At 38.2% G+C, this 72,089-nt stretch overlaps 2 protein-coding genes across 2 annotated transcripts; both read right to left on the bottom strand.

Annotated features, from left to right (window-relative positions):
* Window positions 1-6,154: 6,154 nt before the first annotated feature.
* Window positions 6,155-10,150, bottom strand: LOC141282094 (uncharacterized). Its single transcript, XM_073814568.1, has 2 exons — window positions 8,871-10,150; window positions 6,155-8,788 (listed from the first exon to the last, which is right to left on the bottom strand). Exons 1-2 carry the CDS (start codon window positions 10,148-10,150, stop codon window positions 6,283-6,285), a joined length of 3,786 nt encoding a protein of 1,261 aa, XP_073670669.1. The 3' UTR covers window positions 6,155-6,282.
* A 2,366-nt stretch (window positions 10,151-12,516) lies between these two features.
* On the bottom strand, window positions 12,517-68,781 carry tacr3a (tachykinin receptor 3a). Its single transcript, XM_065265376.2, has 5 exons — window positions 68,160-68,781; window positions 52,512-52,700; window positions 51,266-51,416; window positions 26,769-26,965; window positions 12,517-15,436 (listed from the first exon to the last, which is right to left on the bottom strand). The coding sequence occupies exons 1-5, from the start codon at window positions 68,525-68,527 to the stop codon at window positions 15,181-15,183; spliced, it is 1,161 nt and encodes a 386-aa protein (XP_065121448.1). The 5' UTR covers window positions 68,528-68,781; the 3' UTR covers window positions 12,517-15,180.
* Between the last annotated feature and the right edge of the window lie 3,308 nt (window positions 68,782-72,089).

Genomic DNA, 72,089 nt, shown 5'->3' with positions numbered 1-72,089 from the left:
AACTACATTTTATGGTAACAAAAAGATGTTAAATGCCCCATATTGTTATATTAACAACTCATATACTTTCACAACACTCACAAATCTCATGGTAATTCATACACATTACAAGGTGACTAATTCTATGAATTAATTTGACTAAATTTGTACTTTTTTATGATTTTCTTTTCCCTCTACATTGGGTTTAGGAGTGGGGCATTACTTTTTTTTTAATAATCAAACATTTTAATTCTCCTCACCTCATACGAATTCATACGAATAAGCCAATTTGTGAAATACTGTACATATGAATCATGTTGAATTTCATGACTTATTTATATATAGTTAAAGTTTCTTTTTAAAGATCTATAGTCCTACAAATTCGTCACACACACACAAACCTTGCACACTGTATCCGATGTGGATTAATTCATCTGTTGCAAAAAAAATTGCAAAACTATTCCAAATGAATATTTGATAACATTAGTATGGTTCACTGTGAATGGATGAATAGCAAAAAGCTCTCATTCAGCTCACAAACAAGGCAGCTTGCTCAGTTTATCCCTACTGGGGGTTGCTGCCGCTGTTCACTGCTCCGGGTGTGTATGTCACAGCACTCTCTATCTGTCTTTATATTCCGTCTCTTTGTATCCCTCACTTGGTTTGTGTACTGCGAGACAATGATCAACTTGTCAGATGCTATTGTTGATTTTGGCACTCGCTTGTACGTTGGCTCTGATGTTAAAACAATTCTCAAAATGCTTGCTACGGATGCAAAAACACAGAAAATCAAACTTGATAATTTTTTTTTTATGAACAAACGTTTTAGAGGCAGTGTGTAAACTTGACTGACACAACATTAGGTCACATTTATTTTTATTTATTAGCGTGCAAACATTTCGCACCCAGTGTGCAAAGATCTTAATGCAGGTTATACCTGTTCATGCATAAGCCTTTATATGAAAACCAGAAGACAGCCCTTCTCTTTTGTTTTAACTCATTTTAAAGCTTGTATTTTAACAACTTGAGTCCTTTAAATATTGATAAATGCTACCAAGATTCAGTGAGCCAAATCAGCTCAAATCATAAAAATGTGTTTGATTACTGTGGGTATGGTTGGGTACATCTTAGCACCCTCATCTGGGCAGCCTCCCAAGTTCAATTTTTATCGAATGTGGATCTCATTTCCACTTTCTTGTCTGTATGGCAAGACACTCAGGAGCTTATCAATGATGCAGAGCTTATCCCACTAAATGGCACAACGCTTGAGTCAGAAGCCAGTGGCAGTTGAGTTTGGATCCTACATGCGCCGTATAACCAAACACTACTGTATAAGCCATGCCTTAAGACTTCCAGGCCCACATAGCAGTGATGGATCTATCTGATCTGACAGTTACTGTATCTGATGCATCATAAGAGTTGATAAGTCCACATGCATCTGTAAATATGGCACAAACACGCATGAGTCACCATACACAGTTAATACTTTATTGCTCACAAGGAAAGGAACACATGACTAATAATATAAAGAGATAATATAAAAACAAAAAGAAAACAAAAAGTACCACAGCCACAGAGATTATTATGCAAGCAAAAAAAAAAAACATTTCAGTCATTGTCAGGTAGAGTAAAGGTAAATGGATCTCTCAGGTAATGGAAGAAACTTCTTTTTGCTTTCATTTTTTTTCATACATTCTTTCATCGATTGGCATAGCATTCATGATGGGCAGATTCATCTATTGCTTTGTCTGCTTGTTCACTCCATCCAAAGTATTCTTTAGCAGCAGGTGGACCATTTTAGGTCATGTTCAGAAAGTATATTGATGTGTGCTGTAAATGCATTTGCCCTGCGTTCTGCTATGAGAAGATCAAACATACAGTATGTTGAAGGAAGAACCTTCAATTTGCAGTGGCCCTTGAGAGTTTAAATTGTGCCACTGTGTCTCACAGCGAGCACATTTTATTTCTCTATAATCATTATTCCATGGCCATAACACAGCTGTTATCATTGCTCTATAGCTATATCTATACGTGTAATATAACGCTTTTATTTGCTATGCACTTTATGTAACTTTGCTGTGTAATTTCTGCAACAAACTAGCAAACAGATATAGCATTCCCTTTAATTCAGTAAAGTTCAATAAGTTCAAGTGAAAACTCACTTCATGGATTATTAGCTCCTGGTTCTCCCTCTCATAAACCTGGCTGGCATTAGAATTTATTACAGGACTACTGGCATTTTTATGCGCTTTTATGAAGCTTTATGTGAATATAAATTTGGTAAAGATGAACTGAGGGCATCCATAAAGTTCTGCCAGGTCATTTTATTAGTTGGTAAGCAGTGATGGGCAGTAACGCGTTAGAAGTAACGCGTTACTGTAATCCGATTACTTTTTTCAAGTAACGAGTAAAGTAAGGGATTACAATTGCAAAACGAGTAATTAGATTACTGTTACTTCCCCGTTAGCAGACTGCGTTACTGCGTTATTTTTTAATCTTGATTTTGTTTCGTGAAACTCTCTCGTGTCGTGACGCGAGTCGAGTGACAATGACGTATGAGCGCCGCGCCGTCCGTCAGTGTATTGTTGAACGTGAGAAGACAACATGGAGCTCGGAAGAGAACAAGACTATGCAGCGTTTAATGCTTGGAAGTACCGACATTACTTTGAGTTTAACATAGTTAAAGGTGACAAAAACATCAGCGTCCACTGTACACTCTGCGTGGGAATAAAACTTTTATCCACAGCGAAAAATTCCACCTCAAATCTAAGCAAACACCTAGCAAGCCGGCACAGCAATGTGAAACTTACTGAAAAAATCCCTAAACCCCCAGCTGACATGACCGCTGCGGCTCCATCTCATACACGTTCACGCGAAATCTGATGTAAAACAACAGACTATATATCTGTATTTCATGGATTGTACGCATTTGTGGAAGCTGACATGACCGCTGCGGCTCCATCTCACATTCACGCGAATTCTGATGTAAACAACAGACTACTATATTTCATGGATTATACGCATTTGTGGACAAAAATTGTCATTTGATGAATTTTATTAGACTGATTTCATGGGTTATTCATACAAATGAAACAGACCGGATTCGACTCGCGATCGTTATAAGGTAAGAAGTCCCGTTTATATTTTGCATGTTGTCATCTGAAATTCTGTAACAAAATACTACATTTATGATGCTAAAGCATGTATCTCAAAACAGAGACCCTCACCATACACTGATGCTAAACCCGTAGACCGTTTAAACGATGTATAGTAATGTTGATATTAATGTTTGTAGACAGTATGCTATAGATATTGTTAGCAGGCTTAAAAAAACGACGCCATCACGCCCACGAATTAGTGCGCCTTAAGTTTTTCCCTTAAGTATGACACTTAAGGGGTAAATTCCCCTTAAGAGAATAATTTAAGGGTGTTGCATACAGTATAACCCCTTAAATGGTTCTCTTAAGTAAGGGTAATGGTTAAATGTTTCATGTCAGCGACCCAGGTTTATAAAATACTATTGTTGCCATGGAGATGCAACAGAAAAAGCTTAAGGTTTTTTTTGCAACACCCTTAAGTTTAAATGAAACATAAGGGTGATCTTAAGGGAAAATTACACTTAAGGTGCTTTATGCAACCGGGCCCTGTTGCATACTGTAGCATATTCATGTCGTGCATCATGTTTTTGAAAAGTAATTAGTAAAGTAACTAGTAAAGTAACTAATTACTTTTGAAAATAAGTAATCAGTAAAGTAACGGGATTACTTTCTTAGGGAAGTAATCAGTAATCAGTAACTAATTACTATTTCCAAGTAACTTGACCAACACTGTTGGTAAGTAGGAATGTAGTGCTGTTACACAGCGTTTAACACCTCAGCATTCTCCACAAGTCTCTTCCAGTAAAGTATCCACACTCTGTAGCCATATTTGCAAAACCGCAGCTATTCAGTCACACAAGAGTCTTATCTGCTTGAATTAGGGGAAAACGTCTCAGGTTACACATGTATTATAGTTCCCTGAGAAGGGAACGAGACGCTGCGTCGCCACCCAAAATGTCACATCGATGATGCAGTGTCTTGTTCCCTTGAGTTCCTACGAATCACATCTTAAATCTCAGCGACTCTATAATGACAGCGGCTTGGCCGGGGGGCTTAGCTAGGCTAGGGGACCCCCCCATAATCTTTGACATAATTCAAACATTGGGTAAAAAAACACAAAATGTGTTGTTCCAATAATAACACAGAGATGTGTCTAGTTAAGGGCCTAAAATGTGTTGTTTTAACACAATCGTTTTAAGAGTGCTTATTGTAAAAACGTCTCGGTTACTATCGTAACCTCGGTTCCCTGAGAGAACGTGAACGAGACATTGCGTCAGTTAGCTGACGCTATGGGATTGATCCTTCAATCACGATAACCCTGAAGCCTTATTGCACAACGCCAGTGCAGTTGAAACTCGCGCTGGCCAATGACGCTCAAGACGGCAAAAGAGGGCGTGGCCTTCTCACTATAATAGCAGCCGTCCTGAGCGAATATCTTCAGTAAAAACGACTGAACGAGCGTACAGCCTACGAAGCCGTGAGCACGGCAGCTAACGCAATGTCTCGTTCACGTTCTCTCAGGGAACCGAGGTTACGATAGTAACCGAGACGTTCCCTGTCGAGAACGTTCTCTCGACATTGCGTCAGTTAGCTGACGCTATGGGAGATTGTATAGAACCGCGCCGTGCATACGGCAAGATAGGCCAAGCATAACGAAGCAAACAGCATGCAACAATCTCAATGACCAGCCGATAGCGGCATATCGTACTAATCACCAGCCAAAAACCATAACAGGGCCAGTAGCGTACTAGCGTAACACCACATTAAGCGGGTAAGAAGTAAACGCTAAAGAATTAACAACATACCTAGCGAGCGGACGGCGTCCGGCGCACAAGTTGTAGAAGTGTTTAGATCATTGGACTAGCGGCGGTGAACACAGCACTCTTGCAGTCACCTGTTGACATCCCCAAACGGCGGACGAGGTCCGGCGTTGAAGTTTGTAGAAAATAATCCACATGCAATATTCATATGACTCAGCATCCAGCGAGCGGGTGATTTCCGGCGTCCGGAATGCAAGTGATAATCCGCAAAAACCAATACATGGTGGTATTCTCGTAGTGAATAAACCGAATACTCAGCGAGCGAGCAGCGTCCGGCGCTAAGGTATTCTCAAGTTGGCGTCGCAGTAGCGCCGCCCCTTACACACGACCTGATAGAAACCATCAGGTATGTCAGGCACTGGAGGTGGAGGCATTGTTTACCGAAAGCACTCGGGAGGCCAATGAGGAGACATCCAGATTATAAAACCTAGCAAAGGTGTTCTGAGACGACCAGCCAGCAGCCAAGCATAAATCCTGAATAGATGCGCCTTTATACCAAGCCCATGACGATGCAATAGCTCTCGTAGAATGGGCTCTAATATTCAAAGGGCATCGCACTCCTTGGCTAGAGTATGCCAGTGAAATAGCATCAACCACCCAGTGCGAAAGTCTTTGCTTGGAAACTGGGCGTCCTTTGGTGCTGCCTCCAAAACAAACAAACAGCTGTTCCGCTGCCCGGAACGGTGCCGAGCGATCAATATAAGCTTTTAGCGCTCTTACCGGGCAAAGCTCCCTCTGGACGATCGCGTTAGTAGTCGCCGCGTCATCCGAGGAGAAGGCGGGGATAGAAATAACCTGCGCTCTAAATGGCGTGGATAGCGATTTAGGCACATAACCCGCTTTGGGTTTCAACGTGACATTACAGTCTCCTGGTCCAAATTGTAAGCATTCAGCGTTCACAGAGAGAGCATGCAGATCTCCTATGCGCTTAGCTGAAGCCAAAGCCAGCAGAAGCACAGTTTTTAGAGAAAGCTCCTTCAAACCTACCGTTAGAATAGGCTCAAACGGAGGAAGAGTTAGTGCTTTCAGGACCAAGGCCAGGTCCCAAGACGGTACGGTGGGAGGGCGAGAAGGTCTGAGGCGCCGTGCACCCCGTAAAAACTTCGTTATGAGCTCGTGTTTGCCCACCGAGCGCCCCCCAATATTAGCATGAAAAGCTGCGATAGCAGCAACATACACTTTAAGGGTGGAGGGCATGCTTCCCGTATCCATTCTGTGCTGTAGAAAGGATAGAATAGCTGACACGGAGCAGTTCACCGGGTCAAACTCTTTTTCTTTGCACCACGCAGCGAATACCGACCACTTAAGGGCATATAACCGTCTTGTAGCGGGGGCACGCGACTGCATCAGCGTATCGAGCACACTCTGCGGCAGCGCCGCGTCTGTCAGCGGTTCCCACACACCTTCCACGCGTGAAGTTTCCACTTCTCGGGGCTGGGGTGCCAGATTGATCCGTTCGCCTGAGAGAGCAGGTCTCGTCTCAACGGGATCGGCCACGGGGGAGCCGTTGACAGTTCCAACAGCTCGGGAAACCACGGCTGGTTCGGCCAGTACGGGGCGATTAGTGTCACTGTTGCTTTTTCCTCTCTGATCTTGTGTAAAACTGACGGCAGCAGTTTTATGGGGGGAAACGCATATTTGCTGGCTCTCGGCCACGGCAACGACAGCGCTTCTCCGCCCAGAGGAGAGCTCGTCAACGAGAAGAACAGCGGGCAGTGTGTGTTTTCCTCGGACGCAAACAGATCCACTTCTGCTTTCCCGAACTGACTCCAGATCAGCTCGATAGATAGGGGGTTCAATCTCCATTCCCCTTGGGGAATGCCGTTCCTCGACAGCATATCCGCTCCGCAGTTCATGCTGCCCGGTACATGCGTCGCTTTTATTGAAAGGAGATGACGATCCGCCCACAACAGTATCGCTTCTGCCTGCCTGAACAGCGGCCTGGAGCGCACTCCTCCCTGGCGATTTATGTATGAAACCACCGTAGTGTTGTCCGTCCGGACAAGAACATGATGGCCCCCGATCAGCGTCGCAAAGCTCTGCAGTGCTAAAAAGACGGCTTTGAGCTCTAGACGGTTTATATGCCATAACCGCTCCGACTCCGGCCAGGAGCCCGAAGCCGGGACGCCATCGCACAGGGCTCCCCAGCCCGTTAACGACGCGTCCGTTGTGACTACTTTCCGTCTCGTAACCAGCCCGAGTGGGGCACCCCCGCTGAACAGGTTGGGATCGAACCAGGGTCTCAGCGCTCGCATACATCCGTTCGTAACTGTAATGCGCGCTCGTCCCGATATCCACGCCCTGTTGGGCACTCTGGATCGTAACCATAGTTGCAACGGGCGCATATACAGCAGACCGAGTGGGCAAACCGGTGAGGCTGCCGCCATCAAGCCTAAAAGTCTCTGAAACCGTTTCAGTGGCACAGTGCCTCCGTGGCTGAATACATTCAGAGCAGACGTCAGATCCCGTTTGCGCTCCTCTGATAAGAAAGCCTTCATTGAGACTGAGTCGAGACGCACGCCTAGAAACGCGATCTCCTGCGTTGGAGATAGAGCGCTCTTCTGCAAATTCACACGTAGACCGAGGCTGTCTAAATGCGAAAGTACTGCGTCCCTGTGGCTGATGAGCACCTCTCTGGATTGTGCTAAAATCAGCCAATCGTCCAAATAATTCAGGATGCGAATGCCGCTCGCTCTCAGCGGGGACAGCGCCACGTCTATACATTTCGTGAATGTGCGCGGGGCGAGCGCCAGACCGAACGGGAGGACCGTGAACTGGTATGCAGCATCCTTGAATGCAAATCTCAGAAAGCGCCTGTGGTGCGGGGCGATCTGAATGTGAAAATAAGCATCCTTTAGGTCCACTGAAATAAACCAGTCCCCGGGCCGAATGTGGGCGAGGATCTGTTTCAGTGTAGTCATTTTGAAAGCACGTTTGTGTAATGCTTTGTTGATTTGTCTCAAATCCAAGATCGGTCTGAGACCGCCGTCTTTTTTCGGGACGACAAAGTACCGGCTGTAAAAACCGCTCTCTCTCTCTTGCATCGGAACTGACTCTATCGCTTGTTTGGCGAGGAGATTGCAGATTTCCTGATACAAAATCGACTCGTCCTGAGCCCGGACCGTTGACGCTATCACGCCGTTGAAACGGGGAGGTCTGCGTCGAAACTGTAGAGAATATCCTTTCTGAATAATGTTCAGCATCCATTCCGATATGTTGGGAATGGCACGCCATGCATCTAAGCGCAGTGATAGCGGTTGAATGACAGGATGACCTGACCGCTCGTTGCCGCCGAGCGTCTCGTGCGTGACGGGTAGCTCGGTTCTGGGGGGCTGCGCGTTGCTCGCCGGATCGCTGCTCGGGGGCGAGTGACCCAGCGGGACTAATGAAGACCTCTCCGCTCTGTGCAGCGTGTGTGTTACGGGCACAAGAGAGGACGGCCGGGGGGCGGCTGACGCCGCGATAGACAACGGGCTTTTGTGCGGCTCGCTGAGACCGTGCATTAACCCTTCCCGTCCCCGCTTTCTCTGCGACCCGCGCGTCGCGGGGGGGTTCGAAAGCAGGGAGGGTGCGCTGTGCGTGTCTATATGAGGGTGGGAGCTGCCCTGGGGCGAGCGACCCGAAACCAGATAAGGAGGAAAACGCTCTTTTTGTGAAAAAGTAACATTTTTTATTGCATTCAACACAAAAACATTTAAAGAGACAGTCTCTGCGTCGCCCGCAACAGCCAGGGGGACGCTTGACGAGACTTTCGTTCTCTTGGCGGCGGGCTCGCCGCTCGGCGTTCTCTCTCTCACACCACTCACGTCAGGAACGCGGCTTTGCTCCGGACTGCGGTCCCCCTGGACCCGGTTTCTTGCGACGCTTCCTGGTGGATTCGTGCCAGGGGCTCTTGTGACGCACCACCGGTTCAGGTCTCACTGTCGGGGGCGTCGCCGCGGGGGGTTGCGCTGCCGGCCGGCGTGGCGCAGACTCGGAGCGGTGTCTCGGCGGCGGCGGTCCCGCCGGCGCATGAGACATAGGGCGGCGAGGAAGAAAGTGACTCATGGCTTTAGAACTCTTCACCGCCTCCGAGAATCGCTCCGTGATGGTACCCACGGCGTCACCGAACAGGCCAGATGGGGAAACGGGAGCGTTAAGCAGCGTCTTCCTGTCGGCCTCCTTGAGATCTGTGAGATTTAACCACAGCTGGCGCTGCATCACCACCATGAAGCCCATGCTGCGTCCGATAGCCTGCGCCGACTTTTTGGTGGCTTTCAGCGCGAAGTCCGTTGCCGCCCTCAGATCCCTGAAGGTACTCAGGTCCGTGCTGCCCTCGTCCAGCGCCTTTAGAGCCCGCGCCTGGAAAATCTGGAGGACCGCCATGGTGTGTAGCGACGACAGAGCCTCCCCTGACGCGGCGTAGGCTTTATCAGCCAGGTGCGCCGTCATGCGGCACGCCTTAGAGGGTAGTGAAGCCTCACCACCCAAGGAGGAGGACGACGGGCAGAGATGGGCCGCCACGGCTTCCTCGACGGGGGGGATATGCAGGTATCCACGAGCCTCCGCCCCGTCCACTTTAGAAAACAGCTCAGACCCGCCGGCGCGAGCGCGGACGCCCTGGGGGGTCGCCCACGCTTTGGTGACCTCATCGTGCAGGTCTGGGAGGAAAGAGGCACTTTTCCTCGGAGCGGCGGCGCGGCGGCCCGAGTCAAAGTACCACGAATCGAGCTTGCTCCTTTGGGGTTCTTGCGGGGAACTCCACTCGATCTCTAAATCCTGCACGGCCTTAGAGAGAATGCGCACCAGCTCTTCGTGAAAGGAGGGGGGGTGGGCGTCAGCCTCCGACGCGGCAGGCGGAGATTGGTCCCAATCTCCGTCAGACGCCGTCAGTGACATCTCATCCTCCTCTGCGGGGACCCCAAAGGAGACAGACTCGGCAGCTCCCGGTTCAGGACGCAGGCTCTCGGCGACGAACTGAACCGGAGAGCGACGGGGAGGGGAAGCGCGGCGTTCCGGCACGCGCTCGCTCTCCGTCGGTGGCTGAGCCCCCACCAGCGGCACCTTGGCGGCAGTGGGAGGCTGCAGCGAGGAGCTTTCGAGAGCGATGTTGAGCCGAGTCCTGAGCACCCTCATTGTGAGCTCATCACAATGAGGGCACTCCGACCCAACCAACGCCGTCTCTGCGTGGAGAAGCCCCAGACATACTATACACAGTTTGTGCGAATCGGGCGGGTCGATAGGACCTCCGCACCGTGAGCACATTCGCGACATCTGGATCGCTAAGAGGGACGTCCGTCTTATCCGCGTACTCAACAGATGTCTTCGTTGCAGGGTAAAACTTGCTCGTGAAGGAGAAAATACTGAAGATATTCGCTCAGGACGGCTGCTATTATAGTGAGAAGGCCACGCCCTCTTTTGCCGTCTTGAGCGTCATTGGCCAGCGCGAGTTTCAACTGCACTGGCGTTGTGCAATAAGGCTTCAGGGTTATCGTGATTGAAGGATCAATCCCATAGCGTCAGCTAACTGACGCAATGTCGAGAGAACGTTCTCGACAGGGAACTTAAATTTTCATGAAGCATTTTGTTACTGCTCAGTGTGTAAAATATTGTTTTTAAAAGATTCAAGCTCACGGTTGGAGATCAGTGGTCCAATAATTAGTGTGTATGTTCTTCTACAAATAAGGCAGGTCAGCAGGGAACATCCCGAGTGAGACAGATACACAAGTCTTATCGGTGTTGGATGGGGATTAGTCTCATCTAAGTTACACAAGAATGAGCACAAATCCAGCACACACATGACTGATGCTAAACTGTTCTTCTTTAAAGTTTTCTTTTGAGTTTCATAGCTGCTTCTCTCCATCTCCTGTCAAACACATCCACTATGGAGGGAACTTCAGTTTATGTTGTTTAGTTGGTCTTGTTTTAATCACGAGTGATCGCAAAGCCAAGTTTAAATGTGTAAATATTTTTTTTGACAAGGTTTTAAAATGATCACATGCACAAATATCTTATAATGTTTAAAGCTGTTGATAACATTTATTTTCTTGAATTATAGGTTGACAATTACAATACATGTACTTGAGTCAAAAATCACAAAACTAAAAAATCATTGGGAGCACGGAGCTGTTCTAAACAAACACGTTAAAGGGACAGTTCACCCCCAAATTAAAATTGATTAAATAACAATCTGTTGAGCCACAAAGAAGACATTATGATAAATGATATGATGAAATGAGTGATTGACTTCCACAGTATTTCTTATGAAAGTCAATGGGTACCATGTGGTTACCATCATTTGTCGAAATTATTTTGTATTTAACAGAAGAAAGAAACTCATACAAGTTTGTAACAACATAAGGGTGAGAAAATGATTACAGAATTTTCATTTTGGGGTGAACTGTCCCTGTAACAAATATACTAAATAAAATGATACATAAATGAATACATGATCTTATGATCATATGCAAAACAACGCCATTATTAAACAGTATTTTTTATCCTTTGCTTAAAATATGAATGTTTGTAAACATTTACAATCATTTGAAAGTACACTGTAAAATAGTAAGTTCAGGTGGTTTGTAAACAAGAAAATTTAATTTTGTAAAACGAATTTGTTACAAGCTATGCAGTGCAGCCTACCAAAATTTGAATAATAATTATGCATTTTTTTATTTAAATTCAACACTGTACTTGCACTGTAAAAATTCCTTGTTGCGCTTAATTTTTAAAGTTGAATACATTTGAAACTACACAATTCATTTAAACTTTCTTCACTGGTGAGGAGTTGCTGTAAATTATACAAATAAAGTTGAAACAACTTAAGCTAATTCAACTTTATTATTAAAATTTTTAACAACTCCTCACTTGCATTGAATTGTAAATTTAAGTTGATTAAACTTAAAAATGTAAAGATTTTTTTAAATTGTGGTTAATGTGTCTAATAACTGCCTCTCCCTGCACAAATGTTTTCAATAAGTTCAAAGCGGTGACCTTAACATATACACAAATCAAAGCATGTGTTTAATTGTTTTTAGCACCGGCTTGTGTAAAGCCGAGGCGCATTATCTAATCTGACCTCGAACAAATCACTGAGGTACATCACAATTATGCTTGTTTACACAACATAACAACATAGGCCTCTTTGTACACGCAAGTATTAAAAAAAAGAGCTGCATTGACTATTACATATGGGAGAGGTGTTAATATTCACCACATTCAGACATAATGTAAACAGACTTTTGCACATACAGAATGTGAGCAGAATTGAAGATAAACTGGGGGATATAATTGCTGTTTGCATTACGTTAAGGACACAAGGTGCCTTTTTTAAATAACAAAAAATAAAACATCTATGAACATCAGTAACATATTTGTAAGGCAAAAAGTGCATGCTTCAATGTTTTAACACCAACACTTTTTACAAATGTTTACTAAGACACCTAACCTTTGATAATGGCGGTAGGGCGAGATTGTTCATACTGTACGTTGAATATTAATGTTAAAGGAAAACACCACAGTTTTTCAATATTTTACTATGTTCTTATCTCAACTTAGATGAATTAATACATACCTATCTTTTTCGATGCGTACACTTAATCTTTGTACAGAGCGTCGTGAATGTGTTAGCATTTAGCCTAGCCCCATTCATTCCTTAGGATCCAAACAGGGATGAATTTAGAAGCCACCAAACACTTCCATGTTTTCCCGATTTAAAGACTGTTACATGAGTAGTTAAGTATGGTGGCACAAAATAAAACTTTTGTTTGGAGCCATAAGAAAGAATGAGGCTAGGCTAAATGCTAACACATTCAAGAAGCGCTGTACAAAGATTAAAAGTGCACGCATTAAAAAAAGATAGGTATGTATTAATTCATCTAAATTGAGCTAAGAACATAGTAAAATATTTAAAAAATGGTGGTGTTTTCCTTTAAGTGGTACAGTACCTTCAACATCTCATCCTTTTCTGTGTTTGTCCAATAAAATAAAATTAAAAATAAAAGTTTATACACTTGCCAGCTACATTCATGTTCAATACTTTCAAATTGTCTGAGCACATTCACTATACAGTAGGTAAGTTTGTCCTTTACACAAAACATCAGTTATACATGCTTGTAAAAACATAGTTACACATGAACTATAAAAGGAACAACACAAATATGATAAGTCTTGTCAAGCAAATGGCGATTGTATGTGTGTATTTGTGTGTATGTCTGTGTGTAAATGTACATGAACATTGAATCTATTTTTTGGGGGGTCACAGCTGGTTTTTCACACCTGGAAAAATTGATTAAACTTTCAATTCGTGGAGTAGTGATGGTGAACACAGCAAAGTCTCCAGATGTGTTTCTCACAGTTCAAGGTTGTGAACAGTCAGCCTTGACGTGTTGAATTACTGCACATTGCATGTAAAAGAAGTAAAATGAAGGAAATCGAGGAAAAAATCTCTAAAAATAGTGTCAACAGGCAGCATATTTGCAACTCTGTGTAATAAACCGTTAACTATGGTGTGCATTTTTGTCTATGTGTGGGTCATATTTCAGTGTGTGTGTGCTGTATATTGTGGCTTGTGCACAGGGATGTAAACATGTCGCTTCTCAGGCTGTCAATCAATGTGGCTCTAAAACGTACAAGCCCATAGAGACGACATCGCATTGCGTATATCCGCGTGTTTATTTTGAAAAACCCATCGCTGTCCTGAATTTGTGACAGGCTTAACCATTTTGAAGTTTTGAGAAAGCAGCTTTGGTCTGAACAGCATTACTGTCAACAGCATATGAATATAAATGCCAAAGGTGCACACACGTGATTCAGCAGACACAGATTTCGAACTCCTGTGGCAGATTTCCTTGCTAGATCAGTGACTTTGAGAACCAATGATTCCCTGGTGATTAAAAAACCATTTGAAAATGAAAATGATGGGACACGCATCATTATGAGGTCATCTAAGGTTTTATCCAGGTGTGAATATGCCTTTTCTCCAATTCAGACAGAGTTTTTTAATCTTTCACCTTATAGTGCTGTCTTATTAAAAAAAATGCAATATGTAAAGTGAATATGTGAATAGAATACAATCAATAATTCATAATATTGGTGCATGTTTTCACTAAAGATCAATAATATTTGTTTTTACTGCAGTAATGGTCTTGTTGCCAGGTTTTTAAGGTACATATTTAAATATTATATATACAGTATTTATATATTATATTACATTATATTTTCTTCTAAACTCACATTTAAAAAAATACTAAATTAATTAGAACAAGGAAATAACATACATGGCTGCTTTTCTTTATTTAAAGCACTCCCCTATTATGCCCATAAAAGATGTAATATAAGTCTGAGGCAATAGTATTTCACTATTGAGATACAGTGGACAGCGTACAAATATCTGAGGGTGGAAATTATGGTAATGCACAACTCTCAGTCAGAGTCTGTGGGTGGGGTTTTATCAGTGTGACATCACATTGACAAGAGAATCAAAACCATAAGCATGGCTAGATGTCTCCCCCGCGCTGCTGGCCAATTAAGTGGAACGTGCGCATTTGGCGGCCATCTTACCACAGGCAGCTCGCTCATTCGTTCCATTAAGTTTTAATGGTACACGTACTTTAAATTACCATAACTTGCTTAATTTTCTATCGATTTTCAAACGGTTTGGTTTGTTATAAACGTCAAAGGTGTACCTATGAAACTGAGGGTGTAGTATAAAACACCGCCTTTGTCCTACTATTTGTTGAATGGTCAAATGTTCTTTCATTTAAAATATTTAAAATCAGTCAAGACTTTGATTCTCATCAATGAAACATGTTTAAAATTTCTCTCCATGATTCAGCCACATAGTAGCTGCCGGTGTGCTGGAGATGCAAACCTACTAATATTTCTGCTTATGATGTGAGGTCACCCTGAACCGGTTAAACATCATGAGATAAATTAACAAGAACAGAACGTTCGGCCTTTGGGAGAATTGAAACCTTTGGCTCGCTCACGTACGATGTAAGAGAAGTAGGTACCTGATTGGCATCAAAGGGAAACCTTTGCTTTCTGGAATAGACAAAGTGCTCCCTTGATGCAGGGCTATATGTTGGTCTTTGAGATGATGAGGGCTGGTGGTGGTTCCTCAAGTCCCTTTTTTCTTTACAGGCAACAAATTCACCAAAGCACACCAGACATCTTTATGAAATGTTTCCATGCTTCATTTTCTATTAATATGATGACAGTGGCAAATGAGAAAAATCATGCTTTTCTTCTTATTCACCAGACTTGGTTGATACTTCAGTATGAATCTCACATCAAAGTCCATCTCAGCAGAACTCCTCCTTCTGGGCAGACTTGGAGGAGCCGTTGTGCTGATGGTTGTGAAGGCTCTTCCTCGCCGGGTGGGTGGAGGGGTCCGAGGGGTCACACACTGCAACGACGCTCGTCTCCATTCGCGACATTGTGTACATGCTGCTCTGGCGGGCCACTTTGATTCGCATGGCCCTGAGCTCGAGTTCATCATAATCGGACACCTTCACGAACGGACACCAGCGAAACACCCGCTTAAAGCCGGCCCTGAACCTGAGACCAGAGGAAAAGCACAAGCATGCTTAGACAAGCTTGACAAACTGAAATAATATGAGCAAACAAGGTGGGAAATGCACATAGTAATCTTATAAAGCAATACCTTTATAAATGCAATACCTTCGTGCTAACAATGATTTACTATTTTGCATTGTAGATGGCGTTGCTTAAAGCTGTAATTTTCCAAAAAATGATTGAAAAGTAATTGCTATTCTTTACCCCTGTGCCTCTCAAGCATTTTGAGCCCAGCGACCCCGCTGTTCTGACCATTAACCTATTGTTAGCATAATTTTAAAATAATAAATCTCAAAGTGGTTTACCAGATGGCTGCTCTTTACACACACACAATATCTTTGCAAATACCAACATTCATCAAACAAAATTTAAATGTCACTCATTTTAATAATTAAATTTGGACACTGTACTCAGATCAGTATGATCATCTTCTGATAGTAAGAGGTAAAGACCAAAAGCACAGATTGCTCGGCCCTGTATAAATATGTAAGGTAGCCATGTTACAATTAACCCCGCGTTGTGCCCCGCTCACCCCTAGGTTCAGTAAATCTGATGCCTTGTCTTCAGCAATGATATAATGGAAGAATAACTTTGTATCCTCCATTATGGAGGCTCTGATGTATTTAAATCATTTAAATAACAGCAGGATGTTTTTGGACAATGGCTCAAATTGATGGGAGGTCCAAATCAGACCCATAATTGGTCTTAAAATCTTCATATTTGTGGCTAGACTTTCATTCCATGCAAATGCGGCAGACCAAAAAATACAATTTAGAAAGTTCAAGTGACCTTTTCAGGTGGAAGATATAACAGTATTGCACAATCCTATTTTGTACAATAACAATAATAGCGACCAACGGTACAAGCACGACATAATCCTAAATGTGTGAATGAAAAAAAACAACACTATAGCACATGATATTAGGTTGCTGCCTGTATACGGAGAGAAAGTCGAGAGTGACCGTGGCATTAATCTACAACTCTCAGTTTGCTCAACTTGCTTTATGAAACAAGCCACTGATTAATCATCCAAATAGTATTTTATGTCCTGCACCCGTTTCCCTTCGGTACCCTCTTTAGTTCCTTGCCAATTGAATGTCTTTGTGTTTTCTGTCCTGCTGGGGTTGTTGTCATTTGCTGAGTCTTGTTTATACGAGTCTATGTTGTTATACACTCTCGTGGGTGTCTTGTTTGGCCAGCCTTGTTGGCTGTGTGTGGGTCTTTTCGTTTATGCTCCGTTTTTATGTTTGGATTTTGTTAAATAAAAATCATTTTGTTTAAAACCTGCTGCTCTGTGTCTGGTTTCTGTCCAAATGCCTAACTGTGCCGTCTCGACAACTATTGAAACACACTGCTGCAAACAAATACTTTTTTAAGACCATCAGCTGAATTTCATGTAATGCATATGTTTTTTTTAAAGGCTATTAGACTCATTCCAATCAAATTACCATAGACTGTAAAAATTATGGATGTAGTGTCCGTGATGTCTCCTATAGGTTTGTAAATAGCTTTTTTCGCCATCTTGGCATCGCGGAAAATGGGTAAAGAGGCGGGACATGGGTGAAGCTGAAGTGGCTGGTTGCTGAAACTACACCCGCCTAGCCTGACTGTAGTGACAGTTCACCCGTCACTTGAGTGGCCACGCCCTTAATTATTCAGAACTTTAAGGATTTTTCTCATTTTAATGGACCCCAACACTTAAGAGTTTTAATGCAATTTATAATTGCAGTTTCACAGGACTTTAAACGATCCCAAACGAGGCATAAGGGTCTTATCTAGCTAAATGATTGTCATTTTTCACTGTAAAATGTAATAGCTAACTTTACTTAAAAATAAATAGTGATCATAACTAGTTGCTCCATAATTTGTTGACTCTACTAGCTTACAATAAGTTGACACAGCATTTTGGTGAGGAGAGTAATTAAACTTATCATACTTCAGTAACCTTCACTTGAGAAGTATGAGTGTCTCCACACACTCCCAACAGTTGGTGGCGGTAATGCACCATGCTGGATGCCAACCGCCAATACAAATCAACGAAGAAGAGATTGCACATGCGCAGTTCCTCCTGAGACGTTGGATTTGAACCATCACGCGGCAAAAGAACGTTTGTCTGGATTTGGTTTGAAGGTAAGAGCATGCAAAATGTTAATTTGGAGAGGCCATGTATGTAATACTTCAGTCTGTTTGTAGGTTAAATGTATTTCTACAATTTAGTAAAGTCAGGACTATGTTCTGTTAATGTTCTGAGCTGAGTTTTGTTTGTGAGGTAAGGTTTAAGCTAAAGCTAGCTAACCACCTTGTCATTGTCCCACCTTGTAAATCTCAAATTTCTTAAACTGTAAATATGAATTCATATCGCCAAATGCAATGTGCTTGTTAACTGTTGCGTGCATCGGCTATAACTGGCGATGGCACAGTAAAACTTTAACTTATCTGCTAGCTCAGCTGTTAAGCAGGAGGTCTGTATCAGAATATTCATATATTCATTCGATTTTTAATTTGGAGATTCGAATATTTTTTTCTGTTTTTAACATTAGCATTAATGCAGAGACTGCCAAGCAGGAAGTGCACTTCACGCTCCCGCTCAAGGTTTGTAACTTACTGTTAATGTGCTCCGATATTAAAGGTGGGATATATTTTTCTATTGAAAGGGCATTTGGTATTTTTGTGATTTTAAAATAATTGAGGTTATTTATTTAACATTTTGGCCCAAGCAGAAAATTAAGGGCACCTCAACTCAGCCTGCAATTATTTAACATTTTCCCAAAATAACTGCATTACTGAAAAATACCAGATACTAAACCTATGCAGTTGCAGCACATGTCATTATGCACAATTAATGAAACTTTCTGAATAGAAAGTTATGATATGAACCAAATAACCATACAACCCCCTTGACTAATTCTAAGCATAAAATACATACATATACAATTTGTTATATTCAGATAGCCTGTTGTAATGGAATGAGTAGCAGGGCAATATACATACATATATCCTTTATGCCTTACAAAAAAAGCGTTCATTAGAGCTGATTGGATGCACAAGTTGCAGTAATATATTCATTTTCGAGGTTTGTGTAATACTAGTTTTCTGGCCAGTGTGACCTAGTGATTTGTTATTAAAACGCATCCAAAATGACTTCATTAAATGCTCATTTGTCTGTTTCTTTAGGTTCTGTCAGAGTTCTTTCGGTTAACCAGCAAAAACCTCAAAATCGAGTTTTTCAAAGAACTGGACAAATACACTCCTCGCTGTCTTGACATTTTCAAGTCCAAGGGTGGATGTACCGGCCAGATACTTAAGGCATATTTGCATCATCAAATCGCACTGGGGGTAAGTTTCTCATGCACATTAATGATTTAATGGTGTCAGCAAAATAGTGTAACCACATTGTATTTTCAGAGCTGTTAATTGATGGTCCTTGACCATTTATGGGTGCTATGTATGAAATTATCTTTCAGAATACAGATGTTACTGCTAAGTGAACAGCAGTCCTCCGTGGCCTTCCCATCCTCCTTGGAGATGAGAACAAAGACTTCTTCAAGACATACTTTGTAAGTAGTTTCAGGTGCTAATTTACAGTGGCCGAGTAGGCTTGTCGCGATAGTCGGTGTAACAGTGATTACCAGTGTGTCAGCCTCTTACTGGTTAGATCACTTGCCCACCGCGACACCGTCTTTCACCGTCGTTTTGATATTTTTTTGTAATTAAATCATTTAGTTTCGTTAGAGACAGCAAACATGAATGTGTCTTCTGCCTGAATTCAGCAGAGCTGAACGCGCATCATCACAGAGCAGCCGGTGTCAGATTTCATTTATTCCTGTCAGAGTGTGTGAGGTGAGCGACTGACCAGACGATGGCAGAAGCTGTATGCTTACTCATTTTTGTTATAATATACATATATGATGTTTAATGTAAGCGAGATCGTTTTGTTGTTGCGTTTTTCATTACAAATAATAATAAACCCATCATTCAAGCAGCACTTTATAGAGGAGTAGCCGGATGCTCTCCTTGGGACTGGCAGGTTCTGAAGTACCTGTGCACATTGACTCAAGCACTTAATTAAACCAGCTGTTGCGCTCGCATTGCATGCAAATTCATATTTTTATTTAAGTTTATTTGAATAGGGACAAGTATGTTACATAAGCTCATGTTACATACTACAACATTTTAGCCAAGGCTAATTCTCAATGTCAGTCCCTAGTGGGCCTTTACAACATTTAACAATATACAATTAAAAAATTAACCTTAAAATGCAGTATTACACAATATCATTCAAAACAACAGTCAATGTTCACATTTCTGACCTCTAATTAAAAAGTCTTTGAGTTTGTATTTAAAAAGGACCCAGTTTGATTCTCCTTTCAGTTCAGTGGGTAAACTATTCCATGCTTTTGTACCTTGTACAGAGAAAACTGATTGTCCAAATGAAGTATTACGTTTGGGGATCTGACAATTCCCGTTCAGAGCTCCCCTAGTCCTTGAACCCACACTTCTAAGGGCAACTATACAATCACTCAAGACCAGTGGGGCTTGCTGATTTAAACATTTATGCATCAGCTTCATTAAAGAGAATGTAATAAAATTTACAAACGATAAAATCTTTAACTTCCTTAAACTAACACAATGGTGTGACCTAATATGTTTCCTATCTAGGATTTTAACAGCTCTGTTATAAATCATTTTGACTGGCTTAACTACATTGGCAGTGGCCTGTGACCATGTGCAAATGCAGTAACCTATGTGCGAGAAGATCATAGCGTGCATGAAAGTGAAAGCAGCATGAAACGGCAGGCATTCTCTAATCTGTCTGAATGTATAGAGATTCGCTTTGGCAACTCGACATATTCGTTTAATATGACTTTCAAATGTAAGTCCAGAATCAAGTACAAGGCCCAGATATTTAACTTCTGAGACCTGCTGTATCTTATACCCATTTATCCATAAATTTAATTCTTCTGTTATGGACTTAAATCTTGAATTAAAGCAAATAGACATGGTCTTTTTAACATTCAATACCAGACCTGCGTTTTGAAACCACAACACCACATTTTGCAGATGTGTTGCAAGTTCTTCAGAAACAGCCTGCACATTTTTCCCTCGCACATAAACCACTGCATCATCTGCATACATTTGAATTCCTGCTGTAGGACAAGAATCCGGCAAATCATTAATATACAATGTAAAAAGCAATGGCCCAAGAATGGACCCTTGCGGTACTCCTGTATTTACTTTTAAAAATGTAGACATTTCATTATTAACCACCACACACTGATCTCTCTGTTCGAGATATGATTTAAACCACTGCAAAGTTACTGGTGAAAAGTTAAAATTGGACAGTTTATGTAAAAGAATATCATGATTTAAAATATCAAATGCTACGTTTTATTATGAGATTTAAAGGAATAGTCTACTCATTTTCAATATTAAACTATGTTATTGCCTTAACTAACTATATCCCTCTATCATCTGTGTGCTTGCACGTAAGCGGTGGAGCGCGCTGCGACACTTCGATAGCATTTAGCTTAGCCCCATTCATTCAATGGTACCAATCAGAGATAAAGTTAGAAGTGACCAAACACATCAACGTTTTTCCTATTTAAGATGAGTAGTTATATGAGCAAGTTTGGTGGTACAAAATAAAACGTAGCGCTTTTCTAAGCGGATTTAAAAGAGGAACTATATTTTATGGCGTAATAGCACTTTTGTGAGTACTTCGACTCGCCTGAAAAGTACGCTCCCCTTCTCCCTCTCATAATGGGAGAGGGAGGGTGTTACTGCGCCGAGTCGAAGTACTCTCAAAAGTGCTATTCCGCATTAAAATATAGTTCTTTTAAATCCGCTTAGAAAAGCGCTACGTTTTATTTTGTACCACCAAACTTGCTCGTATAACTACTCGTCTTAAATAGGAAAAACGTTGATGTGTTTGGTCACTTCTAACTTTATCTCTGAGTGGTACCACTGAATGAATGGGGCTAAGCTAAATGCTATCGAAGTGTCGCAGCGCGCTCCAGCGCTTACGTGCACGCACACAGATGATAGAGGGATGTATCAACTCTTCTTAGTTAAGGTAATAACATAGTTTAATATTGAAAATGAGTAGACTATTCCTTTAAGACAGCCTACGCAAGCGCTGCATTTAAACAGTTGCATCTAATTCAAATTAAAAAAGTAAGCCCCTCCCACCCTGTGAAACCGGTATCATCGGGGTTGTCACGCACCGATTAACCGGTGGGAAAATTCTGTCACCGCAGCAACCCTATGGCCGAGAGGGGTCACAACACATGCATTGCAAATGCCACAGCACCTCCAGATTTGGAAACAACAGTGTCATAAAAGTGGCCTATTATTTTCATATATGCCATATGCAATTTCGACATGCAATGCAAACTGCACAGTAGTAGAGTAGAGCTGGGCCATAAATTGACTGCAATTCTCATGCGTATCTTATCAGTAAAGCTGGTTTCATGATTAGTAATAAGTCGCCATCACCTGCTTTCAAATGCAGCAGCATTTACTACACAGAGCCGTATTTTACTGAGAAGCTAGGCAAAATCGTGTTCGTAATCGTGAAATTTCACCTCTGATAATGCATGAGATTTTGCCGAGCTTCTCTGTGAAATACGGCTCTGTGTAGTAAATGCTGCTCCACCTGAAAGCAGGTGATGGTGATTTACTATTAATCACGGAGCCAGCTTTACTGATGAAATGCGCATGAGAATCGCAGTCGATTTCTCGCCCAGCCCTACTGCTCAGTACAATGTGTAATGCATAGGTTATGCTTATTGGAAATTTAAGTTAAAAGGACCTCTGGCTAGTTTAACAAATTAGCCTTTTTGGGTTAGCCCTAACGTTTTGCCCCACAAACGTGATAGAAGAACACTCCAATGTTTTCGTTGTAGCGATATTTTAAGAAATGTTTAACCATAATGCATTCTGGACTGATGTAGATGGCTCCAAGCGCGGCTACAAACACAAGGCAAATAAACAATAACGTTATCAAGATAAGCTATAACCTCAGTTAGCGAGCGAAATATACCTTCCTCCGTGTTTACGGCATGTTGAGGCTCAAATTGGAAAGGCTTGAATGGCAGACATTTCGCTCGCTAATTGAGGTAATCGCTTTACTTGATAATGTTATAGTTTATTTGCCTTTTGTTTGTAGCGGTGCTTGGACCGGTCTACGTCACGGTCCATAATGCATTATGGGTCAAACAAACAATGGTGACTTACTAGTAAAAAGGTTGTCTTAAAATATCTTGCTACAACAAAAACATAGGAGGTGTTGTTCTATCACGTTTTTGGAACAAATGGTAGGGCTAACTCAATAAGGCTAATGTGTCAAACTAGCCGGAGGGTACATTTCATAAGCTTCCATTAGGGTAGGATGCTTTGTTAGCAGCAAGCATAAAAGAATCCGTCATATGACCCACTCCCCCACCATCCTCGCATACCCTTCTCACCTTTTTTTAACCCTTGACCAGTTTGCATGCTTGTTTAATGGTACACATCTTCAGGTGTTAATGAGAGGGTTCTACTAATCTCACAAATGACCAGTGTAAGAGTGAAATGATTATGTACAAAAATGTCAACTGTCCTCTGGGACAACAGCAAAGCCTTGTTAGAATTGTAGGTATTTTTTCTTCTCATATGTTGTTTCCCTGTTGAATATGGCTTATCCATTTTACAGAACTGTCAATAGAGTGCAAGGTTTGTGTTATCACATTGTAGAATAGCTAACTGTTGTCATCAGCTAATGCCTCTTCAGATGTAAATATGAGCAGATGTGAGATACCCTCAATTGGTCCTGATCAAGACTACCTATCAACCTTCTTTCTAAAGTGGCTGCTTTGTGTTTTCTACCTAAATGCAAGGTTGTATATCAATGTGGAATTGTGTAATAATATCTCATGTAATTGTGTTTTTAGGACTGTGATGAACCGGAACTGGCCAACACCTCCATTGAGATCCTAACAGTAATCCCTGAAGGTATCCCACCTCAAGGAACACACCAACATTTTGGGTTTTTAGCTTATTCACTGTATTCCCCAGAGTTAGATAAGTCCATACATACCATTTTCATCTCTGTGTGTCCTGTAACTTTGTCTGACGCCCCCACCGCTAGCTTAGCTTAGCACAAAGATTGTAAGTAAATGGCTTCAGCTAGCATACTGCTCCCTATAAGTGACAAAATAACGCAAACATTTTCCTATTTATATGTTGTGATTTGTATAGTCACAGCGTGTACAAATAACAAGGTCATATGAGACACAGCCATCTTCTAACAGTATACATACAGGGAACTATAGAAGCACTGCTACTTGGGTGGAGTGATTTGCTCGCAGCACCAGAGAAGCCCCCTGGTGAGGAGAGAGTTGTGCTAATCACTCCGCCCAAGTATCAGTGTTTCATCTGAGAATATAGTTTCCTGTATGTATACTGTTAAAAGATGTCTGTCTCATATGACCTTGTTATTTGTACACACTGTGACTATACAAATCGCAACATATAAATAGGAAAATGTTCGCGTTAATTTGTCACTTATTTGGAGCAGTATGCTAGCTGGAGCCATTTACTTCCAGTCTTTTTGCTAAGCCAAGCTAGCGGTGGGTACGTCAGACAGAGTTACAGGACACACAGAGATGAAAAAGGTATGTATGGACTTATCTAACTCTGGGGGATACGGTGAATAAGGTAAAAACCCAAAATGTCTGCGTGTTCCTTTAAGGCCCAAAATTCAATCACTCAAAAATCTACTGTGCAGTGAGTAGTGAAGTTCTTTGTTTTACACACACACACACACACACACACACACACACACACACACACACACACACACACACACACACACACACACACACACACACACACACACACACACACACACACACACACACACATACATTTATGGTGTATCTACATTATTGATGGAAATATATATTTTTTTGTCATTTGGTCTTGGTTTTGTGTAATGGTGAATGTGTGATTTGTTGGGTTTTTATGTCTTTTTTCAAAATTCAAATTCTCTCTTATTGGATGTGCAGTTCACTGTATTGATCTGTTTCAATCAAATAAAGTGTTTCATTGATTCATTCAAACTGTTGTCTCTCTTTGTTTCAACAACTTAAAACTTTTGAGTAAAGTTTACTTGAATATTTTAAGGCAATCGGTTTCCTAAGATTTCCTTAGTATTGTGAACACTTAGCCTTGTAAGGATAACTTGCCTTAATGAGTACTGCTAACTGAACATAACTCAGTTGTCTGAACTGACATTTCCTTAGTGACGGGAGCTAATGATTTTTAAGTTCACTTTACTACCATGACAGGAGTTGTCTGTACTAAAAAAAAATTTGTCATCATAACTAATGATTTTGCGTTAACTGTACTCAAGTGTACTACCATGATATGAGTTGTCCTTACACATTTCTTCTCAGCTACAACAACTTAAAAATTGATTGTCAACTTTACTTTAAAAATTTGAGGCAATCGGTTTCCTAAGTTTTTTTAAGTAAAGTCAACAAATTACATTTTACAGTGTTGGCAAGAAAATTAAAAAATATGCACTTTTAAACCACAACTTCTCGTCTATCTCCAGTCCTGTGAAGCGCCAGTGCGACCTCACGTAACTGCTTAATGGCGCGGCTAAATTTTTTATTTTTCTTGTCAAAAATGACAATTGTTTCGCTAGATAAGACCCTTATGCCTCGTTTGGGATCGTTTAGAGTCCTTTGAAACTACAATTTTAAACTGCATTAAAACTGTTAAGTGTTGGGGTCCATTAAAGTCCATTAAAATGAGAAAAATCCTGGAATGTTTTTTTCAAAAAAAAAAAAAAAATTCTTCTTGACTGAACAAAGAAAGACATCAACATTTTGGATGACATGGTGGTGAGTAAATTTTTTTTTTAAGAAAATGGACTAGTCATTTCCGTGTTGGCTTCACGATAGAGATCGGAAGGTAACCTCTTGCAAATTGCACATTTGATATTTGAAAGTAAAATAATTTAAATAGATAGCAAGGAGGTTAAGAATTATTAATCACATCAATTGCAGACACTGTTGGTTAACCACACATGCATGTAATTATTTATCCATTAAGAATTTCAAGTGTGATGTTCATTGTGAACTTATGCTGGATTCACACTGCAGATCTTAATGCCTAATTCCGATTTGTTGACGATATTTTTTTATATTTTTTTTGATGACACGCTTACATCATCTTTTAAAATGATTTGTATCCGATATCAACATTTACACTAAACCCTTGGCAAAACAATTCAAGGTAAACATAGTGACCCAGAACACCACAGAGGAATTAAAGCGTTGCAAAATGAAAAAAAAAAAAAAGATTACACAATGTTAAAATACAAACATATACAGCTATATTTCTGTCACATGACACTTTAGTATTAATTCAAGAAGTATAGTTCTGTTTTTATGCATATGCAAGGGTACAATGTATGCGCGTACAGTACACTTGAAGAAAATGTCATTATCAGAATAGTACGGATGTAATATGTTATTTTGTGCATTTGTTATAAGTCAATGTGTTGTGATTGGCCAGCTACAGTAATCTGTACATTGTGATTGGCCTGAATACTTTTGACATCAGCCAGAATAACGACGCTCCTTACCATGTTTGAAAGATTCGCTCACAATGCAATGCTAAAAGAAGTTAATTTACAGGCTGTGAGTCCAAGCCGGAAGAATTATGATAATGTCGGTCACCAATCCCAAGAAGTAAACTGTTGCCTATCCATGTGTTTGTTGTAGTCCAAATAAAGAGATTTATGTTGGAGACGATAACTTGCGTCATTATTTACTTTGGGGTTTGTACCTTTTGCATATTGTTAACATGTACTAATACATACTTACACACCAAAGAAACTGTAAAAGCATGAATAGGACAATAGGTGCTCTTTAAAAACGGACTATACTCCGAATCACTTCAAACATGCTGTGTAAATGTGGCGTAAGAAAATGAACCGTAAGTGTTCAGTGCAACAGTTTCTAGTCCTTTATTTGTAATGCTAATTAACGTAAAGAGTCTATCATTTCAATCATTGAATCATGACTAATTTTTCGCAGGAAGAAGCGGGTCTCAAGAGTGCTCATTACTGCACGCTAAGATGCAAAGGAAGAATGCTCATGTTGCTATGACAAAACGCACCTGTGTCAAAAATTATGTTTTTTGCACTCTCTCAAGTCTAGATGGGAGAATGAGAGCACTCATTCAATTTTAAACATCTTTGGGAATACATGTCACATAAGCGCGCACACGAGCTGCAGGTGTAAATGTGTTTGTGTGTTACCTGCTGTTCAGGCAGCAGTAGATAATGGGATTGTACATGGTGGAGCTCATTGCAAGCCACATGACTGCCAAGTAGATCTGTTGAATGAACTTCCATCGGACCAGTTGCTTGTTCAAGCCGGTAACAAGGAAATATATGTGGTATGGGAGCCAGCAGATAGCGAACGTCAGAACTACTATGATCATCATTTTTACTACCTGGAGACACAAAGAACAAGGGTGAAACATTGCATGCTATTTCATATTATATTCTTTAGAAAGGTTTTTTATACAGGAAAATTTGACTCCAAAACGTGAGAAGACAATAAAACATTCGTGGTAGTGAATTTTATGACTAAATGTGCACCCAAAAGGAAATTGCACTGATTATAGTGCAGCTTAAAATTTTAAGTAAACCAGCTTTTTAAATAAAACTTTTTAAGTAAAGATAACTTAAAAAATGTCAGTTAACCCAAACTTAAAAGTTTAAGCTTTATTTTATTTAATATTTAAGTACACGATACATAAAACCACTGTTTTTTATAAGGCCAATTTACCATATTTTTTGTATATTGTACTTAAAACTTGATTTTACCATTTTAATTTTGTTCACAAGTCACAGAAACAGATTATGTATTATAGAAAATGTAAGACCAGTTAAAGCATGTTGAGACTGAACTCAGTGCCGACTTTCACACAGTTATTGTTTACATGATAAAGCAACACTTATCAGACCTACAGCCTAAGCACAGGAACTACACTTCTGAACAATGGTAAGCACAAAACTAAAAAATAGCAAACTCTTCTAAACCTCCAACATAAATGAATGTTTACCACTATTGAATCTTTCTCTTTTCCGAAAAACACATTCAATTTCACTTTATTTAAAAAAAATGCTCTCAGTTTGCAAACTCATGCAAAGCATGTTGGGAACTGGAGCCTCCTCAACCAATCGTGTTCATTAAACTTTAAAATGAAGTAAATTTGCAGTGCCACACTGAAAAAAATGATTCATTGATTTTAATAAAAAAATTTAAGGTGAGTGGTTGCAATCAATTTATTTAAGTTACATTTAAACAAAAGTTTTAGATTTTATTTTACTTTACTAATCTTTTTTGTTTAAATGTAGCTTAAATAAATTGATTGCAACCACTTACCTTAAAAAAAAAAAATTAAATTCAATTAATAATTTTTTTCAGACTCTTTCTTAGCTTGCCTGGCAAATTGAACTCATCACAACCACCAACATTTTGTAATTATTTGTAGTGTTTGTTACAGTAAGGCTGTGCCATTGAAATGACTCAGTTTGGAAGTAATAAATAAACATATTTGAGTTCTTTGACTCATTTTATTTGAGTTTGTGGAACTTAAAATGGTGAACTTGTTGAACACACATAAAACTTTTAAGTTTAATAAACTTTTTCACAGTTTTGAGTTCAGTTCACTCATTTTAAATGAGTATATTGTACTGTTCGGGTTTACCGTGTAGAAAACAGTAAATCGCATAATATGTGTGTGATTTGTGTACAATAATTATGTATATATAAATGCACATGCATGTATTTAATAAATATTTACATTTGTATATACATATTTATATTTCTATATAATTTACATTATACATAAATATGAATACTTAATATAAACATATTTTCCTTAAAATTATCCATGCATGTGTGTGTATTTCTATATACATAATTATTATACACAATACACACACATATATGATCTAACATAAACGTAATCTGCAAACAATTAGCCCTAATCCAAACCAGACAGAACAGTGAAGCACCAGTCATATTATAAGCAGTTATGGCTGTATTTGTATTCATAACAATAATTCATTAAGACACTGTCATTAAAATTCAGCATTCAGCACACCCAAAAGCACCCAACAATGTCAGATAGCAACAGCCCTGCCATGCCCCAGCACTCTGGGGAAGTAATGCATCTGCAGCAAGAAACAAAACCTCAGGCAAAGCATTACCAACAACAAGGACACCGCATAGTCTTTAGTGATATCCTCAGAGTTCTCCGCAAACAAAGTAAACCTGTGCTCTGTGCTGTTATGGAAGAAGACCAGGGGTAGCTGTGACATAAGTTGTTGTATGGGGAAGGGGTGTGTGGGGCAAAAACTAACGCGGGGTTAGTTGTAACACAGACTGGTAATTTTGTCACGCTGCCAAAATCTCCTGCAAATTATTGGAAATGTATAATGTTTTTCCAGAGAGTTATTGATGAACAAGTGTTTTGGTGTTTGCATGTAAGTAAGTAAATTTTTTCATCATGTTTTTTTTTTTCATTTTCTAAGTGTCATATTAATCAGTGTCTTGTTGAATAAAACATAGCATCGTTTTGAAATATGTCTACAGCTCTTAGCAACTTTTTTGGTGGGCTTGAAAATATTCTGACCCAGCGGGGTTAAAAGTGACGCTGTGTTACAACTAACCCCTCAGCACTTACGATATGAAAACCGCTAACGTTAGCGTAAATCTTGCCGTTGATTTAAATAGGCTACACACGATTGATAGCTGGCTGCCAACAAAATAAATGTGCTGGTCTTATCAAAAATTGTGTGTCAAATTTATTTTTGTTCAAATCTTTAATACTGATTGAATAATGTCATGTCAAAGACTGAAATCATAATGAAATGAATGGCTAAAACCAGACTTTGATGCTCATTATCTCAGAATTTGATTTTGAAACTGTAGTATGGTTATTACAGACTGGGTCACATATAAAAAAAAATTGTCATAATTGTGCTGCTTTTTCTCAATTATTTAGACATTTGTATCCATTTTAATTGAAATATTGTTAGAACAGGGCTGGATGAATGGATACAGTGTGGATATCTGTCGATTATAGACAGATATATAAACAATATCCACATTAGGTATATAGACAAAATAGTATTGAAATATTTGCCTGCAAACTTTATTTTTAGCAAGTGTTACAACTTACCCCCTGCCTGTTATAATTAACCCACCTATGGGGTAAGTTGTAACGTTTGCACTTCTGTCATGTTTGGTGTAATTGTCCAAGAATGGTAAGTACTAGAAACAAACTTCAAATGTTCATTTGTAGCAGAGATGTGTGTGTTGCTTGTGTAAAAATATAATTAATCAAACTCAAATATTTTTTAAATGATTGAGCCAAAACCAAAAAGCGTTGGGTTGTGCCCCAATCTCCCCTATACTTTAGTAACTATGGATCAATAATCAATTTCAACAAAGAAGTTTTGTATTTCTAAAGACATATTTATTTTAAACAAATGTATTAAATTATGCTATTGTATTATCACAAAAAAAAACTACAATTATAAAATCAAAATTTTGCTATAGCCGCTGGGTAAATAAATAAACATTGTAACACAAGTTACCTTTTAATGAAGGTATATTTTAAATACACAACACATAAAAGATTTAACTGTGCTTTGATGACAATGTGTATTGTTTATATCCCATATTTGATTGTTTTATAATAGTATTGTTGTTTGTATTTTGTACATTTTGTTTTGTTGCTCCATTGTTCCAACTTCTCTTTATTTTTTATTGTGACAATATGCATGTCATTACAAAAGATGCTCAACACACTCAATATGTGTTCAATGAACTGTATCTTTATTTCCTGTGGAATGTCATTGACAATGCTCAATATATTTACTTGCAATCAGGTGCTTACAAAAAACTTTTTAAAAGTAAACCAAGCTTGAGAAATACGTCCCTGAAATTGACGTGAAAGTGTGACAACTATCCCCAGTCCCATCTTGCAGAAGAGAATAAAACATTTCATTTTCTATATTAAATGCCATTGTTGTTTGTCACACGAGACATTTGCACTCACAGCCCTGTTGACAAATGTCAACCAGTTTTATGTGTCGAGCCGCTGTGTGGTTCTCCATCCTGTCAGTTTCATTCATGGCCTCAAAATACCCGCTCTCACTTAAGCAAGTGTCTTGAGTGTGTGGTGTGCCTGCTGGGGCTTCCGCCATAACAAATCCATTTCACATCCTTCAAGAGCCGAATTGTTTCCATAGCTGCATTGCAAAGTCTGATTGGAGGAGCCGCCCGCCTCACTCCACTAATGAATTTAATTATATTGTCCATTCTGTCACACAGAGCGACCAAGTAGAGCTATGGCTGGTCCACTCCAATTTGGTGTAAGATGTCTTTAGTGCATCTCCGCTGGAATGAATGGATGAACTAACAAACAAATAAATGTGAGTTTACATGCTTGATGAATCAGACATTTGTTGTAGCTCTTGTGTACTTCAGCACCTTGTTCCCAACTTGTGTTTAAAGGTGCAATGTGAATTTTTTGTGGGCATCTATTGGAGAGATTGTGAATTGCAACCAACCTAAATTTCGAAACGCAATGAGAAGCTAAAGGGTCTTCACAGGTCCACTTAGATCCGAAAACCAGAGGTCCGACCCAAGACCCAAGCAGGTTCGGGTCTAAAAGTTTCACGTTTGCCTCGGACATGGGTCGGGTATAATATTAGCGGCATCGGGTCTCGGGTAATTTAAAAAAGATTGTGTTTTTGCTGAACAGACCTGAGATGACCCGAATCTTGCGTGTGTGCGTCAATGTCCAATTAAAACCTCTCCTCTGTTTGCCAAGAGCGTTTGCATTGTTTGGCGGTGGGTTAATTTTCGTCAGTGGCGGCCGGTGACGACTTTTTTCGAGGGCGCACGATGCGAAGTTTGTCACAACATGTATGTAGCCCGTCATGTGTGTGGTTTATTATTTCAAAATATGTCGAAAGATCCTGTGTGCATCACGTGTCTTGTCAAAATAAGTGCCTGCTGCAGACGCGTCTAAAGGGTTTCTGATAAAAGAGACGCCCGCGTTTGCCAGATACTCACATAATCTCATGCGTAATCAGAGTTTGCTGTTAAGGGAGTGTCTTGTGTGTATTTTGTGAACGTGAGCGTCTCTTTTATCATAAACGGTTTTGACGCTTGTGCAGCAGGCACATATTTTGACAAAACATGTGATGCACATGGTTAACATGATGCAACAAACATATTTTGAAAACACGAGCAATACACATGACACTCCGAACACTTGAATTTACGCCCCTCAGATGAGCAGCATGAGCCGCCACTGGTTTATACACAGGGGCGCCGTTAGGGGGGGTGCAGAGTATGCAAGGCATATGGGCCCATGAGTACGCTAGGGGGCCCCACCGTCATCACTTTTCCATTTTTTTTGTTGTTGTACACGTTTAATTATTAACACTATAGTAAAATGTGAAGTAAATGAATATAAAACTAATGTAAATGACTTTGTGATAAGTCAAATTGAGACACTTTTTAAAACAGCGTGCAAGCATGACCTAGTAGATGCAATTACATATTTTGCGGTTCTGGTGGTTTTTTATTTGATTGTGCAGGTATGGATATGGGTGGGTAGGCAACATTTTGGTTTGGGATCAGGGATGCAAACCTTTTAAGTTACCACAAACAGTCGAAAGCCCTACTGTTTGGCATTTCAAGGTAAGATCTCACATGCCACTAAAAAGCGCTCATGCTGATCCGTAAACCGTAAAATGTTTCATGAAAAATAAAAATATTTGTGTTAAAACAAAAGGACAGCAAGGCCTTTATTTAAGGAAATATTAGGATAGCGACTGCTGAAAAATATGCCATTGCATTAAGACGGACAATTACTTAATAGGCGTAGTTAAAAATATTATTTTCTGCAATTGTGGACTCTTTATTAAATAAACATGAAATAGGAGAATTGTCTTAGCCATTGTAATTGAGTTAAATTTTAAATGACTAAGAGCTGGTTTTAATGTGACAGCGCATCATTTTCAAAGTGAAAGTGATTCATTTTTATTCAGGTTTGCAACGTAGGTTTTGCCCTTAGTGCAGCTATTATAAACGCTATATCAGATTGTTTTAACATGTATCCGAATAGAGAATGTCTGTTCTATATTTATGTTTAAGTATTGTTTTGTTAAAATATTGTTGTAATGTTGTTACTGTTTTGTTTCAATTTAATTCGATTATTAAGACTGTAATTTTAAACGCTATATATTGGGCGTTGTAATGGATTAAATGCTAATATGACGGTAAAAATAGAGTGAATCATAAGACATAATTTTCGAGTTTAATTTAAGTTTTGTTTGCTTCAAATGTTTGCTTAAAATAAATTTTGTTTAATATAATTAGTCTCTTAATTTTAATGAATGTTTTGTTGATAAGTGTTGTGAATATTAAAGAAAAAGAACATTAAAAAGAACACCGTGCATCATTACGTATATATAAACTACTGCAATATGCTATCAAATGCCAAAACATGCAGTATTATTTTTGTAATAACATAGTTGTTGTTGGATGTGCAAAATCATATTAGGGAGTATATCACTTTTATCGCTTTTCAAAAAACAGCCTTCAGTGCACAGAAATTAAATGCCCATAAGCAGCACATTTGATAAATTTGCGGCATGCTTTTGACTGAAAATCAACGTCATATTTAAAACTTTAGCCGATTGTGCTTTTTGCAATTTCTGTGTCACTGGCTAAGGGCGTGCGTGGGCGAGACTACGTCAAAAATCTACGTCATATTAATTTTTAAAACTTTTGCCGACCACGCTTTTTGTCATGAGCGGAGGACGCGTGTGGGGGTTGTGGGAAACACATACCACACGCACAGAGAACAACGACATAAAGAGAATATAAGTGGTGTTTTCTGATGAATACAATCGGTTTGTAAGAACATTTTTAAATGGACTAAATGGACTATAAAGATCATCAATATGAATTGAATTGAACTCTGAAGAATGAACTATTATAGGCTAAACATAAATGTACACATTTCGCTTCTAAAACCGCACAGAAAACTTGACTGCCCTGACTTTCAAAGCGCCTTCCATAGATTTCCATAGATTCAGAAATGCATCTCCATGCATTATTCTTCTTTTAGTGATCTCTTTAAAATCAGTCATGTAAATGTTTTTTGCAATTCCAGATTAAAATGGTATTCGTTTTTCGAATAGCCTAAATCTTTTTTTTTTCGCTTCATGCATTTATTTTTAGGTGCAAATGCGACTTGTAAAATTAAATAAACGCACTCAATTGAGTAATTTTCTATAGCTACACATTATAGTATGAAAATCAAACAATCATCTAAAGAAAGGGGCCCAAAATTCTGTCTCGCATACCCCCCTTGAAACTGTTCATTGCGCCCCTGTTTATACACCACTGATAATATAGTTATGTTATATTGCATTTCTGTCAAAAGATCCATATTTAGAAGTCTCACAAAGCCAATTCAATTTTTTTAATTGAATGTTTAAGGTATGGCTGCGTGCAATTTATGCAAGCAGACCTTGTCTGGGTTTAAGAACGAAAGAGTTTTGTATTGGACAAACATATTTTACAATAATAATAATCAAAAATAATATTGGAAGTATCAACAGAGGTATTTAAAAACACATGTCTTGTAGAGAATGTTTCCAGAGTATTCATTAAAAATATTTTGGGAGGTTCTGAACAGCACGAGGAGTCAAGTTTCTAAAACAACATGCCAAATATGATGCCATCCTTAAAAAAATAATAACTGTGAGGCATAAATAATAAAAGTAAACATATGCAAAAATGTGTCATTATTGTGTTTAAAAAACACAGAATATATGAATAAGGCATATTTCTCTTACAGAATTATCATCAGTATTCCATACCCAAATACCCATCTCTATTTTCTCCAGACTATTTCCAAGACATTTCAAAGACACGGCACTCACAGAAGGATTTGTTCTTGATCTGAGGCAGGAGGTGAAAGTGAGAAGGTGTCCTGGGGTAAAAGGAGAGCTCATATGATTGCAGCTCACGCTCGCCACTGAACCGATGTTTCTCTCCTGATAAGCATCCAGACAGAAGTTTCCTCATACTCAGGGCTGAGGAGACCGGACAGTATATCTTGTTTGTTTCGTCTTATCTCGTCTCACCTCTTCGATCCGGGGATGGAGTAAAATTAAAGTTTACGGAATTGAAGTCATTTTTGCGTCTGTCACTCGAATGAGGAGTGCAAATAAAGATTGCAGATCTTTCTCAATGTTAAAGAATGAAGCACTGACAATAGTACTGATCCATACAGTGAAAGCTCATACAGTATCATTAAAAGGCATCAGCGAGGAGACTGAACAAAGAGAGTGTCGCTCTAACCTTTGGATTGAAGAATAAACAAAGAAAATGTCTGTCAGTCTTAAAAGACTGGATGTCAAATTATGCAAAGATTTGAATTATTCAGTAGTTGTTTGCGATATGTGTGAGCCACCAAGTTGCTTTCTTTTCAGTCAGTATGCATGAGGGAAAGTTGAAATGCAAATTGATGTTTAAATCCGTGTCCAGAAGGACAGACGGGGCAGCTGAAGATGAACCCATCAGAAAAGTGGCTTATCACCTTCCCATGAGGAACATGAGAGGGTGTAACACTGCTGACTGATTGGAGATCATATCACTTGACTGTTAAGTCAGTAGACTCCCAAAAAACCTGACATACTGTCACTGACACCAAAGATTTTTAAAATATATGACAAGCTATGCTAAGTGATCTGTGGGGGCCAAATCTAAACTAACTATACAGTCATGCTAATTAATCTGCTTCAGTGCCATTCAAAAGTGAGCTTCTGAACAACACTAAATGCTATATTTACTTAATTGTGAAAGTTTTGTTTTGATTAAATCAAAAGACGTTTTAATTGTTTTGATTTGTATGATTTCTAAATAATATACAGAATTATGTACATCATTATACATTATATAGAGGTTAAATCAAAACAAAGTTTGTAATATTTATACATATGGCAGATGCTTACAGTGCATTCAAGCTACACAGCAAAAAAGCATTTTTTATCATTTGTTAAGTTAAAGTAACATAAAATATAAGTTAAACCATTTCAACTTGTTTTTATAAGTTATGTCAACTTATCACATGTCAAACCTTAAAATAGTAGGTTGAATTGACTTGCAAAACCAAGTTGTTTTGACTTCACGCTGCATATTTTTTTACAGTATGCGAGTTCCCTGAGAACAGAACCCATGACCTTGGGACTCTTACTTTAATTAGTCTCATCTGGATGCCATTTATAATTAAATTTGCCATTAATTAAGGTCCTCGGAGACAAAGCTTCTGCCACAACATCTAATAAATAAAAATTCCATTGGGATTGTGTCTAAGAATTAGTTACGTGCAATGCTATCCAAGTTAAATCTCCTCAAAAAAGTTTTTGATAGGCCTAGATTTATTTCAGAGCTGTGCATTCATGTTTAAGTTATGTCAAAACTACTTCTATTTCTATCCAGTTATATAAAACTGTCAGGATTTTTTCAAAAAGTTGCCAGCAAGTGGCAACATTTTCATGATTCTCACAAATTTTAATGCCTTCCAGAAAAGCTTCATGCTATCTTCATATCATCTCCCAAATATGGGTAGCTTTCTTCAAAAAACTGAAATAGTAAATTTTTTGATAAAAGGACATTTTCCAGCTCCCCTAGAGTTAAACATTTGATCTTTACCGTTTTGGAATCCATTCACCTGATCTCCGGGTCTGGCGCTAGCACTTTTAGCATAGCTCAGCACAATCCATTGAATCTGATTAGACCATTAGCATCGCGCTAAAAAATAACCAAAGAGTTTCAATATTTTTCCTATTTAAAACTTGACTCTTCTGTAGTTACATCGTGTACTAACACAGACGGAAAATTAAAAGTTGCGATTTTCTAGGCAGATATGGCTAGGAACTAAACTCTCATTCTGGCGTAATAATTAATGACTTTGCTGATGTAACATGGCTGCAGCAGGCGTAGTAATATTACACACTGCCCGAAAATAGTCCCCTTGGTTACTTTCAATAGCAGTGGACTATTTTCGGCTGCTGCGTAATATCATTGCGCCTCCTGCAGCCATGTTACATCAGCAAAGTTCTTGATTATTATGCCAGAATGAGAGGATAGTTCCCAAAAATATCTCAACAAAATTTTCTGTTGGTCTTAGTACACAATGTAACTACAGAAGAGTCAAGTTTTTAAAAGAAAAAAATCAAAACTCTTGATGCTTGATGCTAATGGTCTAATCAGATTCAATGGGTTATGCTAAGCTAAGCTAAAAGTGGTACCTCCAGAATCGGAGATCAGCTGAATGGATTCCAAAAGGGTAAAAATCAAATATTTAACTCTAGGGGAACTGGAAAATTGGCATATTCTAACAAAAAGTGAGGCGTCCCTTAAATGTGGCTAAGAATAACAAAACGCAATATGATATTCATATTGATGTAGACTAATAACAGTAACAACATGTCTGTTTTGCCCAAAACAATAATGCACACCAAAAACAATTAAGATATTGGTACATGGTAAAGTATATTTGATTGTATTGTATGTTTTGAAAATTGTGATGTCCGTCTACCCCGTTATCTGTTCATTGTTCTCTTATAATTGTTAATTGAAAAAATAAAATAAAAATTACAACAACAGATGATATTATAATGATGATATTTGCCATATGTGATTGAGCTGCATGCTTTAAAATGTGTCTAAATGAAACAATAAGGTAAAAACTCATCCCAGACCGACAGTAAAGGTAAATAAACTCATTCTCGACTTCAGCAGACACACTCAGTCACTTTAATTCTAATCAACATTGATTCAGCAACATGGAAGAAACTGTTACTTGTCATAAGAATCGTGGTATTCGCAAACAAAGGCTTGTATACAGAAACCACGTCACCACTTAGAATGTAATTATCAATAACATCACTTTCTAAGCTATATAGTGTAGATGTCTATAGATGCTTTACAGCAGGTTTATTCAACTCTGGACCTAGAAGGACACAATACTTCAATCTAACCATATTGTGGTTTTCAAGTAATCCTGATACGCTTGATAAGCTTGAGTTCTTCTGCTTTGAGTAATTCCACTTTTGAATAGCCCTGCTTTAAGCAAACACATTGAATGTGCAAACCATTAACAAACCTTCAATCGGAAGTGTGTAAAAAAGAGATCTACATAATATCTATTAATTAGATCCGAATCACTGCCACCAAAGCATATAACCTGCACATAGCCAATAAATGAGTCAGCACAATACATAATAGTTTCCATAATACAGAATGCGCATTATAATCAGCTAATTTGACCTCATACACTTCGTTAGCCATGACCACGTCTAGCTTTTCCAGTCATATAGCCTACTATCTTAATAAAGTCACTATGTGATTGTGCCATGGATTGTGTTAAACAACAACCCTTATTTAAAGGAACAGTTCACCCAACAATGAAAATATGCCAAAACATTTGGGCAAACTTTCTTTAAAGGGACAGTAAGTAGGATTTTAAGTGTTGTATTAATCAAAATCAATGCCTTTATTCATAAATATTTCCTCATTGGTGTCAAATGACCTATGCCAGTGATATGACTTTTCTTTGTAAGCTTAGAATGTCTCCTCTTTACTTACATTGAACGGGTAAGTCCAAGGAGGCTTCCATATCGTTCCGCCATATTGATAAACTATAATAGCAGAGAGGGACAAAAAGCACTAGCCTACCAACGCGTTTCCACAACGCGTTTTCATTCAGAACACGTAAACCAGCTGCAACGGACAAGGAGATCAGTGATTACATAACGGCTACCGTAGTTGCAACACGCATTTGAAAAGGCGAGGCGCTAGAGAGCACTGTTCGTTTGAATGCAAAATACAATTTCACCACTAGATGGGGTAAATCCTACTTATTGCCCCTTTAATATAGCAACTGAGTTAAAAAAAATCAAAATGGCACCAAAAGAGTCTTATTAAAAACATTAAACTGCAACCTAAAGGCATCTTGATGGAGTCACACATCCAGTGCAGAATACAGAAACCACTTTCAATATCTTCACACACAGACTTGCAAAATAGAGTCGGGTGAAATGACATGACAGCCGACAAAAAGGCTTTGACACTGGCTGTAATGGTGCACTGATGTATTCATTTCAGCAAACAGTGCTGGAATCATTTTCAATGCTTATTTAGAGAAAATGATGCCTGGCTAAAAACAGCTCCCGTGGAGGAAAAAAATCACAGTCCGCCAATCCATCACTTCACTCCCGGGAAGCTGATTGTGAGGAATATCCTTGCATCTTTAGGGTTGTGTATGTTTTGTGTTCCAGTGATGTATATTTTAGTTTTTGTTGGTTTTCAATGATAATCCATGCACAATAGGCATTGCCAGGGACTTGGCAAAGTAGAGAGAAGTCTAGATGATAATGCAGCAACCGCCAATGGAAGCAGACGGTAGGCGTCATTATCTGCCTCCTGTCAGATACTGCATCCAAGTATTGGCAAGAGAAGTTGATACTGGAAGTAGATTCACTGTTCGATATGATTTGGTTATAATTAAAAAAAAAAAAAATGTGTGAAAAGCTGTGTCAAAAATTGTCAGCATTAGCAAAGATGCATCATTATGCCCAGCTGATGCCTGACCAACGATCACCGGCAGAACCGCTTAATCTCCGCCAAATCTCCTTAACCGTTCTCCCAAGGGTTTTTCCCTCCTAGGACTTATTTTTCCTCGGATAAAACCCCGGGGTTTTTTTTCTCCTAGGGGGTTTTTCACCCCGGGGAGGCAGCCTTTTTGGGCTTTACCTAGCTTCCTCTTCTATACGTTGCTTTAGTACTACGTGCACTTATAATATTGAGTCATAGCCGCAGCAAATTTAACTGCTCATGCTATCATGTATTTTGTTGTGCTATCTGTCATTTTTCTGTGCTTTTCACTGCTTCTATTTATGTAAAGCTGCTTTGAAACAATTGACTTTTGTGAAAAGCGCTATATAAATAAAATTGAATTGAATTGAATTATGCTTTTCTCCAGAATCTTCATTTAATTTTAATAAAATAGAATAAAATCTTATTTTTAGCAACTCATTTGTGAACAGATTTCTAAAATATTTGGCCAGTAATGCAGCCCATCAATAATGGCCAACAGCCAGAAAACCTAGCAAGCAGCTCTAACCTATGATCAGTTGCGGCTCGTCTGTATGAGCAAGTGGGGCAGTGCCCCACCAAAATATTAATTCACTTGAAAACATGGAACTCTGTATAAACTTATCAAATTTAAACTGCTAACTTGTAAATGTTTCAAATATTTTTCAACAAATGTTTTTAGACGAGTCATAGGGTGATAAGAATATAGTTGGAAATTGAGCGCACGGCTCGGTTGGGTACTGTATGTAATGACATACCTGTAAACATTGAGATTTGAAAAAAAGAGTTGTCCCAACCCCAACATTAACCCCCCAATCCGCGGCCCACTTAGACAGGTAGGCTATAATCTATCTCAGGAGCCACCATATATATTTTGAGAAATATGCAGAAAAAATACATTTAGAAATACAAAACAAAACTTGTTCTCTTTTACGTAGAAGTGAGAAGTTTATCTTTTCAATGTAATAATTAAATGTAAATTAAATTGCAATCCCAAGCTACCTGACATCAAAACCTGACATAATTGTCATTAATAGGACCAAACACTTTTTGAGTCATTCACTACTACAATAGAAGAACAATGTTGCACACCTGTTAGTTCCGGATAGGTGCGTTGGATGAAGAGACAATGAAGTCCACCAAGCATATATAAAAATAAATGATATCCTGCACACTATTAACTTGCAAAATATACAAAATATTTCTTGTGACGTTTCGATGTGTATGATATTGAGGTTGTTGATGTGATGAAAAAATGTGTAGACAAATGTGATTGGTCATTGAAGGTCCGATACTGTGATTAGTCGGTGACTATTGTCTCATGTGATTGGTCTATGCATTTTTTTAAAAACTTTGTGAAACCATAATCATGTTTATATGCCTGAGAAAGATCTTGTGATCGAAACGTCGCAATAAATATTTTGTATATTTTGCAAGTTAATAGTGTGCGGGATATCCGTAGAGTCATTCACTACAACCACCAAGTGACTTTGCGCAATCCACTAGATGATCCAGACCCACAGTTTGAAAACCCCTAGTCTAACCAAGAGCATGAATGTGGGATACCAATTTATTATTGGTGTGGCTCTCCTGAATTTGCAAAGGATTTGTTATACACATAGGTTCTTAACACCTTCTAAGGAGCGTAAATGTAAGCTTGGCCGCTGTGATTGACATGAGTTTGTGTATGCGTGGAGTGGGCGGACGTGAAATACGCCCAGTGGGAATTTTTTATAGAAAGATTAAAAATACGTTGAATCCTGGTAAAAACGGGAAGGTTGATGTAATGATCGAACTAAGCTCCAGCATTTATGTTACGTGAACATAGATCCGGACAATGCTATATCTATATGCTATACTGTATGTAAAATATGTTGTGTGAGTGTGCTCCTGAATAGCTCAGTGGTAGAGCAATGCATTACCACTGCAGACGGTCATGGGTTCAAACCCAGAGAACACACATGCTGAATAAATGTATGGAGGTCTGGACGTCACATCACTCATTCTGTTTACTGTACGCCACCATACTGGCAGGCAAGGACAGCAGAGAATGAATATGAAATGAATGGTGCCAGCAGGAAAGAGTTCATTGTGCACTTTTATTCAAAAGAATGAAAGATATAGATATGCACATCCAAAACTTGATAGATGAAACATTACAGATCCTTTAGGCTGCATGACATCAATGCAATTTAACGTAAATGAAATGTAGGTAACTTGCTTTTTTAAGTTGAAACTTTTTTGCAGTAAATGCGCTAAAAGTGGGTCAGTCTGTAAACTCTGATCAAGATGGTCTCCATTTTTTTCCTCAAATCAATCATGTCCTTTATCAGAAGAGCTTTTGAACCTAGCTACAAAAATTGATAAAGTGGATTGTGATACTGTTGTGGTTCAGACATTTAGCTCTCTGCTTTGGATGAGATAAGCTAAACTTCATAAGTGTGGTTTTGTGATTGCTGTTAACATATTACGACGGGAGCGTTCGTCTTCCAACAGGGCTGGGTTGATGCCACACGCTCGAAATTTTTGATTATAATTTTCCACAGCATGCTCTAGAGATGTTAAATGTGTTTTCAACAGAATGCTCTGGCACGTTCTTTTACAATCCACTTGATGCACAATGTCATATGGCAAACAGGAAAATGTAGCACCCACAAACCCACAGTTAGTCACACTTCCTGTTTGTCTATCAAACGTAATCCCAGGTCTAATTTCCGACAAAGCTTATAATAATGTTTATGTAGCCAAATTCCCAAAAACAAATCCTCCATCTGCTCCAGATTATAAAATCTTTCAAAGATTGATTTCGCTCAGTATTGTAGCTCAGTATGAAGGTCTGTCTTCGCCTGCTTGTTAATTTTTGGTAAATTATTTATTTTTGCTTCTCTTTGCCTTTGTGTTACATTAATCGCATAAAAGCTTGATGATGCACTACAGCTGCTCGAAACTACAGTAATTGGTTTAAAAGGTTACCACTTATAATTATTGATTATTGACACAACTTTTATGAATATTGAGGTCTAAATGTGTTTACTAAAAATAAAAATATTAATTTAGACTGCAAAAATCATAAAAGTTGTGTTTATCTGTGAAGATTATCTTGATGGACAAAACTATTTAAGGGACATTTCACCTTTTTTTTAAAAATATGCTCATTTTCCAGCTCCCCTAGAGTTAAACATTTGATTCTTACCGTTTTGGAGTCCATTCAGCTGATCTTCGGGTCTGGTGCTAGCATTTAGCATAGCTTAGCACAATCCATTGAATCCTGCTGTTGAAAGTAACCAAGGGGACTATTTTCAGGCAGTGCGTAATATCACTACGCCTGCTGCAGCCATGTTACCGCAGCAAAGTCATTAATTATTACGCCAGAATGAGAATATAGTTTCTAGCCATATCTGCTTAGAAAATCACAACTTTTAATTTTCTGTCGGTCTTAGTACACGATGTAACTACAGAAGAGTCAAGTTTTAAATAGGAAAAATATCGAAACTTTGTTTCTTTTTTAGCGCGATGCTAATGGTCTAATCAGATTCAATGGATTGTGCTAAGCTATGCTAAAAGTGCTAACGCCAGCCCTGGAGATCGGCTGAATGGATTCCAAAATGGTAAGAATCAAATGTTTAACTCTAGGGGAGCTAGGAAATGAGCATATTTTCAAAAAAAGTGGAGTGTCCCTTTAAGTGTTTTTTGTTATATACAAAGTTTATTTTTTTAGATAATCCAAAAGTTTATGGGATAAATCAATGGGCTTTTCAGCAAGGGGACCAGTGTCCCGCTAACTTCCAGGTTTTGCCTACAAAAATACGTCATCCCTGCGGCACTCTATCAGACTTGTTTTCTCCACTTTTGCCATTTTTGAAAGCAATCGCTCCATTTTCATACCCATTCTGATGTTTTTGTATTTTCATTTATGGCTTAGTGATAGAGCATTGCGTTAGCAGTGCAAAATGTCATGGGGGCAAAAGGTCATGGGTTTAAACCATAGACTATAAAAATATGGAGGTAGTGTCTGTGACGTCACCCATAGGTTTGTGAAGAGCTAGTTGGCGGAGCCTGCCGTCGCCATCTTGCGCATCACTCGCAGATAACCAAAAATGGGTAAAGAGGCGAAACGTGGGTGGGGCTGTGGTGGCTGGTTGCTGAAACCACGCAGAAAGTGGCAGTTCACCAGTCACTCAAGTGGCCACGCCCTTAATTATGCAGAACTTAAAGGCTTACTATAATTAACCGGATGAGTTACAAAAATATCAACCCCTTCACAGTTGTCATTAACTCTTTCGCCGCCATTGACGAGATATCTCGTCAATCAAGAGAAAACGCTTCCCTGCCAATGACGAGATTTTCCGTCTTTCCACAATACCGCCCTTCCGCAACTTTTTAAACCTGGAAGTATTGCCCTATGGCAAGCGGCTGCATGTCCGTGTCTGTTTTAAAGATCGCTCTGAATGGAATTATCTCTGCTTTTTGCTCAAAATGTTCTGTTTTTGCAGAAACCTACCCATATTCAAAAGCTGATTACAAAAGAACCACTGAAGGTAGGATGAAACGTTTTTTTTTTTTTTTTTGAAAGCAGAGGGTCTGTTCTTTCATTTGGTATATTGTATGTTTATATGTTTAAAGAAGAACATTTTCTGGAAGGCATTGAACTTTGGTGAAAATCATGAAAAACGCTGGCGCTGGCTGGCAACTTTATTTAAAAACGCTGGCGGTGAAAGAGTTAAGGGCAAAATTAGCTATACAGATCAAAACACTTTTTGTACCAGGCTGTAAACATGTTTATTTCTGCTGTAAATGTGGGCATTTTAACATGAGGATCTATGAAAATTGACTCCCTTTTGGAGCCAGCCTCTAGTGGCCGGTCGATGAATTGCATTATAAGTCACTTTCGTATTGGCATCATCAGAGAGATCGGAAGGTTGCCCCTCTGTTTGAACCCAGTGAACACACATAGTGATTAAAATGTATATCTTGTCGTGCACTGTAAGTCGCTTTGGATAAAAGCATCTGCCAAAAAGTGTAAATGTAAATATACTAATAAATAAAGTACATTTCTAAATATTTGTATTAAGATTAACCCAGAGCTGAGGTAAACAGACTGCAGAAATGTATCTTGTTCCATTCCATGCACGTTTTGGGACCCTGTCTGTGAAATCAAGGATTAATTTTTATAATCTAATTAGTTTAGAAGCATTAAAGTTTGATGTCACACACTTTAATTTCAATCTTTGACATGACCTCACTCATTCAATATTAAAGATATCAAAGGTATTTGTTATTTACATGTAGGATGATTTTATGTAGAAAACAGTTAATCTCAAGGTTTTACACACATATCTGTATGTTATGCTTCTTGGTTATTATAAGCAATACATACAAGTAAATCATACTAATCATACACAGTCATACTAATGTAAAAAAGTGGCACACAGTACTTCAGTGTGAAAGTACACACAATTATGTCATTATAATATCTCCATGGTGCATTAGAATAAGAACATCATTCATTTATGTTAAAAAAAAAATAAACCATTTCAACCATTGCTTTTTCTGGCCTGTCAACAGCTACACAAAGCCCTCAAGTGTGTGTTTTTCACCCAGCAGTTTCTCAGATCCTCTCAAAGACTTCCATTTAAACTGACAACGGAAATGAAAATGTCCTGAACCTTAAATGAAGGTTTCCTAAAGGCTGAATAAGACGCGCAAGCTTCTGGATTCGCACAATCATCTTTACACATCAGATAAAGTGGGGGCATCTGGGACTTGCAGGAGCTAACTGGCTTCAAATACATATATATTTGGCTTGCTATCTAGTCACTAATGGAGGAAAGAGATGTGGTGGGGGGGGAGCGTGCGGAGCGAGCGAGATGTGCCATAGATCGAAATACAGACCCATCGCGGCAGCCGCTAATGAAACGTATAACCGGCAGGCCGATAGTAGTGAATGCTATTGATTGGAAAGTAGAAAATATATAACGCCTTTTGAACCAGAGAGCGGCCGTTTTCCAGTACTGGCCGAGTCTCATCAAAGCTTTTTAATGGGTTTTAAAGCAGACTCTATCCAAATACACGTTCTCTTGGGAAAGTAACAGCTGCATAAGAGTGGGGTTGTTTGAAACTAAAATGCCTGCATTGTTGTTATTGGACCACTTTCTTTGTACATCTTGAAGGAATAATTCATCCCAAAATAGAAATATTTAAACATCCTGCTCTGTAAACAAATATATCAAATCAGCATATATTTTATGTTCCTTTAACTTAATAAATTAAATTAAAACACTTTCAGCTTGTTTTTATTAGTTATATTTAAGTCAAAGTTAAATTACAGAATGGGCATTGTCTGCCTTTAAATGCAGTTTTAAAGTTTAAAATTACTTTAATCTAACTGATAAACACAAATACAGATTCTGCTGCTCTGTAATGACAGGGGCTCTGTAAATTTGCATTTAACAAGCTTAAATTATGTTCTTTAATTTATTTTTTATTTTTTGGAAATATATATTTAGCTGTAGGATACCTTGTTAATCTTTTTCATAAGGGGAAATATAGCACACTGCGTTCTCAGTGCACCTCCTTGTGGCTTATAACTGTTGTTATAGGGCTCGCAAAATCGCTAGCCCGAGCCCCGAGGTCCCGGGGCTATTGCGAATTCTTGTCGGGCTACCAAAATGTATCTCCGCCCTGCCCATCGGGTATAGCAAGGTAAAAAATATTTGAATGTTTTCGCATTCTCTCAGATTTAGTTAGGAAATTATATTGTATGTAATTCGGCGTCGTCTGTCAGTCATTACTATCCTCACGTAACAAGTGAAACTGTCAGGAAGTAAAAGTATAATTAAACCCATTATTTTTCTTGTGTTCGCGTCATATGAACAGGCTCCTCTGCACGCGCTTCTCCCAGGTTGCTCTTCACGAGTACGCGCTTAAGTAATTTCGTTTTTACCTCAGCCCTATCAAGCTAGCCACAACGTCAATCACGTTTTCCGCCATTTACCTCAACCACTCTCACCGCAGAAATTCGGGCCATTAGACTGTATTAATATTAACGGTTTATGATCTTCGTCTTTGGTGTTTTACGGCAGCTCGCATCCAGTTTATTGCATGATTAGGACTTCATGAAGGCTTACAATGTTTTGTTTTTTGCCCGCCCACTTGAAATCAAAACGTGATTGGTCGATTTGCCCATCACTCTCCACACCAAAACACATAGCTTGGGATTCATGAAGTCCTAACCAATGAATGAGCCAGATAACCGGGCCTTAATAGAGACAGACGATTCTGATTGGATTAGATGTTTTCATGACATGAACCTGACAGTAAGCTTAACGTTAGAACATAGATGAGAGAAAATATATTACATGTATTGTATTAAATTGAATTAAATAGAAATTTAAAAATGTAAAAACATATTTTTATTGAATATTATTTATTTGTATTATTATAATAAAAAATATTTTTATTAATTTTTTTAGGCCTTCTCTGAAGGCGTAGAAGGCCCTGAAGGTTCCCCACTGCTGTATTTGCATAATATTGATACATATTGGTACTTCAGAGGCACATATCTGCACCTAAATACATATTATGATATTTTTATCTCATTCAACGCCATTGACGAGTTATCTCGTCAATTAAGAAAACAATTTTTTATGAAAAAAAATATGTTCCTCATGAGTTTTTATGATAATCTGTAATACCGCGATAATCCACTAGATGACGCACTTACCCAATTTATAAAAAACTGAAGCAAAAACATATTTATTAATTTTAAACTCTGTGTATGTTTTGATAATGGTTCTGAATCTGATCTTTAACAGAATTCCTTCACAAAAATGCAATGATTTCAGCTTTTTGCTAAAAGTTTGTATTTTTGAAGAAAAATACCCATATTTAACAGTTTATAAAAAGAGAAAAATAATGATAGGATAGAATTTTTTTTCCTGTTTTGTTTGTTTGTTGTGTTTAAAAGCAGAGGGTCTGTTATTTCATTTGATGTATTTGTATGTTTATATATTTTTAGAAGAAACATTTCCTGGAAGGGATTTTGTGAAACGTTTTCGAAAATCACAGAAAATGCTGGCGGGCAACTTGTCAAAAAAGGCTGGCGGGTAATGAGTTAAAGAGAAATGCCCTATATGGACTGCCTTTGTATCTTTAGGATCACATGATGGTAAGTAAAATATGTGCAAAGTTTTATTTTGGGGTGAACTATTCCTTTAAAATAGCAGATCGAATGAGAGATTTGTGTCATTCTTAATGAACCATTTGGCTTGAATTGCTTATTGCTTGTTGTTTAAGTGTTGCCTGCTGGCTAAATTAACCATGAAAGAATGCTGTATTATTCACCTGACATTGATTTAACTTTCTCTTTGTCGCCTTACTTTCATCGTATTCACAGAAAGTTTGCTGAAGTAGAAATGCACACAATTGTCTCAAAATCCATTTAGAGGAAATATCTTGCCACATCAATTAAAATATACTGTGCTTAGACCTCCATTATGTCTTTTGTTTTATAATGCAAGTAGTGAAGGAAAACGAGAGAGAGTGAGCACTCAGCATGCTTATTTTTGTTGACAGCATCTTTTCAAGACACCCGCTAACACGCTAAGGTTATAGCTGAAAGTCTATTGCATTCAGTGCCGAAACCAATGATAAATGCTTCATCCTCTTTGAAATGTTCAAAGCAGGAATGAAAATTCGATCTCTTTAATGCCTTAATCGCTTCTTCCAGACAGAAATGATTAACTGGAGACCAAAGAGAGACTTGCTTACGTCACCTACTTTGTGGATATTTCTCCTGAAAAAAAATCGTAGTAATGTCACATGCATTTATTTATTTATTTGGTCATACTGTGCTTAAATCTGCCACGATACCACAAACTGCAACTAAAATGAATAGATGCAAATGTCAAGACTCAAACTATAACATTTACAAGATAGATCTGAGACATTGTTGATGTATAAATGAAAAGAATTGATGGGAATCTTTACATTGCATTTGTTATCCCATTTGTCTTTTACCACATTTCATATTTTCTCAGAATTTTAAAGGCACACTGCTGTGGTGAGGCTGAAACAAAACTAACTAAATAACAGCACTGACTGATCTGATCATGGTCTGCATCGCTCCGTCTGCCCTCCTCTTCTATCCACTTCCTCCCGTGTGTCATCTAATTGACCTGCTGTGCTTGCCATTGCTTTCGCTTTTCTTTACAGAACTTTCTTGCCTTGTATCCTATTGATCCCACATTGTGCAGCAGTGATCCATTAAATGTGTGTGTCATGTGTTTTCTCACATATTTCTGTGTGTTTCCCAGCACAGCAGCACTCAGGAATCGCAGGCAGGGTGCCACAAATTGGTGGGCACGGGCATCAAACTGACAGATGTATGGATTGCGGGTGACATGTAGTAGAGAAAATGGCTGTGTATATATAGTATATACATTCACATTTGACAGACGCTTTTATCCAAAGTGACATCAAGCTATACATTTTTCCCCTTTTTATCAGAATGTGTGTTCACATTTGCAATGCCTCTTGGTAGCTATTTCAGTCATTCAAGAACAATGCCTATACTTGAATGGGGAAAGACAGATATCTCTAAAACTCATTTCTGACAGGGTTTAGATTAAAGGCGGGGCGCGTGAGTTTTGAAAAACACTTTGGAAAAAAGAGTCGCCCCGACTACCAAAACACACTTGTAGCCAGTCAGCAGTAAGGGGCGTGTCTACTAACTGACATCGTTGCTTGGGCGCAGTTATGCAAATTTGAAAACCACGCCCACCGGGGGGAAAACAATCCAACCGTCTCCATTGACTTTGTATTGCGAGAGGCCGCCTCCTTGTCATTTCTGGCTTATAACAAAAAACAGAATAATGCCTAAAAGCTGCTGTGTGACAATATGTACAGCTAACAAGCCAAAGAACCCAGAAATAACTTTTTATAAGCTGTCGAGCCGTAAAACTCAGCCTTTAAGGAGAAAAAAGTGGCTCGCCAACTACGTTTCCCCCTAGTGGACGCAGTTCTACTAATAGGAGTACTATGAAAAGTTGCCTGTTTCCACTTTTGTGTCTTTAAACGCTAGTTTTTTGAGGTCGACAGCTTATAAAAACGTATTTCTGTTTTTTTTTTGGCTTGTTAGCTGTACACCTTGTCACACAGCAGCTTTTAGGTATTATTCTGTTTTTAAGTTTAATCTGTAAATAAGTTTTTATAAGCTGTCGACCCCAAAAAACGAGCGTTTAAAGACACAAAAGTGGAAACAGGCAACTTTTCATAGTACTAGTAGAACTGCGTACAGCAGGGGGAAACGTGGCGATCCACTTTTTGTTCCTTAAAGGCTGAGTTTTACGGCTCGACAGCTTATAAAAACTTATTTCTGTTTTTTTTTGCTTGTTAGCTGTACATATTGTCACACAGCAGCTTTAAACCATTATTATGTTTTTTGTTATAAGCCAGAAATGACAAGGAGGCAGCCTCTCGCAATACAAAGTCAATGGAGATGGTTGGATTGTTTTCCCCCCCGGTGGGCGTGGTTTTCAGGTTATGACGAGCTGCGCTATGTCTCTATGGGGCGGGTCTATCAAAAGAAGGTCAGAGGATTCTATTTGGGTAGAGCCGTGTTTGTTGGCTTTCATAGATCATGCACCCCACTTTTAATCCAGGACTAGGCCTTGGTTATTTTATGACATTTAAGTAGATTTAACAAATAACCTTACACAAAAAAATAGTGTGCATTTTGAGACAAAACAATTGCACTCATATATAGTACTGTGCAAAATTCTTAGGCCACCACCACCAGACTTGTTGTTTAAGAAGTTTTAATGTCAAACCATATTTATTTTTTAATTTATTTTATTAAAATACATAACCGAAAATATGTACTGAAAATAAAATACAATTGTCAGGACTAAATGTCTTCTTTAGGCATTGTCTGTGTTCAGTGTGACCTCTGTTGGCACTAAACACATTTTGAGCGTTTTTGAGCAGAATAAAGTTAAAAGACTAATTTCTTTAAAATTAGAAATTAGGATTTAATTTTATTTAAGTTTAAGAGATCCTGCAGTTTCCTGCTATTGCTCAAGTGGAAGGGGAGTTTACCCTTAAAACTTGACACATCAGTTTATATTTTTATACAGTTTTTAATACTACATACACATTTCCTGTATTTTCTGGTTGTATTCTAATAAAGAGACTGAGAAACATTTATATATGATCACTATAACATTGCAAAAACAATCAATCTAATTGTGGCATGGTGGACTTTTGCACAGTACTGTATATTAAAGGGATACTCCAAACAACACATTTGGAGTTATTTTAGTAACTTTCTTTGCTCTTCCAAGCTTTATAAGTGCAGAAAACAAGGATCAGGGAACAACTTACGACTTTAAACTTCAAAAAAGTGCATTCATCCTTCACATAGATAATCCACATGGCTCCAATTGGTTATTAAAGGTCTTCTGTGGGTAATCGATGCAATTGTGTAAGAAAAATATCCAGATTTCAAACTTTATAAACTTTAATAAATATCTTCCAGTAACGGCACGATCTTGGATACATGCAAGAGTTTTAGTATAGTGAGCATTGGTTGCCATGGGTACGTGGCCCAGTTACTCTCATGAAATGCATGAGTCCAAGATGGCGTCATTACCGAAAGCTATTTATTATCGTTTATAAAATTATAAAATCTGGATGCACTTTTTTGGGCTTCAAAATCAGTTGTTGCTCCCTGATCCCTGTTTTTCCTTATTATAAGCTTGGAAAAGCAAGGACATTTACTAAAATAACTCCAAATGTGTTAGTCTGAAAAAAGAATGAATATGTATCTCAGATTGCTTGAGGGTGAGTACATCATGGGTTAATTTTGATATTTGGCTGAAGTATCGCTAATATGGAGTATTAAGGTAGCTCAAACATGAATTTTAGTCTGGGATTAAGATAAGCCCCGTCTGGGAAAGCACCCCTATCTATTTAATTTATTTAGTTATATTTACTTATCTTTCAAGTCTATTTCATGATCTTATATGAGCAGACATGAACTGCTTACCTTTCTTTTGGCTCTCAGTTGGCCCTGGTAGTTATCGGATGAGTCACCAGGAATCTCTCCTCCCCACAGTGTCAAGCCAACAATAGTGTAGGTGATACCCATCACCACCAGGGGCAGAATATACACCAGCACTGCCACTATGACGTGATACCTGCAGTAAGAGAGAGAGAAACATGCTCGCCTGTTTGCTGCCAAAGGACTGACCAAGCTAATATGACCCAAGTCCGAGTATAACCAAGCGATATTGGAAATGCTCAATGGGGATAAAGAAATATGTCTGAGGTAAGTTTTTGTCTTAATCTTTAAAGCAACACTATGTAGTTTCCATGTAAAAATGACTTACAGCTCCCCCATGTGGTTGAAAAGCGCAACAGTGCCTGGTATCAGACACTCTTCTGCAGGCAGGGAGAGGGGCGGGGCTGTGCGCTCTACCCTCCAACGCCACTTTCAGAGTGTGCTTGTAGCAGCTAGGAGGCTGCTCAGGTTGCAGCAACAGTACAATTTGTCCAGTTAAAAGTTGTTCTATCACTGAAATAATTTTAGAGACATTATTTAAAGGTAAAAAAACTACATAGTGTTGCTTTAATATAGTCTCCAAAGTCTCATTTAAATTGCAAAAGTATTACAATGTGTGATAGCCTTGAGTTTTAATTTCACTCTTGATTGCAACTTTCTGTATTAATTTCAAGAATATTAAGTCTCACTAATGCATTTGTTCTCTGACTGATTCTCTGTACATTCCAGATGGACTGCAATCAAAGCAATTGTAAACAGTTGACAGAAACCATATTTCTTTATGCCATTTGCCTGAGTTTTCAACTGGTGACCTGCAGTGAAATTTTGCCCGTCAATCATGTTTACACGGCTGATTGATTATGAAATCGCTGTGCAGTCTGATGTATGAGAGTTACTCTCAGACCTCAGCTGCTTACTGTAGATGTTAGAAGCACCCAGCGGGCGTCAATTAGCAAACCTACAGTAAACTAATTCAAGTTTGTTTGAGCTTCTTGCATTCAGCTTTACAACAGAAGGCCTAATTTAATGACATTTCCACAGAGTTTTAAAGACTTCACGTTTGCTAAGAATTGAAAATTATAACTGAACTAAGATTAGCCTGACTTTTTATTTGACTAATGTGGCCCTGAAAGGGGAACTGTAGGAGCCCTGCCACATGCAGACTACACAACAATAACATGAAAGACATTGAAGCGTTTATAAAGACAATATTAATATAAAGAGCTCTCACATGAAAGGATCCTCTGCAGGTCTGGGCCAGGCAACATAGCAAAGGGTCCGCTTGGGTAATTTCTTGATGGTTGAAAAGAAACAGAGAGGAAAGGCCAAAACCACAGCCAGCACCCAGATGCACACAATGACCACCTTAGTGGCGGTGGCAGAGAGACGTGATTTCAGAGGATGGATAATGGCCATATACCTATACAACACAAGCAGATCGCTGTTTAGACTCGGTTTATGAATACACCTGGATGTGCAATTTAAGCAAGCGTCTGCTTTACAGCTTTTTTAACCAACATCAAAGTGACAAAACATCACAGACAGAGCACGGTTGGATTATTTTCAATTTCCAAGTTGTATAATGATCTAATAGCGGGTTGATAATGGGTCACATCAAAGAGTGTGCATATCTGCGCTGCTGCAGGGGTGGACTAAATCTTTCACAAGAATGTCACAGCCTTAAATGGTAAGAATTCAAACTCCCATGCATGTTGATGCAGGATTAGTTGACATACAAATTTGCTTTTATGTCATTTTAAGACTTTCAAGGAAACAGAAAGATTGGTACTGGTCTGTCTTTTTCATTTGGGTATATCTTCATTGATTTATGCTTTAATTCATTTGGCAGATGTTTTTATTCAAATCAACTTACAATGCTTTCAAGGCATATACACTCACCTAAAAGATTATAAGGAACACTATACTAATACTGTGTTTGACCCCCTTTCGCCTTTAGGACTGCCTTAATTCTACGTGACATTGATTCAACAAGGTGCTGAAAGGATTCTTTAGAAATGTTGGACCACATTGATAGGATAGCATCTTGCATTGATGGAGATTTGTGGGAAGCACATCCAGGGCACGAAGCTCCCGTTCCAACACATCCCAGAGATGCTCTATTGGGTTAAGATCTGGTGACTGTGGGGGCCATTCTTGTACAGTCAACTTATTCAACTCATTGTCATGTTCAAGAAACCAATTTGAAATGACTCAAGCTTTGTGACATGGTGCATTATCCTACTGGAATGCTCAGGTAGGCTGTGGCACTAAGGGGCATAAAGTGTGCCAAGAAAACATCCCCCACACCATTACACCACCACCACCAGCCTGCACAGTGGTAACAAGGCATGATGGATCCATGTTCTTATTCTGTTTACACCAAATTCTGACTCTACCATCTGAATGTCTCAACAGAAATTGAGACTCGTCAGACCAGGCAACATTTTTCCAGTCTTCAACTGTCCAATTTTGGTGCGCTTGTGCAAATTGTAGCCTCTTTTTCCTATTTGTAGTGGAGATGAGTGGTACCCGGTGGGGTCTTCTGCTGTTGTAGCCCATCCACCTCAAGGTTGTGCGTGTTGTGGCTTCACAAATGCTTTGCTGCATACCTTGGTTGTAACGAGTGGTTATTTCAGTCAAAGTTGCTCTTTTATCAGCTTGAATCAGTCGGCCCATTGTCCTCTGACCTCTCAACAAGGCATTTTCGCCCACATGACTGTCGCATACTGGATGTTTTTCCTTTTTCACACCATTCTTTGTAAACCCTAGAAATGGTTGTGCGTGAAAATCCCAGTAACTGAGCAGATTGTGAAATACTCAGACCGGCTCGTCTTGCACTAACAACCATGCCACGCTCAAAACTTCTTAAATCACCTTTCTCTCCCATTCTGACATTCAGTTTGGAGTTCAGGAGATTGTCTTGACCAGGACCACACCCCTAAATGCATCGAAGCAACTGCCATGTGATTGGTTGATTAGATAATTGCATTAATGAGGAATTGAACAGGTGTTCCTAATAATCCTTTAGGGGAGTGTTTTACCAGTACCTACAACCTATTCAATGCTAATACAATGCTCCACCAACTGAGGTCCAGGAAGACACAAAAGCTTAAAAGTCTCGAAATGTGAAGCACAAATCCTACCTTAAAAGACCATTTTATGATGCTTTTGCCATTTTTTATGTATCAAAGCTTCTCTCTCTATTATTTTAATTGTAAAGAGTAACCAGCACAGTCTTCAGAAGTTCTCACATAAAACATTAAAAGTCAGGTTTGTAGACATTTTTATTTAATGCAGGAACTATTCCTAATATACTATCCAAATCTCAAGGCATGTTGTGATAAAGTCACAAAATATTTGATTTATTTATTCGTGTTCATGGACATTTTTTCCATGTCATTGAGCACGCAGAGGGCATGTGCCTCCTCAGATTTTTTAGCCAAGTGGATTTTGCATGCAACCTCAAAATAAATGAAGCATCTTTTCAACTGTTACTTTGTTTAATAGGCAAAATAAATCCAGTTCTGCGCGTCACTCTGAGGTTTTAATGAATATGTTTCATTCTAGACGCAATGAATTGTTAATGAATTATACAAATCCAGACGCAAAAAAAAACAGCGCTGGTGCCATCACTGTGTAAGGTCGTGGACCCGTTGCTGCTGGTGCTGCATTTTGTTATATGATCAAAATAAAAATGCCATCACAAACGCTCACAACACTTTTAAAACGCAGCAGCTACAGCAATGTTGTGTACAGAGATGATGGTTCAAAGTCCATTTTTTTATGTTTATATCTAAATTCACCCCTAGAGCGGATGCAGAATCATGTTCATTTGCTTTGACTCTAAGGTCGAATATAAGGTGCTTAAATGCTTTCATCTAATAATTTTATGTAAATATGTTTTATAAACTAGTTTTGCATGTTTTCAATTAAATTGAAATGTGAAAATAAACACAAAAAATTACAGCATTACATTAACTCTTTCCCTGCCATTGAAGAGTTAACTCGTCAATTAATAGAAAATGCTTCCCTGCCAATGACAAGTATTTCTGGCTTTCCACAATAACGCTATTATCTGCAACTTATAAAACGCGGAAGTATCACCCTAGGGCAAACAGCTGTATGCCCGTGTAAGGTTTGAGGATCGCTCTGCATCTGAGCTTTATCAAAAGTCCTTCACAAAAATGCAATTATATCACCCATATTTGAGAGGTGATACAAAGAAAACACTTGAAGGTAGGATGAAACATTTTTTTGTTGTTGTTGTTTGAAAACAGAGGGTTTGTTCTTTCATTTGATGTTTTGTATGTTTATATATTTTAAAAAGAAAATTTTCTGGAAGGCATTAAACTTTTGTGAAAATCATGAAAAATGCTTTGCACTGGCTGGCAACTTAAAAAAATTAAATGCTGGCGGGGAAACAGTTAATATCTACTTACGTTGCATCAAGAGTTTCTTTTTATTCCCTGTTTTTGAAGTGTTGATCCTTACAGCCAATCACAGACGTGACGGATGACCGAATCAATGTAATGTTTAAATGAGTTTTCAGTGAAAAGTGTATTTTTTGACTTTTTTTGAGTTTTTCATTAATGTGTAAAATTGCAATTAACTTAACTTCTAAATGCTTCTTATCTTTTTTGCCTTTGTAGTTCATGAGAATATGGCATATAAAAAGGTTTTAATGTATTATATTAATCAACGTTAATAATTATTATTACAGTATCAATTGTGCACACTGTGCCCCCTTAAAAAAAATTTGATGGATGACGACAAATTTATTCGTGTCATTTTATGTATTGGTTTCAAAAAAAATTCTATTTTTTACCATTGTTGCTTGGGGTTGAGGTTTAGGGACACGAAAAACTGTTTATAGAAATTTGTGCTGAGTGAAACAAAATGTAGAAACTAATACATAAAATGACATCCTAACCCAAACACCAAATCGAACACCAAGCGACAATGGTTTAAAATAGAAAAAAAAGGAAAAACAATATATAAAATGACACGAAAAAGAAAGTTGTGCTAGGGACATGAAAAACTGTTTATAGAAATTCGTGCTGAGTAACAAAAAAAAAAGACTCAAAGGCATGGAAAAAAAGAGGAAAATTGTGTCCACAAACATGATTAAATATATCAAATATTTAGTGAAAATATAAAGTTAGATTAATGTAAAAAAAAATATTTCAGTTGGTAATCTCTTAAATTTTGAAGGTTTTAATATTTTGGGTGTTACCAAATTTTGTATGTTTTAAGTAGAGCACTTTTTACACTTTTTACAGTGTACACAACAACGATAAACATTATATAACAATGACAATAAAGATGAAAGAATGAAGGAATGAAGAGAAACAGGGATGAAGAAGAACTGAGGCATAATCCATCAAAAAAATCAATTGTCATTTGGAAAACTTGAGTGCCGTCACATCCTATTGATTACATTTGAACTATGGACTATGGCATCGTAATGTGCAGTGACCACTGCGGTTAACATATTCAGAATCATTCAAAGGTGAGAAGAGGCTATTTGCCTGGTTAAGGACCCTTATAAGCAGCGAATAGCTTGTTAGCCAGCCAATTATTATTTAGACCACGAAGGTAGATTTGAGATATGGATGAGATGGTAATCAAAACACGTTACACGTGTAAAAAAAAAAACCCTAGGAAGCTGGAAAGACCGATTCATGCTGTGAATTAGATCCAAATCCCAGGAAGTGTGTATGAAAACATACACAAATGTGGATGAATAAATATAGGGCAATTAAAAACGGCAAAGCTAATTATATCATGCTGTGATAGATTGTCTAATTGTTAAGCCAGACTTATAAAAACAGCTAGTCTGCTAAACGTCAGCGTGTAATGCTACATATGACAAACCGTTTGAACTGGATGTGAACCTACTGGCTTGGCTATTCTTCAAAATAATGTCAGGCATTATAGTTGTATTAAAGATTCATAAACAACAATGAATGCACCAGAATGGATTTTTGTCAGCAATGCCAACGCCACCGAAATCAAACATTTATTTTATGGAAACCCCTGTATGGGCGAGTGGTGTCAACACACATTTGGCATCTACCCAAAATGTGACCGTGCAGGCAAGCTGACCCACTGCAAATTCCCGCAAAAGTTTTCAAGGGCAAAACAAAAACAACTAATACAACAGCAAATGTGTTTGTGGATGTGGCCCGGAGCTTCGAGCACTGACATTTTGAGTCAGGAAATAACTGTGAAGAAGAGTGTTGACTGCATCTGGTTTTCTCCTGTCTCATATAATTCTCCTCATGCTGATGCTTTGGTGGCTTCATCTAATCATAGACGATAACAAAAGCAACATAACAACACCTTTGATGTTCCAGATAATGAAGAACTGCTAAGTGTTAATTTCAAAGGGGTTTGTTCTGTGTTTTCTTATTGCCTTCCTACCCTGTCACAATATAGTTTATATGATCTTCTTCCTCCCTCTTGTTAGAATAAGTGTCACTGTTTATTGCTCTTGTAATTCTGTATAAACACTCTATTCGAATATCAAATTTGATGCACGGCTTTGCGACCTGCAGGAGTATTTTATTTTACTAAAAAACATTTGCATGAAAACATTGCAGCACATGTAATACGACGTATTGAGTCATCCTCGTGAATCCGTGTATATATGGATCAATTTGACAGCACTGGTGCGTATACGTTAGGGCTGTAACAATTAATCGTGCAAATGCGCATTTTCTCAATGAATGAATTTTAACTATATCCCAAAGCCAGGGGGCGCTCTCGTGCAGAAACTCCCTTTGTGCCACAGAAGAAGTAGCATTACAAACGCTATTCCAGGACGTGTGTATAAGGATATTTTTATTTCTGTTCTTCAAATTGTTTCAGGTATTTTCATGATACAGTAATAAATAATATTTTGAATGTTTTTGTTTAACGAGTGTTGCTTTTTTAAATGCACATTATAAACGACTCAGACTCAAAATGATTTCAGATTTATAAAGACTTCGTACTGACCAAAACACCGTAGTACACGCACAAGCTGTGCATGAAACACAGAATCGATTTCAGACAGGCATTTTTAATGGGACACACGATTAGTTGTTACCAGTGTTGGGGGTTACGCATTACAAGTAACATGCATTTCGTAATAATATTACTTTTCTGAAGTAAAGAGTAAAGTAACGCATTACTTTATAAATGTACACATTAATATTTGAGTAAATTTTTAAAAAATGTAATGCCAGTTAATTTTCAGTTTAATTAATTAGATGTAAAAAACAATGTACTGCATTAAACTGAACGTATTAACGTAGAATTACACACTCTATACGTGAACAGTTTCAGTCAAAAATGTAGATGGCAGACCAGAGCTTGACATTTTTGCGATGAACTTCTCAGTCATAAAAAAACCTGCAACGTAAGAAAAAGTAACTTAAAAGTAACTTAAAAATAACGTAAGCATTACTTTCCATGAAAAGTAACTAAGTTACGCAAATAGTTACCTTTTTGGGGAGTAACTTAATTTTGTAATGCATTACTTTAAAAAGTAACTTTCCCCAACACTGGTTGTTACAGCCGTAGTGTACGTAATTTTTTTAAAAAAAGGAAACATTTTTAAGTTAAATACATTATATAAAAAAATACAATACAAAAAACTTTGCTTTTTAAAATAGAACCTGAAATATTAAACATCGATGACATACAGTATGTGGTCAACTAATGCGACTTACGGAGGACGCACCTAAAATCCTGGCCAGGACGTGTCCTGCAAAAATGGCACATATGGCCACCCTACCCACCCACTATACCCCGTGACCAGAAGTAAATAGAGATCATGTGTTTGACCAATCAACGTTTAGCTTAAAGTAAACATGTCGTTCAACCTGGAAACCGTATGCAAACATTATGCACCGGTTTGAACTTGAACGTGCCCCAGATGACGACACAGCTCTTCCATGATTGGTTGCCTCACTGATGACAACATGTTGTTTAAGGGTTTAATCCAAACCTTTCTGTTTCACTAATACACATTATAAATTCATGTTTTATAACAGTTAAAACTTAATATAATCGTAATATGTTATATTGTGTCATATAATAAAATTAAAATAAAAAGACCAATCTCTAAAGGTATTTTAATAATGTATGCATTTCCTGTTATTTTATAAGCAGCAATTCAAATATTCAATATAAAATTTTTCTGATTCTGCCCCTTTTTATTAAAAGGTTAGTTTTGTGACAAAATCACTAATTTACTTATTGAAGTTTATGTAACTACGTTTGGGAGCAGCATGGTCATGTGATCCATCCAATCAGTGGGAAGAGGTGCCTATCCGTCCCTCACCTCTGTCCCGTTACAGTTTTTGCAGCATCCCTTCTCCATCCCATCCCCTAACTCCCATCTAGTTTCATTTATCCCAGTTAAAGAGTGGGGAGTACTCTGGGTTCGGCTAAAATTCAGAGCTCGGAGCACTCTCCTTGGACAGCATGCCAAATATGCTTTATCTCATTCCCTATCAATTACATGTTAATGCGAACTCGTGAAATTCGCAATAAAAAAAGAAGACACATCACTACGGCAAGCAGCGGGTGTCCAACTTGACAGCTCCATCTTCAGCTCTGATCTGTCTGTGCAGCACCGCATTAACTTAAAAACACCTTTATTTTAAATTTTCCATTCATCCACATTTGTGTATGTTTTCAAACACACTTCCTTTGCGTTTTTGATTAAAGATTATAAGGGCACATGAATGAAAAATAATGAAGCCTACAGAAAAGTAATTTGAAAAAACAAATTGCTTAAAAAATCAATTTGTTGACAGCTATAAGTGCAAATGGGATGGTAAAAATCATTTTATGAACCAATCATCTAAACTACAGAAACATACAGTATAAGCACATCACATATATGTGAATTATACATGTGGCTTAAAAATAAAGCACACAAAAAATTATGCCTGACATCCACATGCTGTGACACAGATCAAGTGAAAGAGCCATAATAAAGTTAATTAAAATCAAAGTCTGTTTGTGGTGAGATAAATTGCTGCCTTTTGTGCTTCAACCTATGCAGTGAAAAACTCATCAAGTGGTCACAGGAGACGCATGGTAATATAAGGTGCAAACAGCAATATGCCTTGGCTGGCCACTTGCGATCGAATCACAAATAGAAGTAAATAGCAGGTGTAAAGAAAGGGTCAGAAGATGCTTATGAAATGCCCATCTAGCATCTAATCTATAGCATTGTATAGCAACTTCTTTATATAAATTACAGATTTATCTTTTCACATAAGAGCAAAACTTATAAGCTCATACTGAATACTGAAACAGCCACTGAACAGCATGCAAAATAAATTACCAAACATATGGACACTTGCATACTGCACCAAACTAATCGTCCATATCTAGAAAGGCTATTGATGAAGAACACGAGTCCCATTTAATACTCATTATTTTCACAGAGAAGTGAAGGAGGTTAGTGAGATATTAATAGTCTGCACAAAGCCTAATCAAAAGAAACATGGCAGCAGGGTACAGAGGGAAAAAGATGTTGCATGATTAGATGGCACAGCGTGATATCTGAAGGGGTGAAAAGAAAAGTTTAAAAAAAAATTAGATTATTTCTTCCTCTGCAGAGGACAGATTGCAAAAATTGAAAAGAGAAAATGAAACTTCAACAATGACAAAAGTTGCAAGGCAGAGCCCATGGCATATACATAACTCTCAGTGGAGAAACTATCTACTATAAAAAACATGACAACAAATAGGAAATCAGATCTTGTTTTATTTTCTTTACTGAAGAAATGTTTCTTTGACAATAAAGCGCAAATGTTTTTCAGCTGCCACGGTTTTGCAAATATATTTTTTAATAGTTTATTTCATAGGAAATAAATGGGAAAATGAATAGGAAAAAATTCAAAAGCATGGACTGAGTGAGACAGATGCAAAATGATTTAATGTTATTTTTTTTTTAAATGACAGTATGATATAAACTATAAACCAGTTTTTTGGTATCGTTTATAAGTAATAATCCCAAACTTTTAAATGTGGAAGTTGGAAAACACATGTAAGGGTCGGTTCACATTTCGCCTCTTTTGCGCGCGGAAATACATTATCTTCAATGTAGCCACGTGGCAAGCATGCTTAAATTGAGAGTGCTGCAACGCGCATGCGGTGGAATGCATTATTTTTTCCAGGTGTGTCAACGCTGCAGCGAGTTGAAAATATTTAAAGGTGACAGAGAATGTAAAACCATTTTTACCTTGTCTTTGTTGAATAATGGTAGTCTACCCGCATTCACGAACATACAAAAAGTGCTAAACATGCTAAACATCTTAGTCTCATAGAAATTCCTCTTTTAGAAATGTCAGCCAGAAAACGGCCCAATCTGAAAAACTGATGCTTATGACATCACAGGCATCTCCCTGCCCCTCCACTTTAAAATAATTGGCTACATTTTTTGAGTGGCAGCAAAGTCAGCCAATCAGTAATGAGATTGCAAGTTAAGCCAGTAGGGGGAGCCAGATAGGTGCAAAACCGCTTGTTTAAAATCCCCCACCCTAATAGAGCTATCTGAGAGAGGTTTTTAGGAAGCTTCTAAGGCATATCAGACCCAAACTAAAACTTTTTTGTCTACATGTCACATCACAGAACAAGGATAAATACCCCGTTCAATCATTCTATGTCACCTTTAAACTTTTCAGAATGCCACATCCGCACCGAAGGTCATGTGACAAGAACCAACGAATCAGCTTCACCCTTTCCATATCAACATTTGGCCATGTAAACATTGGAACATTTCATATTATTTCAAGATAAAGGAACAACTGATCATAGTGTCGGTGTACTAAGACCGACGGAAAATTTAAAGTTTCGATTTTCCAGGCCGATATGGCTAGTAAACTATACTCTCATTCTGGTGTTATAATCAAGGACTTTGCTGCCGTACCATGGATGCAGGAGGCGCAATGATTTACGCAGCACCTGAAAATAGGTTACTTTTAAAGGCGTTCTAGGCGAATCTGCGAGACGTTAGTTTTTGTTGACGTTTGAATTGTTTTCAAAAAGACGAAGCGTAGTTAACTCCTCCCCCTCCCTTCCGTGCTTTCATGAACGCGCCCAACCCCCACCCCCAAATCCTTTTTGTCGTTTATTGGCTGGAACACTTTGTTATGATTTCTGTTTGTAGGTTTGGCCACTGTGTTGTTATTGCCGTTTGTGAAGCCTGGGCTGTCTACAGAGATCGCGTTTTTTTACAGTGTGATCAGCGGACAGGCAGCAAGCAGATAGTGAGGAGATGTTTGCTGTATGTAACAAAAAATGTTTTATGGTCTAAAACGCGTCAATTTGCTTAGAGCACCTTTAATACCAGGGGACTATTTTCGGACAGAGTAAGGTTCCTAGCCATATTGGTCTAAAAAATCAAAACTTTGAAATTTCCGTCAGTCTTAGTAGACGATGTAACTACAGAAGACTCAAGTTTTGAATAGGAAAAATATTGAAACTCTTTAGTTATTTTTGAGCGCGATGCTAATGGTCTAATCAGATTCAATGGATTATGCTAAGCAATGCTAAAGGTGCTACCGCCAGACCTGGAGATCAGCTGAATGAATTCCAAAACACTAAAAATCTAATGTTTAAGGGAAGCTGGAAGTTCAAATGTTACGCATACGGGAGGGTCCGCATAAGTGCAGGTGATGCAAATTTCTTCATCAAAATAGTATGTGAGCACTGTCTGCGCACCGCCAGATTATTGTTACCACTCATAATTTGTATGCATAGGTAGTGCATGCATGTACAGGAGACAGCATTTTGTCGCAAATGAGCATGTGTCGAACGTCTGTGTACATGTCAAATAAACTGTGTTTTGCAAGGCTGTGCGTTCAACCGTGTGCATACATTTGCTTACACATAAAAAAATACTATACTCTGGACTTGTGTACACGCCCCCTTCTATGTATATTGTTGATAATATAGGTAATGTAGTTCCTCATCAGAAACTAATTTACTGAAATCACATCCAGGTTTAATCCATGCTAAAGTCTCATAATCTAAATATGATTTCAGTAATTGATTTCACATTGATTTCAATCTTTGACATGACTCAGTCAGTATTAATCAACATGCAATAAAGAATGCAAGTTTTTTACATTATATGGGATGACTTATTTTTATCCCAGCATTGGGTCAAAAAGGGACAAACTCAGCTATCGGTTAAATTAATCCAGAGCATGTATATATAATGGGTTAAAACAACACAGCATATGTTAAATTATATCCAATCAGGATGAGTTTATCTCATTTCGACCGAAATAACCCAGCATTTTTTCAAAATGTTCGCATGGATTTCTCTATAAATTTTACTTCCAGGATTGACTGTTGCACCTTATTATATTAATGCACATTGGCTTGGATTGCTCTTTAAAGTCCTTGATTTCAAAGACCTGCATCTGATTAATGGCAAGGATGGATCAAGATCAATGAATGTTACGAAAGAAGTGCTAGCTTTCTGGTAGTGCCCAATGCAAGCAATTTGTCTCTCTCTATTCAGTCTATCTGGGTGAGAAGACAAAGAGGGTGAGAAGAAGTAATTTAGTCATGTTGTTGTGCATCGAGTTTACTGCCAGTATGTTTGACCCAAATGCATTTCATGGTGCACTGTAAACATTTAAAAAGCCTTAAAGCAGGATAAGATTGTGTCCATTTAAATGCCATCAGTTACTGTAGCCTACCAGTAAGTTGGCAAGCAAAACAATTTCAAAACACCCATAACACACGCTGTTTCTGCATATCTGATGTTAACCTGGAGTACCTATAGAGTAGTATAACATCCTTCATATCGCCGAAGAGTCTTTAGTTTTATCAGAATTATAAAAGACAGATCAGCTTTACCGATTCTTGAAAAAATTCGGCAGGAGGAGTTACGAGCTGCGGGAGGAGCGAGTCATAAGTTATGCTAAACTTTATAGAACACTGGAAAACTTATGATTCACTACAAGTTCATGTCATTTATATAATATGCACTTACATGCATATTTCTTCTTTCGTGCGATTGTTGAGTCTTGATAACAACAAAGCCAAAAAACAACTCTTAAACGGTGTTAATACGTCAGAATTAGTGCTGCACAATTAATCGCATCGCAATCGCAATCGCGATGTCAGCCTGTGCGATTATATGACAGCAAAATGTTGCAATTATATTAAATAAATAAATGTGTGGACTTGTTAACACAAACTTTCTGATAACAGTTTGATGATTTTCCTTGCTGTTTAAAAAAAGAAAAAAAAAACGAACAAAAAAGGCAGTGCACGTGTGGCATGCACGTGTGTGGCGTGTGTCGTCACTTGTGTGTGCGCAGCGCGGAAATACCAGAGCAAAGATGGATGCAGAGGATCTGGTAGCTAAAAAAAAAAAACTCTACGTCTGTTGTATGGCGGAATTTTGGATTTAGGATTACTGACACTGAGCAGTTGCTACATCACGTGGCAATACGAAAACATTTCTAGTTTAACAAATACACATTTTAGCATTATCACTAAAATGTGTGTGGATTTTCCTTAAAACCCATCAAGTTGACTCATGATACCATTTATTATAATCGCAACCGCACATCGCAATATTAGCATCAATAACCGCAATGGGAAAAATTGCCCAAATAGTGCAGCCCTAGTCAGAATGCAAAACATACCGTTGACCCCTCCCTCAAATCATGTTTTACCAGTGACAAATACACAGAGTATAAATATGTGACCCTGTCTGTCTGTCTGTCAAATCCAGGCTGGCGTCTAGGCCTGTCACAAGAGTTAATTTTCATGGTTAATTGCCCCAGAAATAATGTGGATAATAAAAATTATTGTCTTTTTAAGACCATTTTATGTCACTATAATGACAATAAAATAACATAATAATACATCCTTCCTAAGAACACAACATTTATTTTTTAAGAATATTAAAACATTGAAACTGGAATGTGAGAAAAAAAATAATCTTCTAAATAATTAAAACATAAATTATTATTATAAAAGGTAATAGTACCAGTAACTGAGTTGAGCTGCATTTCAATTTTAAACAGCTAATAGTCAGTTCAAATCCAAGTTTGTGTCCCATTGTTCAGTGTGTGCATGTGTGCTCCTGTCCTATGTAGCTTAGTGGTAAAGCAAAAGGTCATTGATTCGAACCCAGGGAACATATGTTGTTAAAAAAATGTATACCTAATGCACTGTAAAACGCTTTGGGTAAAAGCATCTGCCAAATGCATAAAAATATTCCAAGGATCACAGTTTATTGCTTTAGGAATCCCTAGGTTCACAGTTTATTCAGTGTTACTCTGATTGCATATGTCAATATGCGCCAGGCACGTGCACAGATAGGGCTCAACCTGTGCAGAACACATGCCCTTTTTGTCCTTACACTCCGAAGTGCCCTTTTTTGGAGGTGTTTTATTATTATTATTTTATATATATAAATTAATGCTATTGTTAAACATTTACGTCTGTCTGTCTGTTTTACAAATATATTTATCAAATAAAATTATTAAAAAACTAAATATTTTTGGATCCGCTCAAACTGTCTGTCAAACATCTTAACTCCGCCCCCTGAGTGCAGCGAGCTGAAGTTCCACAGCAGTCAGAGGCAGCTGAACGTCTTGCAACGGTAAATAAGTATCTTGTTGTTTGAGTACAATGCTGTCTCATTACGAAAGAAACACTAGTATGTATATAACGGCGCATGTTTTATAAATTTGAGCTGAGCCGAATTATCCATAGACGGGATTGGTCGAGTGGGCAATCAGGGGGCACTAAGGGCTCCAAACTGCGACCAAATTGAGTTTTTGACAAAGCGGGAGCAGTTTTTAAACAAGTGTTCACCCATGTGAAGGGCACCCGTGACAACAATACGGAATGCACAGTCGGGATTTTACCGCTTTTTAGCATGACGCGTCTCAATCGTTAAACTAAAGTCAACACATCTCACGCGAGAAGACGCGCCCGCGCGGGTAAATGTCTAGCCTACATTAACACCAAAAACATATCAGATTAGAAAGGTCTTAGACATCAGATGCCCAGTTAGGAAAACTGGATAGAGACGAAAAACGTGTAAAGGATACAAGTATGTACATTATATTGCCCTGTCACTCATTACAGTATGCAATCTGGATATAATTTATTGTATATGCATGTATATTATGCATTGAATTAGTCAAGGGAGTTGTATGATTATTTGGTTCATAACTTTTTATTCTGAAATCAACTGCATAGAGTTAAGTCTACTTAGTATTTAGTATATTTTTCAGTAATGCAGTTATTTGCACCTTCAAAAGACCAAGGTTCCTGGTCCTCAGCACAGTTTTTGCCAGGTAGGCAGAGATACATGTTGAATATGCTAATGGTATGGCTATAGTATAGTATAATCTCCTATTTTGATCTTTAATCTCCTATTTCCCCCTCTTCTCAATCACATACATAAACATGTTAACCAAATAATAAAAATTAGCTTATAAAACAAACAGAATACCCTTTATTTCTTCAAACATATTTTAATGTAACTTTATGTAAGCAGAGGAAAAAATTAAAATGAATATATTCTACAATTAAATAAGAGCGAGTTCACAAGAGCACTTCACAAACACATGACTACAAATAGGCCTAATACAGACAAACACCCAGGATGTAAATTGTTAAAGCCAACTTACAAGGGCAGATATCGTTTGCACTGTATAATGCCAAGCTATCATAAAATGTCATTTTTCATTCATTAATAGTGATTTTTTTCAATCATTAATAGCGAATAAATATAAAGCTATTAAGATGATTATTAAGTGATATTTATTTGGAGGGGGTGCCCTTTTTCAGTTTCAGCACATGCCCCTCAAAAGGTCTGTGCACGGCCCTGATATGCGCCATTACGCACGCGCAGTCACGTTAGCTATAGCGTAGAACACCCCAGATCTAAACACTGTTATGGTGCTGTTATGACTTTTCAGAGTGCTTTTTCTTTGCCTGTCGCTGCCCCCCCCCCTCTCTCTCTCTCTCTCTCTCTCTCTCTCTCTCTCTCTCTCTCTCTCTCTCTCTCTCTCTCTCTCTCTCTCTCTCTCTCTCTCTCTCTCATCCACTCTTTCGAGACAGGCAACAAACAAAATGACAGAGGCAATAGCGATCAGTTAAAAAGCTAATGACATTCATTTTTTATGCAAACAAACATACATGTACACTATGGCTATGTATTCGCCTCTCAAAACAAATTACCGAGGTCATGTGCATTAATCGTGCGATAAGTCGATAAAGTAATTATGGCAACATGCCAACTCTATTTATGAGATTTAGAGCATCAGAGTTTGATTTAATCACTGATTTCATATTGATTTTAATATTTGACATAGTCTTATTATAAGACATAGGTCAATAATAAAGTCAGTAATATCAGAGTTGTCTCTGAAAGTTCTATACATTGTGATTTAATGTACACAGTAGTTAACCACAAAAATGCCTTTAGCTGTCCAAACTTGGTCACGTGTAGTTAAACTTGATTTTGTTAAACGTTTGTGACGTTATACCTAATTAAATAATAATGGTGCATTGCCTAAAAAAAAGACACATTTTAAATAAGAGAAGCACAACAGCTGGCAGTGATCATGACGTCTGTGTTGGGTATCATTTTGAATTAGTGTCCTGATAAGAGACAAAGGTTTGGATTTTAAATGCTCTTTCAGGAACCATACATCCTGACAGAAAACATTTTAGAAACCTTTATTTTAAAGAGTGTGCATGCAAAGTCTTATATGCTGGTGTTTTATATCTGGTCCTGCAGCCCCAATACTTTAGCCTGCTTGTATACATACATCACATTAAAGTCAAGTTCTCACAGTAATTGAATGTCAACTCGCATGCACTCTACCTGTCAACCGCTATCGCGCTCATAGAGTAAATGCTGGCGAAGACAGACGTGACGGGGAAAAAGTTGTGAAATTTGCAGTAGGATTCTCCAAAGTACCAATCTCCGTGCGTGGCATAAACGAAATTGATCAAAGTGTTGAAAGCTGCCATCGACGCGTCCGAAAACGCCAGGTTGAGCAGAAAGTAATTGGTGACGGTACGCATTCGCTTGTGCGCCAGAATGATCCACATCACAATGAGATTCCCAAACACCGCGACGGCGAGGATGGAGCTGTACGCGACGGACCAGAGCGCGACGCGCCACGGCGGCTGCACGAACTGGTTGGTCAAGTTCCCAGTTAGGTTAGATCCGTTCTGTGCCGCTGCCATGGCAAAAAACGTTTCCAAATTGTGTGAAATAAATTATGTAAAGAAAATCAGCGTTCAGGAGATGCGCGTGATGTACACCGTGCCAAACTCGTCCAAGAGTCTTTTCCTCAAGCAAGAAATGGTAACATGGTCCCTTATGAGCAGATATAGATCGACCCACTATCGATTTCTAAATCGCTTTTAAGTTTTGAAGCTTTGTAATTGTGCCTTTTCTCCTGTTGAGCGCACGCGGAAGCGCAACAGACTCAGATGCAGTGCCATGCACAATGTGACGAGCTGATCTAACTACTAGTGCTACAGAGAGAGAAAGTGATCGATTCAGAGTGCTGAGTTAAAGCAGTGGCAGGGACAAATGGGGCTGGATGCTGAATTTAATCAATGGATAAAATACATTTAGCAAACGGGTTAATGGCCACTGTAACAGAATTTGAACAACATCAGTTTTTATTGACAAGAGGGTTGTGCCCAAAAAATATTGTTAAACTAAATGTAGAAATAAAGAAGGACTGGGCATCTGTTTTTACAGGTTTACAGCGAAAAGATGTTCATGTAATTTTGACCTACAGTAACCTACATTTTCACATTTGGCTGATGCTTTTATCCAAAATGTGGGTGCATTTAGGGTATACATTTTAACTGTCCATGCAATACCTGGGAATCAAACCCATAATCCTGACATTCCTAGCAACATGTGCTACAACTTAGTTATTCACACAGCAATTTGTTCCCCGAAAATTTCTGTAAAATGTGACAGACAGGCTTCTGTGTGAAACACGTCCCGTAAATGTTCTGGGATTGCTCCCTCCAACAATAGCGTTTTCACACAAAGATTAGGGAAAGTACACAGAAAATGCGTCCAGGAATTTTTCAGGATCGTTTGATTTTTGGTTGATTCACACTGCCAATGATTTTCCGGAATCTGTGTGTGCAAAAAGACACGTGACAAATTTCTTCCACAGTGTCTGAAGTTTGCTATTTATTTGTGATTTCTCATATGAGAAACCATGCGCGTGCATTTTAGTTTATGACAAGATCATAAGGAGCATGTGATGCGCTGTTCTGTCATGCTGGCGAATGATCTCAGATTCAGCGTGGATAGTGACAAGCTCCCTGATCTCTACTTCACTTCTCATGGTGAATGATGATCTGCGTATGAACCATAACTTCTGGTTGACACACATGTCCTCACTATGGCACGCCCCTTACCATAGGGCATTGTTTCTTCTGCGTCTTGTTCACACAGAATGATTTCTGTGTATGTTACGGCAATGAACCCAGAACATTTACGGGACATATTTGCGTTCACACAGAAGCCTCTCTGCCAATTTTACAGAAATCTTCTGGGACCAAAGTGTTGTGTGAATAGGGTTCAAGACACAGAAACAATGCCGAAAGGAGTGTGCCGTAGTGAGGACTTCAGAAGTTCCCATCACAGGAGGTCTGTCAAAGCATCTCTTTTATAAGACTGAGTGATTTTATTGCAACTACAGGGAATGTGGAGCCATGCTAAGGCAGATGTTCTAGCTAATGAAACAAAGCTAAAAATACATTTATGAGCCATATGATTCTCACTAACCATCATTTAATCACTTTAAACAGAGTTTATTTAGATTTCATCCAGATGAACAAAGTCAAAGTTAATTGTTCTATAAGTAACCATATATAAATTATTTGGTTTACGTAATAAAATAATAACTGATAAAAAAAGCAAATCAATAGTTTGTGTTTAACTGCCTAATTATGTGGGAAATAGCCAAGCAATAAGCAGGATAATGTAGTCAGACGGTCGTTATCAAAAAATAAACCCTATTAGGGTGATACAAGACACTCTGTAGGTTTCATTCTGTGATAACAACTTCCATACATATTAAATACAACCGGATAGCTTCAACCTAAGCATGGTTTAATGCTAATCATAAATGTATTTTGGTAGTTGTGAATCAAATGTCAAAGGATGACATTAAACCACATAACTAATGTGTTTTCAAGCTTTTGAGCCACTGGGCTTCTCATCCTTCTTAATTTACTACTTAAAATATTGGATTCATCATTTTATTAGTACAAGATTTGAAATACAGTATGTGTTAGGACAGATGTTAGAGGTTTGCTGAAGAAGATATCAATTATGTCATGTTGATAAAATACTGTCCCTTTTCCCTTTACTCATTCATAAAACATAAATGTAGTTGGAAATAAAATTAAAGCTGCAATCCATATAACATTTTCTTCTCTACTGTAATGTCACAAAACATTAAAGTTACTTGCAGAGTTATTTTCTTCAGGTGGATTGAAGATACAACCTTACGAGATTTTGGAGGGATGATAATCTTAATAACGGTTTCATTGTGTTGCAGCATTATCATTACATCACTAAAATGTGTTATTTTCTGCATATACCAACAACAACTTTTCAACTGGACACAATATAAATTGTAACCTTTAAATTGTAATATTCTTAAAAAAAACATTTTGTAATATATATTAAAAGTAAACATCCAAACCCCAAATCTAACCCCAACACCAAGCGACAATGATTAAAAATAGACAATAAAGAGAAAACAATACATAAAATGACACGAAATAGAAAGTTGTGCCATAACAAATTGAAATTTGTGCGGGGTGACACGAAAAAGACATTTGGGCTAAAGACACGAAAAAAAGCTGAATTTCATTCCATGGACACAAATAAATACCAACAACAACTTTTCAACTGGACACAATATAAATTGTATCCTTTAAATTGTAATATTCTTAAAAAAAAAACATTTTGTAATATGTATTAAAAGTAAACATCCAAACCCCAAATCTAACCCCAACACCAAGCGACAATGATTAAAAATAGACAATAAAGAGAAAACAATACATAAAATGACACGAAATAGAAAGTTGTGCCATAAAAAATTGAAATTTGTGCGGGGTGACACGAAAAAGACATTTGGGCTACATGAAAAAAAGCTGAATTTCATTCCATGGACACAAATAAATACCAACAACAACTTTTCAACTGGACACAATATACATTTTATTTTTAAGGAACATAGAACATGAATGCGAGGTAAACATAAAAGCTTTAAATTGTAATATTCTTAAAAAAAAAACCATTCTGTAACATACATATAAAGTAAACATAAAATCAATTACATGACTTGAATAATTAAATTATTTTTGTGTAAAAACATAGCTCATACCTTGGAAACGGTATCACAGAAGAATGCAGTGATTTTGAAACCTTGACTCTATAAAACTTTAGACTCTTTTATCTTGAAAACTGTAATCGTCTCATGCCTAATTACATTATTCATTTTCAATTTGTCTTAAATCACATCTCTATTTATTCTGTACTTTTTTTGTCATACATTGTGCTGCGAGACAAAGTGGATCAACTTGTCAGACACTATTCTGGATTTTGTGTTTCGTGTTATAGCTCTAAATTGTCAAAACACCCCTCAAAATGCTTTTCGACGAGAAAAATGCAAAAAATTGAGCCAGATCCCAAAAAATTATGACGAACAAAATTTTCAGAAGCAAATTCTAAATGTGATTGACTCCATGTGAGGTGGTT

This window comes from Paramisgurnus dabryanus, chromosome 4, assembly GCF_030506205.2.
Source record: "Paramisgurnus dabryanus chromosome 4, PD_genome_1.1, whole genome shotgun sequence".
In the NCBI taxonomy this organism is placed as follows: Eukaryota; Metazoa; Chordata; class Actinopteri; order Cypriniformes; family Cobitidae; genus Paramisgurnus; species Paramisgurnus dabryanus.
This window is presented reverse-complemented; position numbering and strand designations above follow the sequence as displayed.

Excerpts from the sequence above, each read along its gene's own strand:
- LOC141282094 (XM_073814568.1), bottom strand. The coding sequence starts at position 10,150 with ATGTCGCGAATGTGCTCACGGTGCGGAGGTCCTATCGACCCGCCCGAT. Across the intron at positions 8,789-8,870 it reads CCGCCGAGACACCGCTCCGA|AGCCCCTGGCACGAATCCAC; the intron begins GTCTGCGCCACG and ends GTGCGTCACAAG.
- tacr3a (XM_065265376.2), bottom strand. The coding sequence starts at position 68,527 with ATGGCAGCGGCACAGAACGGATCTAACCTAACTGGGAACTTGACCAAC. Across the intron at positions 51,417-52,511 it reads CCTGCAGAGGATCCTTTCAT|GTATCACGTCATAGTGGCAG; the intron begins GTGAGAGCTCTT and ends CTCTTACTGCAG. Across the intron at positions 26,966-51,265 it reads AACTGAGAGCCAAAAGAAAG|GTAGTAAAAATGATGATCAT; the intron begins GTAAGCAGTTCA and ends TTGTGTCTCCAG.